Raw genomic sequence first — 72,089 nt, forward strand, 5'->3', positions numbered from 1 at the left:
AGTTACGTCTTTGTGTCACTGAACCCTCGAAATGAGGAGAGGAAACTGTTCCCCGAATGTATCTCAACTTTAAAAAGGATCAGGGGAGAGAGGCTGCCCTAGGCCCCCCTGGTATGCATGTAGTCCCTATTTACCAAGCCTCTTTCGGTGAACTGTGAAATGCGTTGCTTCTCTCATTTTATGATGCCTTGATATTGTTTACCTCATTATATGAGAATAAGTTTTTTTTAGCAACTACTCATTTTTAAAATCTTTCATTTAGTAATTCCAAGTAGTGGTGATACAAAAGTAATGCAAAGTTTTATAGTTGAGTCACTATGAGAGTATACATGTAGCTGTGAGGTGCACGTAGGCAGTGACTTATTAATAGAGAAATTGTACTTATATGTGACGTATACATGTACCTTTGTGCCATATAATATTTTGTTTTTCTTTTTGTTTGTTTTTCATTCTGTAATGGGCGATCCAAGTCCACAGGTTTTCGCAACCTTCATGGAAAGCCCAGCATGTAATCTTTGTAAATATTGTTAAAATATACTGTTACTTTGTATACTTTGATTTTTATTTTGCAAAATAATTTGATTGAATTGAATTGAATATAGGTCCGGCTGTCGGGACCTGGGTTCGCCTTGTGGACGGGAGCGTCCCCAGTGAGGGCCGGGTCGAGGTCTACACCGAGGGCAGGTGGGGGACGGTCTGCGATGACTCGTGGGATCTCAACGATGCGGGCGTGGTCTGCAGGGCGCTGGGATTCAACGCCGCCACGGAGGCCGGAGGTCGCTTTGGGACCGCTTCCAGCACCACGCCCATCTACCTGGATAACCTCAATTGCGTCGGGTCTGAGGAGACCCTCTTCGAGTGCAGTCACGGAGGACTGAGCGTCCATAACTGCGATCACATAGAGGATGCTGGGGTCGTTTGTGGATTCAGTGGTATGGTTTTAGTGTACATGGTCCATTATAAAAAGCAACAATATTTTGCTTTTATTTATGATTTAAAGGAAACCTTCCTTGCCCATTTCAGTAAACTGAATTATTCTTGAGTTCTGATAGAGAACAATGTTGAGGACAATTTAAAGCAAGCTTCATGTATGTCCATGTCTGAATGTAGATAAAATGAGCTTTTACAAATGTGATTGCAGTGTTGTTCTTGTGGCATTTTGTTTTTGAAATGTACATTCATGCGTGTCCATGCATGCATGTTTCTTCATTTTTCTTGTCTTCAGAAATTATAATTTGCTTATTTCTGTTGCCATTTTTAATATTTCAATGAGCGGAATTCACATTGTACATGAACATTTTCCTGACCTTTAGCGACTTTCACTACACTACATGTTTGCAACTTTGTTGTTTCCCTTTGTTTCGACAGTGAACACGATGGCAAACATTCGACTTGTTGGAACCGACAGTCCTTTTAAAGGTCGGGTGGAGGTTCATCATAACAATCAGTGGGGAACAGTGTGTGACGATGGATGGGACCTGAATGATGCACAGGTCAGTCAGTTTAGGACCATTTTCCAGGGGGGTGTTTCACAAAGACTAAAATCGACTTTGAGTTGGACTAGAAATATGGCAGGCAATTTATGCCCCTAAAAAGTTGTGAACCAGATTTAAAATTAGTGGGAAAAAAGCTTAGAAATTATGTTCTTTAGATAATGTTTTTTCCTTCAATAATAAAGTATAACGAATGTGAAATCTGTAGATTTGTGACGTCCCTTGAGAGTCCAATGGTGAGAGCAACCAGTGGCATGAATGGCCTGCCATAGTTAAGTCCTATTTAAAGTTGATCTCAGTCTTTGTGAAACACCCCCCAGTTTTCTGTAATCTTGAAGGAATTTATAGTAACATTACACTCATCATACATTCATGACTGTTCATAAACTTATAACTAAGCATATTCAGAGTTTTACGAAAAGAAAAAAAAGAAAAAAAGAATGCCTTTAATTTTACCCGAACTCAACCTTCTCTTTAGATACAACATACATATGCATGTAGATTACAAATTTGACTTAGAACTTAGACAAGAAAACTACTTTTTTGACATGTACAGGTGGTCTGCAGGCAGCTGGGCTATAGCAATGCCGTCGACTATGTTTCTTCTGCTCAGTTTGGACGTGGGACAGGCAGCATTCTTCTGGATGATGTGGGATGTACTGGAAACGAAGAAACCCTCCTGGAATGCAGCAACCGTGGAGTCGGAAGCCACAATTGCGGACATTCCGAGGATGCTGGCGTCATCTGCATGCCAGAAGGTAGACCCTAGCTGTCAAGACTTTTCCACACGTTAAAACCGCTTTTTGAAAAACAGCAATATAAATGACACACACGTATAGCACAGTTCATGTTTCTGAAGCTGGGTCCTGTTTAAAAAAAAAAGACAGAACTATTTTTCTAATTTAAAAAAAAAGATGTTCATGTAGATTCCATAACTGCCTTTTTCAGGTATCCGTTGAAGTATTGATGATGCCACAGGATTGCCACAACCTATCCTGATAGGACCAGTCAAAGGAAGAAGGCCTAACACCCTAAAGTTTTAAAGCCCCGCTGTACTACTTGCGGCTACTTGTTCCCTCTATGTAGAAAACAATGCCTATAATCTGTGCCTGTTGGTCCCCATGATCCTCTTTTTCTTATGTTAATTGAGAGCTGAGTTGATGAGATCAGTGACCTTGCTGGGTGGTCTAATCCCTCCTGTCCACACTAGTACAGACAGCCTTTAATATTTGTAGGCTTGCTCTGAAATATCATTGATTTCCTATTCTTTTGTTGCCATTATTTTTCATCATCATTATCATCATCATTATCATCATCATTATGATTGTAAGTGTGTATATTGATTTTTCTAGTTCGCCTGGTCAATGGCTCCCACCCTCAGGAAGGGCGTGTTGAGATCATGATAGGGGGACAGTGGGGCACCATCTGTGAGGAGGGCTGGGACATTAATGACGGCCACACCGTCTGCAGCCACCTTGGCTTCGGCATGATGGACAACTCCTCCGCCAACCTCGGAGGGGCCCGTTTCGGACCCGGCGTCGGCCCTGTCCACCTGACGGGAGTGGACTGCGGCGCCCATAACGCTTACCTGTTTGAGTGTGCTGCCCTCTTGACCATGGGAAATGACCCGTCCTGTGACCACTCTCGGGATGTTAGTGTGATTTGCACTCAAAGAAGTAAGTGTGTTTTAATGACGATGAGGTGCACCCATATTTGTTCTAGCCACAATTGTCAGAGTTTTTTTCTTCCCTCAAATGTCTGGTTTAGGTTTAGGGTGTAGTGTTAGGTATAGTATGTTGCACAGGGTTGAATTTTGATCTGGGTTGGCCCTACATTACAGATAAAACATGGGTACTGTTGAATATTCAGATCACTGAGATGTTATCACCAGACAAATTTTATTAAGATTGGTAAAACATCAATTTTCGGCAAAAAGTGTCGGGGATCTGTTCAGCATTTTCAATTAAGTTACCTGATTTTCATGGTTTTTCATTAATCCATTGTGATTGTAATTGGCTAATTTGATTTAAATGTACTGAAAAAATTGAACAAAGGTTCTTTATGGACATTTATTTTCTCTGCACATACATGTAATGATGTAGTATAGTAGTATAAATATATATATGTGATTCTATGAAAGGACACAAAGTATTTTTCTCAAAGATTTCATAGAATAGAAAGCAGTGCTTATAAATTTTGTAAAAGGTTAACTGAGGATTCAAAAAGGATGTTTGGTATGAGAATTAAACTTATTGTTATTTGGATAACTTCCTGTTGATTCTCAGAGACGTGATGTCAATTGAATTGTTTTGCAGTGTGAAAGAATGTACAAGATGTATCAAATTAGAATACCTTTACTGATCAGAATCTTTCTTATTTATCATCCATTTCAGCTGCACCAGAGCAGCACGTGCGTTTAGTAGGCGGTGCTACCCCCTTCAAGGGGCGTACCGAGGTATTCATGGACAACAGTTGGGGTACGATCTGTGACGACCTATGGGATACCTCCGATGCTGATGTCTTCTGTCGCCAGCTCGGCTACATAGGGGCTACGGACGCACCCCGTTACGCCCAGTTTGGGCGGGGCTTCGGTCCCATACATCTTGATGACGTCCAATGTACTGGTAACGAGACAGACATCTTGGATTGCCCAAGGTCCACTTCAGAGGTCACCTGCACCCATCGTGAGGACGCCGGAGCCAGCTGCACTCCAGAAGGTAACCTAGCTGACTTGTTTTTGATAATAACATTTATTTATTTATTTATTTATTTATTAATTAATTTATTTATGCATGTTCCAATTTCACAATTCATTGAAGTTAACATCACATGAAAAAGAATATAATATACCAAATCATTTTCAATTTTACAATCCATTTGAATTGACTTCATGTGAAAAAGAATATAACAATGTTTTATCAAAGACAAGTTGCAACTATTATACAGTTTAAAGAATGAACACACAAAGGTGATGAAACATAAGCACATAAAGCTTGAATTGTTACAACATCTTTCAAATATATAATATATGACAAATAAAATTCCTAAAGTTTTGTAGGGAACTATTTACACTATTTAGAATATGTTAGAATATTGATTATTGAGGAGTGCTAAAAATAGGAATAACCATGATAGTGTTTACAAAATCACAAAATTGAAGAGAAATATTAAAATATAAAGACTCTCTAGAAGTTAAATCATGCAGTCCCATTTGTCTTGTTTTTAGTTGCTATGTGTGAGTGTGATTGTTTGTCAAATACTGTAGAAATGATTATGAAAAACTCTATCTGACAGGAAGGTAGTTTAATATGTGATATTTTAAATACAGTATTTATGTCATCCATTACTTTGCGGTTTCACCATGATCGAAGGTAGTCTTGCAAAGGACTGTTGGGTTTTAAAGGGGACAGAGAAGAAAGTGAGAAAGAGGTATTTTTTCGCGAGAGAAGACCTGAGAAGGACTGGTGAACCAGATTATAAATACAAAGATAGATATTTTAATTTTTTGAAATGAAGGCATAAATAGTCAACATTGAATGACAAGCGCCTTTAAAGCCCCACTGCACTACTTATAGCTACTTGCACCCTCTATAAAGCAAACAATGCCTAATCGGTGCCTGTTGGTCCCCCATGATCCCCTTTTTCGTATGTTAATTGAGAACTGATTTGATGAGATAACCACCTGCCAGTGACCATGCAGGGAGGTCTAATCCCCTCTGGCCAAACTAGTGCAGACGGGCAAACCAATATCAACAACAAGCATCGTGCCTGAATTTTCTGTTTTCCCTTTCACTACATTGACAGTGAGGCTGGTGGGTGGCAGCAATATCTACAAAGGGCGTGTCGAGATCCGAGTCAACAACCAATGGAAGGGCTTCTGCGGAGACGGCTGGTCCCTGTCCAACGCCCGGGTTGTCTGCAGCCAGCTGAAGCTCGGCCTAGTGGGCCAGGCGCCCACCGGACATATGTTTGGGGTGCCCGAAGGACTGTACTACCATCGGCCGTCGTGCGGGGGCTACGAGAGATCCCTTGGAATCTGCTTCATGGAGGCTATCGATAACTGCACGACTGGTTATGCAGGGGCTGTGTGCTCTTTACCAGGTAGGTCTTATAATAATAATAATAATAACAGTAAGGTGTTATGTCGGGGTCGAGTGAGTATGTCACCGGACTGTTGATCAAAAGGTCTGCGGTTTGAGTCCCGCCACGGCATTAATGTCCTTTGGCAATACATTGATCTACATGTGCCACACTCAACCCATGTGATGTTAATTAGGAATTAGTTCCTTGAAATGCTAGAGCGCCTTGCTTAAGCTAGGGTAATAATTTGGGCAGCGCCAGGAGCGTCACAAACTGAAGGACATGTGCGCTATAAAGAAGCCACCAAATTATTATTGTTATTATTAATAGCTACATGTATATTGCACATGTATCTATCAAGGAAACTACAAAGTAAAATCATCACCCTAGCGTAAGCCTAGTTAAAGTGCTAAAAACATTCAAGAAATAAATTCCTATCAGATACCCATTTACTAAACCTGGGTGGAGAGTGGCAAGTGTAGATCAATGTCATGCCACAGGACATTGGTGCCCTAGCTGGACTGGACTTGAACCCTGAATCTCGTGATCCATAGTCCGGTGATATATCTACTCAACCACATCGCCTCTGATCTAGACCACGGCACATCTACCTTGTCTGCAATGTTCATCTTTTGTATCAGTTACAGTGTCAATTTTCTGGTAATAAATGGTAACATTTATACCTCAAGTAAAAATTAAAAAAAAAGAGTTACCCATAGTAGTTGATCAATCTATCCTAAGGTGCTGAAAAAACCAGGTAGCTGCAATGTACGTCTCATTCATTGAGGAGGGTGGACAATTTCTTGCTGTAGACCATTTTAAAGGGAGCATGTAACACCTCAAGTGAAATTGAAGTACTATTTGTTGATTTTAAATCAATCCTATAAATTCCTGAAAAACATACTAGAAATATTTCTAATGGATTTACCTCTTTTTTTTATGTGTGTGTGTATGTTTTGTAAGTTATTGGGTCTTTATAAACGAATTTAACATCTTAAAGATATCTATTGAAAATGAACAAAATCAAGTGATATTTCAAATCAAATATGATTAAATATACAGAGGAGGGGACGGAGATCAGGCTGGTGGGCGGGGCTAACCCCTACGAGGGTCGTGTGGAGATCGGCCTGGGTGGCAACTGGGGTACGATCTGCTCCAACAGCTGGGACAAGACGGACGCCAACGTGATCTGTCGGCAGCTGGGCTACGCCACGGCGACTTCGGCCATCCAGGGGACGTCACGCTATGGGACTGGGACGGGTCCAATTTACCTGGACAATGTTGGATGTACAGGCTTGGAGGCTAACATAGCCCTTTGCCCTAGCAGTGGGGTGGAGGTCCACAACTGCAGCCATAAGAACGATGCTGGCATCATCTGCTCTCCTCCAAGTGAGTTTAATTGTTGAAATCTTGGAGTAGCCATTTTTTTATGAGCAGTAAGATTAATATTAGTCACTTCCTGAAAATATTATTGACCTCCCACCTATAGAGAAAAAGTATTTAAAGCCTATCTGCATTAGTTTGGCCAGGAGGGATCAGACCTTCCTGTGTGGTCACTGGCAGGTAGTTATCTCATCAAATCAGCTCCAAATTAGCATAAAAACAAGGGGTTCATGGGGGACCAATGGGTACCGCTAAGGCATTGTTGGCTATATAGAGGGCGCACGTAGATACAAGTAGTGCCTTCCCGCTTTAAAACATTATCCGTCTATATTAATAATTAAATGCCTACTCGTACATATTGTACTACTATGCTAAATATCACCTGATATATGATATGAAGTATTTGTAGACGTTTTAATTTTGTTCTACCTGCTGTTATGTGCTTTAAAATGGCAAGCACAATTTATTATAACTGTTTAGGAATGACTATGAAACAGCAACAAAACAGTCATTTGTACAGCTAGTGTAAAGTTGTATGTTGCATTTATACTGATGTAGAAAGCTGAGAAATGAAGTACAATAAAAATCCTGAGTTTTCAGCTTACTGCAATTATTGGAGAGGAGCCTAATAAGTATCCATGAGGAAAATACTAAATGAACCTAATATATCTCTATTCATCCACTCTATGTCAGTTCGTCTGGTTAGTGGGAGCAGCCCTTACAACGGTCGCGTGGAGGTGTACAGAGGGGGGTGGGGCACCGTCTGTGACGACAATTGGGACATCCAAGATGCCAAGGTCGTCTGCCGGATGCTGGGCTTTGGCCCGGCCCGCAGGGTCATCGACACGTCAGGAATGCGTCAGACCTACAGCACCATCTACCTGGATGAGGTTGGTTGCCTTGGCAATGAGACATCGCTGTTTAACTGCCCTCACAACAAGATTCACGATTGCACCCATGCCGAGGATGCAGGCGTTGAATGCTGGGAATTAGGTCAGTAGCTTTCAGTAGATTTATCTGTCTTAAAACCTATCTGCACTAGTTTGGCCAGGAGGGATTAGACCTCTCTGCATGGTCACTGGCAGGTGGTTATCTCATCAAATCAGCTCTCAATTAACATACAAAAAAGGGGATCATGGGGGATCAACGGGTTTCGCTTAGGCATTGTTTGCTATATAGAGGGCGCAAGTAGATACAAGTTATACAGTCCCGCTTAAATAGAAATTCATCTTCAGTGAGTATATCATGTGGGGTCCCACCCATTTCCATGCATTTCCCCTCTCTCTGTGAAAGCAAATATTTCCTCCAAATTAATACTAATACAGTCAAACCTGCTGTATATAGCAACTGCCCAAGGGAAGCACAAAAAGTGGTCTTTGCAGACAGGTGGTATTTGTAGACAGGCCCCCTTTAGTTCATGTTTCAATGAGAAACCATTTTCAAGGGAAACAAAACATGTGATCTTTGTAGACAGGTGGTCACAAAACCAGGTTTGATTGTAATATGTGAAATGACATTTGTTTCTCATCTTTGAACAGACTTAATATCAACGTCTGTGTGAGCAAGATAAACTAGCATCGAAGAAACAGACTTAATACTAGTGGATAAAACATTCACAGAATGTAGATAGCACATTCCAGATGTAGATATTAAACACATTTACATAATGTAGATAGCACATTTCAGATGTAGATAGCACATTCACAGAATGTAGATAGCACATTCACAGAATGTAGATAGCACATTCCAGATGTAGATAACAAATACAATTTATATGGATGAAATCAACAAATTTCCAGATATACACCTGTAAGTACCATGATTGTTAATTATCTTTGGACAGACTTGAAGTGCGATCTTCCTCACATATCTCGCTGGTCCTACATCAGCGTGACGCAGGTGAACTACGCGCAAGGGGAGGGGCTGGATATCAGCTGCATCGATGGCTCAGCATCTATCACCCTTATCTGTGGGCCCGGAGGACATTGGGAAGGACCACCAATCAAATGTCTTCCTCCCGCTGTGATAGATAGTAAGTTGACAAATGTGCTGTTGCCTCTGGTTATATTTAGTTTTTCTGACATATTCATGAACGTCACTTGCATGTTGCTTCATTGTTCAATTTGCTGCTTGAATTAAATGTGGCCAGATAAACAAGCTCAAAGTTGAAGGGTTGAGAGGGAAGGAGGGAAGGAAGGAGGAATTTTCCAAACTGACAACATACATGTAGTCTCTTAAATGTTCATGAACTCTTGCATGTGAATTGTTTGAAATGCCGATTGAATTTAATGTGACCATCTAACGAGCCTCAAGACTCCATGCATGTAGAATCAAGATGTATAAATATTAAAAAAACAAAACAATTTCTTTAAAATATTGCCTACATGTACATGGATGAAAATGAAAATGTTGCTGATTATGGTGAAAATGACATTAACAGCAATGGAGGTAAAGTACTGCATGATCCGTAGGAAAGTCTTCATTAGAACTGTTCAATCAAATGAAATGTAAAAGCAAAGCCATTTTAGAAGAAAAAAGGGTATTCATTCAGTCCTACTCTTTTATGTCAACTTCAAACTATTTCAATATTTCTTTCCTGTTTTTTTCGTTTCTAGGACAAATGTGTCCTTTGCCCAGCCCGCCCTCAGGGGCTATCTTCAACACAGCTAAAACCCTTTTCAAACCCACCGAGACCATCATGGTATACTGTGATGATAATAGACCCGTGTCGGAGACGGTGGTTCTTTGGAAATGTTTGGAGGATGGCTCCTGGTTCATGAGGGACGTAGATTGTGCTCGGACAGCAGGTCAGTGCATATAGGGATCATATTGGAGGTGGTGGTTGTATTGGGTACACCAGTGTAGAGAGAGAGAGAGAGAGAGAGAGAGGGATAGAGAGGGATAGAGAGGGGAGAGATTTGAGGGGGAGGGAGGGAGGTGGAGAGAGAGAGGGAGAGAGAGGGATAGAGAGGGAGAGAGAGAGGAGAGAGAGAGGAGAGAGAGAGAGAGAGAGAGAGGGGGGGGGGGGGGGAGAGAGATTAGAGGGGGAGGGAGGGAGAGTAGGGGAGGGAGGAGGGAAAGAGGGAGAAGGAGGAATGGGAGGGAGAGCAGGAGGGGTGGGAAGGAACAGCCCAGGAAGTGAGCAGGGGGGGGGGGGGGTGGGGACAATGCATGCAACCATTTTTCTTTTACAATGAAAAATATGTATATTTTCAAGGCCAAAATCATAGTGGAAAATCTACATTCTAGGGCAAGATTGCCAGTTATTACATACAAAGGATTCTGATTATCTTTGATTGTTTTTGTTGTGTTGAAGGTACAAGAGCAGGTTCAAGACCAAGGAGTTTCAACATCATTCTTCTCATCTGTATCTTACTTGCAATAATCATCGTCGTTATCATAATCGTGGCCGTCGTTTTAATTCAAAGGTGAGTATCTCAAATTCTGAACAGCTGCAACCTTGCTAAGCAACATAGAGTGAATACCGGTACATAAATAATTGAAAAATGGAAGTTGGAGCAAAAAAAAATCTTGAAAATATGGTGAATAATTTTGTACATTCTAGATTGGGAGTTACATGGCACGGTATAGTGTAATCATCTATATGTTGAATTATTGGATGATTTTGTTGTGAAATAGTTATGTAAAGGGACTTTTGAATCTTGATGCTATGATTTTAATCAAACCATTGGTGCGAAGTGTTACCTTTCGAGTGTTGATATTGCATCGTATTTCGGCCTAGCATACTGAAATTACACATAAGGCCTAAAAAAAAAAGATGTTGTAATACCCTTTGCGACCGACCCAAAAATATTGAAATCTATGGTCGGCTTTTAACATTTTTACTTAGAAATAACAGCCCAAAGAGGGAGTAAAACCAAAAACAAAAAAAGCAAAAAAAATTCTGACCGACCGACCGACCTATGTTTTGGCACCTAAAGGGCAGTACAACATTTTTTTTTTTAGACCTTAAGCTTGAGCAGAAAGACTAGAACAGAATATCTACAAAATTCAAATCCATTCCTTTTTGTAGTACAGGTTAAAAAGTAACATAAAGGCAACCATATTCATCCATTGTTGTTCTACAGACATCGACGTCGGCGACTCCTGGCCTTGCAGCCGCAGGGAATCGACATGGAGAACGTCAACAGCAAGTTCTCCAACGTCAACTATGCCAATCCCAGCTATGACCCTTCTGGTGACGACCCTCCCATCCAAGGGGGCTCGGAGGCCACCGGGCTTCCCCCGCCTTCACCGGCCGAGATGCAGTCTTTCAGTGACGTCAAACCCCTCATTACGTAATAGTTACTTTCAGGTGTAGGATATCGACTCTTTATCTGCAACGGACTGCTACATTGTTTTGAAGTATGTTGTACATACACATCATACATGTGACAAAAAAGTTGACTATGGCAGTCGTCTTTATGTTTCATTAGTCAACAAAAGCAGATAAAGAGTTAAAGAGGGGAGTGGAATATTTGGTGAACTTTCTTTGTACTAGATAGTGGTAAAAATGATGATGATGAAGAAGTTTATGCCTGGTTACTTTAATAGTTTGTCTTAGTTCACATACAAGGCTGTAGACTTGACTGATAGACTTTAACAGGAATAATGATTGTTGAAATGATGAAGTTACACAGAGTAATCAATCTTCCATAAATCTTGTTACGATTCATTTTGATTTGAAATTCCAGGTTTTGTTGGTCATGATTGTATGTTTGTAGTAAGGGTTAATTGGACGTATCTTCAGTGATTCTATATACATGTATGAAAATAGCACTGGATTTGCTAGAATAATATGTAAATGTGACAGCGATACTGGGTATTGCTTCAAGCTCTCATTACTCAGAAGTTCTGCAATAGCTGTGTTTGATGTTGCAAAATTTCTGACAGTTAAAGAGTTTAGAAGATCAAAATTAAGATTTTGAAAGTGAGTTTTAAAAGAGATAGGAGCTCAAGTGTATTGAAAAAGAGGATAGCTTATTGAAGTAAAATCTGTCAGTATACAAGGAAAAAAAAAGTACAATTTTACAAGAAGATGTATAGATATGTATATATTAGTGCTGTATCTGACAGAATCTTTTTTGCAGAATAAATTTAGTTATAGTTATTGATCAATTTCACTGTCATGGTAGGATGCTGTAAGAATGCCGGAAGGACTTTATAAGCTAGCGTCTTTCATCTAAAAGTTCTGAAGAGAATATTTAAAATGTACCAATCAAAAAAACATGTTTTTCTTTTGATGTAAGGGGTTCCATTTGGCTATAATGGCATATTCGAAATATCAGCTTGAAACATTACTTCTTCAAAGAGATATTGCAATTAAGTACATTCTAAATCAGTAAAATGCTTGTTGAGAAGACTAGTTAATGCATGTGCACGCACTCTTACAGAATAGGTCCAACTTGGGTTCCATGCAAGCGCTATACGCAGGGTCTCATGTTATCTTTTGTATACTTCATACTCCTTGAATGCTTACCTACAGAATGCCAGGTAAATTGTTTCGAGGTTGATTTGATAGATTCCAGACAAATTGTATTTTACCGATATTTAAAGGTGATTGGTACACTTTGGAATTTAGGCTTTGCATCAATCAGGACCAAAGTCAAAGTTAACCTGTTGAGTACTGAATTTTCCTATTCCCATATACTTAATACTTAAAGGCACACTGCCATACTTGTAGCTACTTGCTCCCTCTATAAAGAAAACTTCCCCAATCGGTGCCTGTTGGTCCCCCATGATCCTCTTTTTCTTATGTTAAATGAGAGCTGAGTTAATGAGATAGCCACCTGTCACAGTGACCTCAATGGCTCTCTGTGTGGTCTAATCCCTTCTGGCCCAGTAGTGGTGACGGTCTTTAATGGGCCGATTGTCTCAGTATAAGACTGCAAGGAGGCCAACAAAGTGAGCCAAAGTACTGGTGTTCTTGTTTGTATGTAGCTGGGGAAAAGACATTCCTTATTATACATTCCAAATTGTTATTGAATTACGTTTTACGTTGGTACTATTTTTGTCAGCTTTTCTCTGTATAGAATTTGTTATGTATTAGATATTTTTCCATCCACATCAGAATTAAAAACAACTGTACATCTATGTTTGACAAGGATATGTGGATAATGTGACAGCTAGATTATAAATATAAGATTTAAAAAAAAAAAATGGTCTTCCAATTTGTAAAGTGGTGACTGAAAATAAATTTCCTCTTTTAACTTTCCTAGAATGTAGTGACGCTGTTTTGTTCTGTTTGAAGTGATTTGAATGACGATAATTTCAATACAAAATCCTTGATTTTTATTTTTCTAGCCATTTGAGAGCTGACGATAGTCGGTCTCTCATACAATATCTAGTTCTTTAGAAGAAGCAAATAAACATGTATCAGAATCACAGGATTTTGTCAAAACTGATAGCAATAAATACAATTTATTCACATTCTTTCATTATAAATAATGTTTTACAAAATAACGTATAAACTTTTTTTTAGAATTCTTAAATAAGTATAGCATTTCATTGTTCAAATTAAAAATGTAGACATTTGAATTGCAATAGAAATATAAAATTGCCCTTTACGTAGCAAAGTTGTATTTGAATAAAAAATTAATCAATGTATTAGCTCGTTTAAACAAAATGCCAGTCTTTAAAAAAAAACTGCTTTTTACAGGGAAGGATTTATGACTTTTTTTCTCCAAACAATGAGTTGTTGATTTTGTTTAAAAAGAGGAATTGAGAGTTATAATTCTCATGCCTTGATTAAGAAAGAGTCTCATAGTAGTCCTGAATATTTGAATAAACACAATATGTAACTAAAGTAAAATGAAATCACGGAATATGAATATTAGATCACCCAAAGTTGATGAGGTTTTGTTCTTCACATTGTACTTGGTTTTACTAAAGCTAGGTCCACAATTTGGAGGGGAAAAAAAGTATTTTGATGATCAATATACAATTAAGATCTGCTTGGTATAATTATCATTTCATGCATGAACTTAAAAATTCATGCATAAAAAATTGCTTAAGTATTGCTAGAATGTGGGCAAAAAAAATCCAAACACATTTACAAAATCATGATGCACCATCCCTTTAAAGTCATTTCCAATCTACATGTTTGCGTAGATCATTCATTAATGACATAATTTAAACAAAAACATGATACAAAATCACAATCTGCAAGATTTTCTTGGTTCATAAACCAAATCAGGGAAAAAATAAAAAACGTTCACCATGAATACAGCAGTCTTCATAATAATACTTCTGGAAATAGAAAATGAGAGAATTATAATCCTGTTTAAAACCAACTGTCTGTCATATGAATATGTACAGAAATGTTGGCTTTAGTTACAGTAGTCTTTCTTTATCTTCAGAAAAACTTTGTCTACTGGTAACTCTTTCTTCCCATAATTATACCCATTTTCCATTCCATTTGCATGGGTTGTTCCTCTTTCCTTTATTCTACGCTGTAGACAAAAAAAATCCTGATACATGCTTACGACGGATTGTCAAAAAGCAGCAAAAAGTTCAAAAATTATCTTAAAGGCTTCCTGATACACCGTCACTACAAATACTGAAAAGCACCAAGTCATGTACATGTAGAAGCTGACGTTTGGCAAGACATTAATCTACATTTGCCACACTCATCCCAGGTGATGTAAATGGGTACCTGGCAGGAATTAATTCTGTGAAATGCTAGAGAGCCGTAATGGCAGCCATGCTAAAGCGAAGGTTATAATTGCGGAGCCTCAGGATTTTCAAGTCTGACAGATATGAGCGCTTTACAAGAACCCACTATTATTATTATTATTATTAAAGCAGGAACTTAAGTGTTGGCCTATGCCACCCAAATATCCTCACATTTCTGCAATACAAGTACTAGTATTGCTTGAGGTCAGGCACGAATACAGTGTATTGTTGATTTCCTTTAAAAATCAATTAAGCAGTTTTTCATACATTGTCTGTTTTACATTGAATGTTTTACATATACATGTACATTTCATTTGAATCTATGGAAAATTAATGTATTATCATTTACCAGCTAGAAATCAGAACAAGACTATCTTTAACAAAATGTGACCTAGCGTAACATTAAAAAAAGATTTTCATGAGTAAAAGTTGGAATTTGTTTGTTCACTATGATAATTCAGCATAGAAGCATAGCCTTGTGAACAAAAATGTACAATGTAATCATCTGTTCCAGTATCCCTAAGCTGGGCTTATTCTTATTCCAAACATACACTTGCCCCCCCCCCCAAACACACAATTTAATTTTGGAATTAATTTTTTATCCTATGCAGCGTAAACCTTTGATTAACAATTTTGCTCCCCTCCCTTACAGATAAATAGACACCCCTGCAGATAGTTTATAATACATTCATGTTTATTATTACAGCTGTTCCTTTTGCAGGTTGAAAATATAAAATTATATAAATCCTATGGTAAACAGGAGATAATACAAACTGAAAGCACCTCTTAAAGGGATCTGGTAACTTTGTCTCAGATTCTGAAAGAAAATCCTGGATTTAGCTCATGCTGCCATGATAATTATAAACCTTTAGGTCAGTCAGGAACCCCATGACTTTTACAAGCTGATCGTCTGTCTGATTATCAAGATATTTATTAATGGAATTACAATTTTTGAAAAACGTTTGCTAAACGGTTTTCATAACACCACAGTCTATTGGGGAAAACGAGTATAGTAAAACCGGTCACTCAAAGATTTTTACTTTTTTGAGGCACTTCTTGATCATTTTGAAGCGCAATTTTTTTAGGGTTCAATATTACACCATATCACAGACACTGATAACACGTAGGGCCATGCATCTCAGATTTAACACTGTTAAGTGATCCCTTTAAAGGTACTATGTCCCATTTGCAGGCCCCAAAAAATGAAAAGGTTAAATTCCAACAGCATTTGAAAGACAATAACAATTTACAACTTTCCTCAAAACCAAAGCTTGAAAATGACTTTGCAATAACCTAAGTAATAGTCTGATTTTCAGACCCTTTTACAAAATGGTTGTACGTTTTGTCCTACACAAAGATTCAATCATTTTAATTTTGTAGTCCGGTTCTTCAACACACATTTCTTTGGAGAGGGATGCAGTATGGGTCACCATTATTGACAGGTGGCCTTTCTAGAGAGGTGGCAGCTATTAAAGGGACTGGGTAACTTTACCAAAGATTCTAAAACAAAATCCTGGATTTAGCTCATGCTGCAATCATAATTATTAACCTTTAGGTCATACATGAATCCACTGACTTTTACAAGCCCATCGCCTGTCTGATTATCAAGATATCTATGATTGGAATTAAAAATTTCAGCATTCGTTTTCCTAACATTTTTATATCACTACAGTCTTTTGGGAAAAATGAGCATGGTAAAACCGGTAACTCAAAGATTTTAACGTTTTGAGGCACTTCATGATTATTTGAAGCGCAATTTTTAGGACTTCAATATTACACCATATCACAGACACTGATAACACCTAGGACCATTCATCTCAGATTTAACATTGTTAAACGATCCCTTTAAAAGACAGGTTTGCCTGTAGGTTAAAGGGTCTTGAGTATCTCATGTACCTGAGCGTGCTACTTTTCTTCTAGGAGAAGACACATGTCATAGATTATCTGATTGATCCTGTCCGAGAGCCCCACCCACTTGTCCGTGTTGAACCCCATCACGTTGGCAAGACAAAGCACCTCCACATTCCCCATCAAACCATAGAGGGAGCCTATGCCGTAGTAAACTGGAGTGGGAGTATAAGAGGTAGGGATTACAAAGCCAGTTAGCTTGAAGGACATTGTACAGTAATGCTGTGCAGGGCCAGCTGGTTATGTACTGTATTTACCATGTACAGTGCTTGGGGTTCCTAGTAATGTGCATGGTAAATACATGTGCATTATCAGCCAGGTCTGTGCAGCTAAGGTACATATGGACATTACTGCGAACATCTTGAAAAGAGTGAAAAAAACAAAAACATCAACACCACCATAAAACCAACTCAAAATTGACATTCCATAACAAAGTATATAAAATTCAATATTTCAGATAGTTGATGAATGGTTGATAAGAAACATGAAAGTTTATGAAAGTGTCTCTCAATTAGCTAATATATCATACATGTATCATTGAATTTGTAGATTTTTATTAAAATGTTAATTACATTTCTCTGGAAATGTCATTCTGTAATGCTTGGGATTGACTGGTATTTACCTGTTGGCTCTGAAAACTCCCCTGTTGATAGTACCTGCAGCAAAGCACTTCCGAAATCAACTGCGTTGTCATCTACAAGCTGCAAACATAAACAATAAAATTTGTAATGCAAGCTTCTACCATCCTTAAGATTTAGTAGGCAAGCTTTCATCCACTCCTGTGGACTTTCTCAAGTCAGGTGATTCTTCACGCAGTTCACTGTTGTCTGCTGCCTCAAGATCATTGGAGCAAAGATAGGTGACAGTGAATAACAAGAGTTTCTAGTCAGTAAATCCTTGATATCATCTTTGCAAGTATGATTTCACTCAACACCTAAATGTAAGTTGTATATGAAATAAATCTGTTCTTTCCCCTAAGAAACTGGAAATTTATTAAAATTTCAGTAAAGATTAAATAGGAGAGGACCTCAAAAGATATGTCACATTGTTCCCAATTTGAGTTTCAAAGATTTCAACTTCAATCAGATTTGGTCAAATTTGTACTCATCTGTTTCTCTTAATTTTCTTCTTATATTACCACCAAGTAAACATTAGGGCGGTCTTCCTCTTTAAAACCACTCATGCCTTCATACAATATGCATGTACATGTATTTTGCCGAAGCTATCTAACTACATGTAAAGGGCTCCATGGCATTATTCCAGCCCCGGCCCCCCCACTCAGGTTTCGAAATGACCGCATGCGTGTTGCCAAAATGTCCGGTAAAGGGGTACTTTTTGGGCGACAAATGTAAAAAAAGGGGGTGTATTTGACTTTCACATGGAGATTTCTTTAAAAAGGGGGTGTTTTTCTCTCATCTCTTTGAAATTAAAAAAGGGGGTTATAAAATATCTTGAAGTTGAACATAGAAAAATTGATGAAATCCCGCGATCAGATTTCAGAAATTCCTGCTAGTTTTGAAAGCTCATTCAGAATTATTTCATTATGAAAAGTAAAAACATTGAGTCCCATGCACTCCCGTCCCAGTACGGCGGCAGTACGGACTTCTCAAAATCTGTGTGAGAGAGAGAGAGAGAGAGAGAGATAACAACAGAACGTATAGTGTGTACGGCGCATCCGCTAGCTGCACGCTCAGCATGCATATCGGGCTAGGCTCGGCATCAAGCCGGCGCATCAAGATGGGGTATGAGGCGTGGGCCCTGCCAAAATTGTCATGATTGGGACGTCTTTGAGCAGGACCCACAGTCTTCTCGTTGTGGATATTGTGGCTGTCTACCTGTGGCTCACAGGGTGGCACATTCAGGAGAGTAGTTTGCCCTATAGTTTGATTGCAATAGTAACACTTTCAAACTCATTTTCCTACACCCATGAAAATGAATATGTGGGACTTGGATCTAGACCTATGTAGTTTTGTACTGTAGTGTAGGCTACCCTAATTCACACAGTCACAGCTGCATTAGTAATAGGTCTACTATCCTGGCTGTGTATTAAAGGGATCGTTTAACAATGTTAAATCTGAGATGCAAGGCCCTACATGTTATCAGTGTCTGTGATATGGTGTAATATTGAAGCCCTAAAAAAAATTGTGCTTCAAAATGATCGAGAAGAAGAACTTAAAGAAGTGCCAACCAGTAATGACAGCTTATCTGAGATGAGAGGGGGGGGGGGGGGGGGGGGGGGGGGGGTCTGCATGTCCTGAGATAGGGGGGTACATTGAGCAGCGTTCCGGATTTAGGGGGGGTCTCCAAGGCAGGAAAAGCCCGTGAAAAGCCCGTGAAAGGGGGGTTCGGAAATGTTGGCAGTGCTCAGATAGGGGGTCTTTTCAAAAAGAGGGTACAAGCATACGCGTACCCTAAATAACACTAAGTGGGGGAGCCGGGATTCCAGCTCAGATAGCCAAGGCTTAGTATTTAATGTGCTTATAACACTACAAAAAGTTCAATTTACACATCACCCTTATTTCTCATCCACAGAAATGCTCTTTAGGAAGCTATATCATATTTAGTTAGCTCATTTGAACAATATCTTATTTTATACATCAATAATCTTTTGAATCAGGGAGAATTGCACTTTCGGTGGCTAAATCATTTCTAGCTTGCTAACTTCAATTTCAGTTCACTCGGTTAAGTACTAACCCTAATCTTAAATAGAAACAAATCTTAAACCCTTCATACAGACCCAAGCGGACTAAAATTGAAGTTAGCAAACTAAAAATGATTCAACCTCTTCTTCAGCATGATGGCCTTTCCAATGTACCTTGTGTCTTGTGAAGTTGAAGACGAGAGAAGCGGCTGCCTCGCATAACTGATCAGATCCACTCAGCAGCATGGCTATAACGATGGCCTTGATAATCTTCATATTAGACGTAGAGGCACCGTTGGCAGAGGGCGCTTTCCATTCTTTCTCCGAGATGACCCAGGCGTATCCTTGGCTGCTGGCACACATGTTACAAAGCTGAAATGACGCCAATTCAATTTTAATTTTCATTCATTTGTTTTTTGGTGTTTACTGTCCATTTTATCATATATTTCAATATAAAACAACTATCACATTAATTCCAAATGGTAGTTACACAATACAGGGGCTGAACAATCCATCTTCTGCGATTAAGGTATCTGATTTCTTGTCAAAATTATTGTTCTATTGGAAATGAAACATAAAACTGAAACTGAAACTGAATCACACCATGAATCACATATTCTGCAGTTAAATCTAAACACCTATGAAGTTCCTTGAGTTTTGGATTGAGAGTCAAGAGAATGAACCCCCACCAAACCACAACACCTCCAGGCTATTGTCAGAGCAATTGTTGTTGAAGCATGTGTCGCAGACCTGTCAACCTCTGGAGATCAAAAACTGTATTCTTTAATCCCAAAGTTGTATTTTACTAACAATTTTTTTTTCCAACCATGCATCAATGCCTTTTTAATACAGTTCCTACATACCGGAAGATTTTTTGTTTTATGGATCATTTGTAGAATATGCATGCATGACTGGGGTGTTTGATGAACCAATGGCATACACACACACAAAATAAAAAATAAAACAAATTATCAAAAATAAATACCGGTAAATAAATAAATAAAAACTATTTTGAAAAAATGTTATTGAAGAAAATAGTACTGTCGTATTTACTTTTACGATTAACTCGTACTGGTTGGCAGCTCTGGACTGTCGTACAGCCTACTCACCAAGTGAATGATTTCGACCTGGACCTTCTGCGGCTGTCCCTCTGCCCTGCTAACAAAGTCTATGATGGTCCTGTCCTCGTTGGTGCAGAGGAGACCAATGACATCCTCCCTGAGGAAGGCCAGTTGGAGGAGCTGCAGTAGCGGGATCAGAACCACAGGGGGTAGATCCGTCCTACCAAGCAGCTTTCCTGTAGAATAAGAGGAGATGGTAGGAGATCTTGAATGTTGTTCCATGATGGTGCACTTGGTAAGATGGTTATAATGCTACCTACACAGATTTTAAAAGTAACTTATACATTTTCAAAAAGTTATGGCACCTGGAATTTTATAAAGAGTGATTTTATAGTCCCATTTATAAATTTCAAAAATTAAAAAAATAGTACAACCGACCAAGTTGATTCCAAATCAATAATGCCAAATGAGAGAAAAATCCTTGTTATTCTAAGAACTTAAACTTTGGAACCAAACTCTTTATGTATGAATTACAGCAGTGGTTCTTAACCTGTTCACTCATCATTCACCTACAACCCCATCTGACACATGCTGTTATTGCTGTACCCCCCCCCCCCCCACCTTAATTAACTCCATGGTCAGATACAGGTGTATATTCAGAAGGAATGCTCCATTTATGACCCACTTATTTCTTCCTTGAAAATCCCCAAAAGCAAAATGACTCCCTTGGGCTGTTACCCCCCCCCCCCCAGTTTAAGAACCAGTGCACTACCATATTATATTATGGAGGGTAAGGAAATCTGAAATGGGAAATAGCAAGTGTTGGTCATTGTTTAAAGGTGTTTATAAGAGACATCATACATTGACCTCCTTTTTTGGGTGGAAGGGGGGGGGGGGGGGTTGAAGATAAAGAGTATGGACATGCCCGTCCAAGCACTGTTGGATACCCTGGGTTAAATCACTGACCTATGACCAGGAAGTAGTCTGGTTTGACGGGAGGTAGAGTTTTATCCCAGTCATCGTCTAGGAGACTGTCGCTAGGCGCTTGGAAGGCATCTTTCATCTGATCTAAGATCATCATCTCATCCGCAGTAAGGAGGCTCTGAGGAAGATGCTGTTTGATGCTGTCTGTGAATGCTGCTGGCTGTAAAATGGACAGAAATATGAACAATTGTCTAAATAATATTAATACCACTACTCCATTAGGCCTAAAATAAAAACTTGTTGTATTGCCCTTTGCGACTGACCCCAAAATCTGAAAATCTACGGTCGGCATTTAAAAAAAGTTTTTTTTAAAAATCGTTTTTTTAGATCTTCTTTTAAATTAATGAATAAAATAACATGTATTTTGTTTGTTTAGCTGTGATATAAATGCATAAAATCAAATTATTCCAAAATTCTCACTCGTGCAAACGATGGATAAATACGAGATGAAAAGGATATCAATGGAATGATGACGATACTGTATATTAAAGCACTTAAACAAGGGAAACGCTCTCGACGGTCTCGCCTGCATTACGCAGTTCGATATGATGAAAATTTGAGGTTGGAACATTATTTATAGGCAGGGTGGTCCATTAGCAGGCCTCCAAAAATGAAATCCTCTGAATATAATCAGCATTTTGAAGTGAATATTGACTAAGAATCATCAGAAGAATTATTTACTAGTAATTGTACCACGATCGATAACTTGAATGAAATATGAACAAATTAATAAAAAAAAATGATTTATTAATTCTCATATTTAGTTTGGAAAACATAATCTAAGTCTACTGACCTAAAATGACCTTTGACCTTGTGACATGGAATTTGTGTCATATGACTTGTGATACTTGATAACCCTTGGGTACAAGTTTCATGGAATTTGAACAATCAATTTTGAAAATATGCTAAAAAATTCAAAATCGTGATGTTGATGCCACAACAAAGTCTAGGTTTGTTGACCTAAAATGACCTTTGACCTTAACTTGGTGACCTGAAATACTACTCACATGATTGGGGATACTTGATAACCCTATAGTCCAAGTTTCATCGACTAAGAACTTAAACTTTCAAAATAATATCAAAAATTCAAAAACTTAACCTTAGGTTAAGTTTCCGATGATGATGCCACAACATAGTCCAAGTCTGTTGACCTGAAATGACCTTTGACCTTAACTTTGTGACCTGAAATTCTTCTCACATGATTGGGGATACTTGATTACCCTATAGTCTAAGTTTAATTGACTAAGAACTTATACTTTCAAAATTATATCAAAAATTCAAAAACTTAACCTTAGGTTAAGTTTTTGATGTTGACGCTGCCGTCGTCGCCGCCGTCACCGGAAAAGCGACGCCTATGTCTCGCTTTTTTGCTACGCAGTCGAGACAAAAACTGAGAAATATCAGCCAAAACTCGGGTGAATGCACCACTGCACACAGACACCCATTTCTAGTGCTCCTGCTTGTACCTGCTACCTATTTCTTATGATGAATATACGATGAAACAACTTACATCACCATCTCTGAAGAGACAAAGCCTTGTGATTGATCTTGATTGCCTCCGCTCCCTCAACTTCTTTAGGAAGAGGTCATTGTCTTCTTCCTCTTCCTCGTTATAGGCTGCTTCAGGGGTTTGTTTGGGTTTACTGGCTTCTTCAGACTTTGTTGTTGATTCTGAAATTCAGTTTCAATGATAATATTTCACTTTTAAACATATGACTAAATTTCAATGCCATCCTGGCATCTTGGGGCCAGCTTTTTGAAACCGTCATACGTCTAAGATCATGGACATCCCATAGAAACTTCAACGTTTCAATGAGATGTCTAAGAAGTTATGCTTACAATGGTAAAGCTAACAAAATAATGAACTTAAGCATTTGAAAAAATGTCTTGCAAATCTTTCTTTCTCGGTTATTTCTCACACTACCTCTAAATCCTCTGGCAAATGTTGAATAATATTCCATTGAAGTGTCTTAGTACCACTACCAGACCAGTGATGTTTTGGCCTTTCGACCCTACCCGATGAACCTGGTCTGTGCTTTTACCACCCCTCCCTAGCTATATGTTGATCAATGCCTCAGTCACTTGAAGAGGATCCACCTCTCCTCATTTCCAGATAACAACGATGATGATGTTGATGATAATGATGATTATTCTCTGAAATTTAACTTTGCATTGGGGTTCTTGTACTAATGACCCATTCATTAACCCCTCAAAGATATCCATATATCCCCAAAAGGCTTATAACGTCCAGGTAAAGAAACATTGCACTCATTGGGTGATTAGTTGTTAGTGTTTAGAAAGTTCTGTAAATTCTATAGAGCTTTGATACATTCAAATTAAGAACCCAGTTACATTTGAGAGGCACACTGGATATCTTTATACAAGCTTCATGAGATTCCTTATTCTTTGAAGAACAACAGCATAGTAAAGCACACAAACTAATGCGCTGTAATGGACAGAAGGAAAGAAAAATGAAATAATAGAGAAGGGTGATATACAAACAGAATACTTCCTTAAGTCAATTGTTAACAATGGAAATTGTTTCTAAATAGAAACGTTTTAAGACACATTTTAAAGCTGTCAACAGTATCACAATTTTTAAATATATATTCTGATATTTTGTTTCCATAGCTCTGCTGATGCCATCGGAACATAGCATAAAGGCAACATCCATACAACAAATCTATACCTTTAGTGCTAGTAGAAGTTGAAGCAGTTTGAGTGGCCGGCGGCGGTTTGCCACCTGCCCCGCTGGCTTGGGCATCGTAGACGGATGGACCCCCCTCTGAGTCAGGGCGGTTGCCCGTAGGATTGTAGGCCAGAGCATCGATGAGAGGCTTCATCGCTTGACCTATGGGTCTGTAGGAGGTAAAGGGAGAGTTGGGAGAATCATACAGAGGTGGTGAGAGAGAGAGAGAGAGAGAGAGAGAGAGAGAGGGGGGGGGGGGGGGGGGAGAGAAAGAGGGAGAAAGAGAGAGAGAGAGAGAGAGATGGAGAGAGAGAGAGGAAGATAGAGGGAGAAAGAGAGAGAGAGAGATAGGGAGAAAGGGAGAGATAGGGGGAGAAAGGGAGAGAGAGAGAGAGAGAGAGATAGAGGGAGAAAGAGAGAGAGAGAGAGAGAGAGAGGGGAGAGACAGACATTGAAAGCAAGGGCAAGGGGGCATATTTCTCTTTCTGTTAAGATAAACTGCAAGTCTAAATACCGGTACACAATTAACAGGAAGGCTGCCTGTGAATAGACTGCTTGATGTACCCTGATGCGCTCACACAAAATAGGGCCCTCAAGGAACCAAAGTCCGAAATGGAATCTGTGTGTACTGTTTTATGAAATTCTTTATTTCATAAATACTCCTTTACCGTTAACTGATATAATGTCGGGTAAAGTATTTAAAGTTAATTTGATATATTTCTAGCAGCACACAAATTTATAATTTTAGGTAATTGGTACATTTTAAATCGGAGAGAAATACTTGAAATGATTCACACTACATATATACCGGTATGCAGACTTACGTGTTGAGTACTTCCTGTGGTAAATCGGTGATGTGTGCTGGGATAGAGTTGCCTGTTAGGAACTGGGCCACCTCGTTGCTGAAGTTATTGCAATTGTGGTTAATCAGGTTGTATGTATCTCCACTAAAAGTAGGTGAAATATGGCAGAAAACAAAATTAAAAAAAAAGAAATGTTTTTGAAAGATTTTGAAGAGAGAGATAGCGTAGCATGAAAAAAGTTGCCCTGGCATAGCATCAACAATCAAACCCCTATAATGGGCAAGAGTGTGACAAACAATATTGATAAAGCAATTGAATTTGCCATCATCACCATCGTCGTTGTCGCCATCGTCTTTTTCTTCTATTATCATAATTATTCATTATCACTGTCATCAATCATAACTAATATATTCATTATTATCAGTAGTAGTATTATTAATACCGATAAAACATTATTTCTATCATAATAAATCATAACTAATATTGTAAAATTTTTTGTAATTATTTGTAGTAATATTATTTCTATCACTATCATTATCAATCATAACTACAATTAGTAGTCATGGTAGTAACTAGTAAAAGTAGTAGATGTAGTAGTATTAGTAGAGTATTTATCTATTTTTGTCGTTGTTATCACTGTAACTGCTTTCATTATCATCATCATCATAAATCTGTAATTGATTTGTTGGTATACCTGAATGCAGACATGCCCATCTCTCCGAGATATTCCAAGAAGAGCGAGTAGGAGACTTGTGTGGATCCAATCTTGTGCACCTGTGTCGGCTGTCCTAGGATGGTTCCACACTAAAACATTGACAGCAAGAAAGATAATTACAGTCAAAATGTGCATTGGCGACTACCTATCTAAAAAGCCCAGAGCCCCATTTCACAAAACTTGTCTTCAGTGACAAATGACAGTTTTTGTTATAAGCTACTGAAATCAATCCTTGCTTCTGATTGGTTATCGACAGATTTGTCGCTGATTTTTGCCATTTGTCATTGCAAAGAGGCTTTGTGAAACGGGTCCTAGGGTCCCTATTCATAAAACTTAATACTAGACCAGATGTTATCTAATGACATAGTCAATAGTACTTAGTTTATAGTTGACAACTAGACTTAGTGGGTATATGAATATGACCCTTGATATTTGATCATTGAAATCTGTATCAAAGGAACCTGTACATGTACACAAAGACCACCTGCCTATAAAGACTACTTTTCTTGCATCCCTTGAGCAGTCTTTATATACAGGTTTCACTTTATATGATATTAGAAGATTCTTAAATATTTTAGCAAATCCAATTTCTTAATAATAATAATAATAATAATGATAAAACCACATTTTTGTATAGCGCATATTACTTTATTATATAATATCCTTTAAGGCTGTGAAGGGTAGTCGAATGCTCGAGTACCCGCACGGTTGACAACTACTCGGGTACGATTTCTCGTACCCGAATATTCGGCCGCAAAAATGTCCAGGCCGACGCTTACCCATGCCTGAGTGAGCGGCAGCCGCTGGCATGGTGCCGTCGGTAAAAATGTTTCCCAACTCAAGCACTGTCAAACTCACCACTCAGAAACTGGGACCAAATGTCTGTATTTCTGCTTGGACTTGGAGGAAAATGGATTATTCTGCCATCCTTGGTTTTTAAAACAGCATTGTTCACTGTTATTATTATTATTAAATCGGTGCCTTCAACTGCAACTCAAAGTAAAATTGCATGCGTTTTCGGCGACAGAACTGGGATACTGCTCCAGTGGTATGTATGGTGGTGGAAAAAAAAAAAAAAAAAAAAAAAAAATTTAAAAAAATTAAAAAAATTAAAAAAAAACAAAAAAAACATGGCGTCCGAATACTCGAGTATTCGCTTGTAAACATAGGAGTGTACTCGGGTACCTCATTACACTGTTGTGCACAGCCTTAATATCCTTATGTGCTTCCAAAGAGGATGGATATTATTAGCCTAGTTTTGCTCTGGCAGCCATAATCAACACACAGTGCATTTCAAGGGATGACTCCTGCAAGGTACACTGTACCCAGTTAACACCTGGGTGGAGAGTGACAAATGTGGATTAATGTCTTGCCAAAAGGCATGTGTGCTAGTCTGAGATTCAAACACTCAACCCTCAGATTGAGAGTAAAGTAAATGAATCACTACACCACAACACCTCCACTTCTCGTTTGGTCTATTGTCGGTCTGATGTCAGTCCCGTTGGTCTGATTGGGGTAATTATATTCCAACATTTTTCTTTAAACTCCTGAAGTACTTACCGGCCTGCAACTTTCTATTCCTCCACCGCCAAAGAAATACTCTCTGCCGTAGACCACAATCCCTGTATGCCATATTCCATCAATTTGTTTATCTGAAAAGGATATCACACAAAGAGAAGATATGATGGCAAAATTTGTGATGGAAGAAAGAGGCAATTCTTTCTGTCTAACTCGGCCCAGGCTTCGCTTGAGGCCAAGACCAAAGCTCAAAGGCCAGTACCTTCGAAATCAACACCTAGACCGAGGCTTGTATTGCTAGGCTTGTGCTAATGTACTTTAAGTTTAGCATGAGGCGTGCACTCTCACATCAGGTGCCTTAAAATGTGATTCTGTTGATTCTGTTAAATAAAATGCAAAGGAAAGATCTATTTCAAATTTTCAATACCAAAATCCTGATTTTTGACAAATTTAACAGATATTTAACAGAATCAACAGAATTATTAAACGTGTAGGTGTAGGAGTAGGAGCTTGATGCGAAAGCTGCCCACCCTTGATTCACTCAACACTGGAAACAACTATTAATGCTAAATTATATTTACAATATGAAATTTCTACAACCCAGGTGATGTAAATGGGTACCTGGCAGGAATTAATTCCTTGAAATGAAATGCTAGAGCGCTGCAGTGGCTGCCTTGGCCTTGCTAAAGCCAGGGTAATAATCGGGGCAGCGCCAGGAGCGTCACAACGTGACGGACATGCGCGCTATACAAGAAGCCACCATTATTATTATTATTATTATTATTATAGTGACACCATGACATGTCAACAATATAACTACAAAGTACACATTTTACTAACAAAATTATGAGCGCATGGGACCGAGTCTGAGAAAAATTGCAAAAGAAAGCTGAAACTTACTCAGTAATGCTAGGGATAGCTGACGAGCAAGGCCTTTCGTTAAATCATAAATGTAAAGATGTACATCTTTTGGCTCTGGTTGTTCCATTTTTCCACAAATTAACAAACGAAAGCAATGAGAAAATAAGTTCAGTTCTGTCGACGCCTCGGTGAAGAATGAATCACTGTCACTCACATTCCGAAGTATGACGTGCGAGACTATGCCCAAAAAGGGGGAAATTGTCGACTCACTTACTACAACCGCTCAGGTCACTGCAATTTGGTATTTCATGTACGACGGCAAGGTACTTTCTCACGCACGGATTTCAGATTGTGGAAAAATATGTATCTTTTCATGTAGACTTACGCGGCATTTGTGTTTATGTTTGTAAATTTTGCATAAACACATGTATTTAATTTGGAGAGTTCGAGACTCAGCCACCATTCCCGTTCAAAATGTGCCGCATCATTTTGATTGCATCTAGAGTAGCCTTTAAATAGCGCCAGCCCCCTGAGGAGACTGAGGAGGAGGAGGAGGGGCCGGAGGGGGGGGGGGGGGGGGGGGGTGGGAGGGGAAGATGGGGAGGAAAAAGCAAAGAAGAGGGAGAAAGGGGAAGGTAAATTGAAATTAGGAAAAAAAAGATTAAAAAGAAGATTTAAAAAAAAAATAAAAAGAAGAAGAAGACGGAGAAGAAGATGCATGGAGCTAGAAGATAACGAATCATAGGCCTGATGCTGCATGAGCCGGAGAGGCGAACTTATAACAATCATAGGTTTAAGTAACTCATCAGGCCTATTTTGTTAGATTTAATTAATTTATACAACTATTTATTCATTAATGTACCTTTCATTTACTTATTTATTTACTTATTTTATTGATCAATTTTACAAATTTTGTTTAATTATTTGTTATTTTCTCCTTTTTAGTCTGGGGGAGGGGGTGGGGCGGGTACAATACACTGTAGATTGAAATGCGAATAAATATGGTCATTGATTATAGGGAAAGGATGGGAATAGCCGGTCCTATCATCTTCTTTTCACCGCCTCTCTCTCTCTCTCTCTCTCTCTCTCTCTCTTTTTCTCCCAGTCTCTTTCATTCTCTCTCTCTCTCTCTCTCTCCGTCAAATTTTCGTTAAATTTCAATGGGGAGGTACTGAAGCCCGGCTTCATCCTAGTTCGGACTTAGGGTTACTGTATGACGTCATTGAGTATATTTAACGATTCATTATAGCTGAACTTAAATCAGCTGTAAATTCAATCACCATAGTTACCCTAATGATACCAGATCCCGCTCAAAGCCTATATTTTCAGGTATATAGCCTCCTAATCCATGAGAGGTTGAATGGCGCTGATCGAGATGTAAATAAATGATTTCTAAAAAAAAGAAAACCGGTCTGTCTCTCTATCTGTCTCTCTATACCTGTCAATGTCTGTCCGTCTTTGTTTCTGTATTTATATATGTCTGTCTCTCTGTCTATGTCTGTCTCTGTCTTTGTCTCTCCCTCCCCCTCTCTCTCTCTCTCTCTCTCTCTCATTTTTATTTTCCCCTACACCATTTCCCCTAAATACTGTACAATTATTTATCGCAACTTTGATGTTTAATTATATTTTCCAAATTCGTAGTCACGTCGCTCGCGTCACAAACTTAAAATTTGCAGAGAGAGGTAAAATCAGAACAGAAACATTATTATCAAATACATGCATGTGCAGTATGACACTTCTGAAAGCGGATGACTGAAGCCGTAGGGTAATATGGTACTGACCAAAGGAACCGTCAGAAAAGCTAATTCTGGTCTTTTTATTTATATACGGACGGTAAAAATCACCGGTAGAATTACCTCTTGTAATGATCGATATTGTTTTTACTTTTACTCGGTTGTTTATCACGAGGAAAAGCTCAAGAAGAACTTATTTTGAAAAACTAGAAAATGACAATTTCAATCATATTCAAAGGCAGATGGGGAGTGGAAGGGGGAGGGGGGGGGGGGCTGGTAAAAATGACCGGAACCCACGCTGAAAAAACAAAACATGAAAACAAACCTGTAAATGGATAAAAACATGAGAAAGGACACATATACCCCTCCAAAAATTATCGTGAATCAAATTACGCTGAAAAAGAGTAATGCCATTACTCCTCTCCACTTTCGAAAAATCCTGGTTCACCTGATGCAGATAGGATTTCAGCTAAACGGAAACAAATATCTGAAGACAGATTTGGGGGATCAAGGAGCGCGCCAAAATTTGTAAATGCATCCTTGTGAATAAACCACTTAAAAATCGTGCTGAGCCCCCCTCCCTATCCATGGAAAATATTGAATCCCCCCTTTAAATTGCAAATTGTATTTAGGCAGACAGAAAAACGGAGGGGGGGGGGGGGGGAGGGGGGAGGGGGTAAAAAGTGCACCCAAATTTTATAGACGAATCCGTGAGAAGAAAAACACTTGTAGGTCGTGCTGCGTCTTGCGCATCGAGCACGTATAGCCGCATCATCGCGAAAATCCGCTTCACCATGCATCACTCCATTCTTCGCGCTCTCCTCCACCATCTCCTCCTCCCTCCATCCCTCTCCTCCTCGACATACGTCTTCGCTCAGCAGGAAATGCTCATTCATTTACTTGCATCCGAGATGTGATTGAGCACTTAGCTGCCTGCATCCAGTGTATCATTGCACCGCAGCGCATCGCCGGGCTTAAAGAACGGCATGCGACGGGAAAATACGAGATTTGAAGAACTTTCTGATGTTGACCACAACCATACGGGTAAGGGCATTATTATTTATTGTTCTTTGATCCTATATTCTTGAATATTCGTCAGGACAGTCAACTCAATATCATCGTTGTAATATGTGTTGTAGAGGTGGAAGGGGAGTGGAGAATGTACGCTGTAAAGTGCAAGATCGTAATATAATCCAGTGACTGGGATTTATTGTAAGCGCTTTTTGTCGGTTATACTGTTTCTGCTGAAACACTTTATAAGAAATCGTTATTATTATCATCATTATTATTATTTTCATTACTATCTAATCATAAACGTAATAACATAGTTAAGCAAACAAACAAACAAAGGAAACAAAGGCATATTTACAGCGTATGTGGTCAACATTACTGCAGCATGATGTTATCACAATCATGTGAAGGTAAACTTGTCCTAATCGCGTCGAAAGCACTTTTAACCGCGTAAAGATATACATGAAGATTAACAAAGTCAATAAATATGCCTTTGTTGAAATTACGTAACATAATCATGATCAAACGTGTAATAAACATATATTTACTGCATGTGTTTGAGTTTGAATTGACACATTTGAATTACATATCAAAATCTTCGAGAACAATGCATTAATCCAAATTTAAAAAGTGAGTGTGATTAACATTATTCATGAAAATTAAGTGAAAATTACACATTAGGCGCAAGTCCGCTCTCCAATGTTTGTTTTTCTTTATTCTCTATTCAATATGAAAACAATACAGAATTCAGTTGCATATCATTCCTCCTTAAATGAAAATGTTATCATAAAATAAATAGTGCTCATTTTATCTCAAATCATTGAAATATGATCAACTTTAGGAATGCAAATCCTAATGTTATCGATTTGTTATAAATAGTATTATAATATAATACTATTTACAACAAATCGATAATCTATAATTTATAGCCAACATACCACGTACCTCGCTCACCTGCAAATACAAATTTGCGATTCTGTGCTTCCGTTGGAGATTGTTCAGGTTGATTCATCCAAAGCACTCATGATAATTTGAGCTCCTGGATATACCCCTATACGTCAGATAGGTTTGCACACCTTGCTGGGGGGGGGGGGGGGGGGGAGGGGGTCAATAACTAATGGGCGTGGTACTTTGTATAAAGAGGACTGGTTTATACCAGCGCAATATATCTACTGCATTTTCCCAAATAATAATTATGTTGTTGTATGGGGAGGGGAAGGGGGAGGGGGACATGTATCGTGAGGACAGGGGCGGATTCAGCCGGCGGCAAGGGAGGGGGCCACATAGGGGGCCCAATTCGTGAGAAAATGTTTAGCGGCGAATCAACACCCACCCCCCCCCCCCCACCCCTTGCGCCAAGGGGAGGGGACCCGTCTTTTTTTTAAAATTTTAATTAACCTGTTTTTTTTTGCCAAGGGAGGGGTTCCAGGCCCCCGGGCCCCCTAGGTCTGCCACTGCTTGAGGGTCACACCCTCCCCTTCCATCACCCATTAACCCCTAGCGAAAAAACTCCTTTGAAAAGCTTGATGAGTCGAAGCACAGTGTGTTGGCAATGCTCAGGATAAAGTTGCCAAATTTGAATTACTTTCGCGGTTTTGCCCGCAGATTATTAATAATTGATTGCTTTCTCCGTTTGGATTTTGACCAGTCCTCATCTTTTAGATTTCCCCAGTGAGATGAATTTTCATTTCACCATACGATTGCTTGTATAGGCCTACAATGGTTTGACAGGGCCATGTATTATTAAGGTGCTCTTCCTCTTCCCCTTCCCAAAGCAAACCCACAACAATTAACACACAAAATGCGCTCGTGGAGATTTAATGAAATCAAGGTACCCTCGGTCCGTAAACTGTCGTATGTCTGAAGTTTAAGACATTTTTTTTTATATAACCCTGAGCTAGCTCGTTCTCTCGTGATAGTTTCCTAAACCAAAGGCTGGAATTGACAACTCATTACATGCGCTGCTAGATTTTGAACAGGTCAACATTTCCTTAGCAATGGCGTAATTCACTGACATCGTATAATCACCAACTCTTTATTGCATGTCTGATGAATATTTTTATTAGTCAGTAGTTGTAGCTTTGTGACAAAACTAAATACTTCAAAAAAGGGGTAGGCGAGTAATATAGCACCTGAAGAAATTTTTGTTGTTGAAATATTTATGATGGTAACGAACGTGATATAGATTAATTTTCGCACGCATCACCAGATGATGAACAATATTGCTGTCTTCTAATAAAAAATTCTTCAAAATAATACCTTTTATTTTTCACTAATACGTTGACCTTCCAAAGTTAAACATTTCATGCAATGCATCCCGTAATATTCTTGTTTTCAAGGACGTTATGTTTTCTGTTTTAATGATCAGTTACTCTTTCTTTTTTTTTGCCTGGTCATAGAATCTTCCTCAACTTTCAATTCCACCTAAAATGCCCAATATTTCTAATACACTCTGCTCTACCTCGGCCTAGATCTTTTCTTAAAGGTCACTCACCTTAGTCCATGAATCAACACCAACTGATCACGTGTTTATAACTTTCTGGAAAACACACCCTTGCTCTGTTTTATTTCCATGATCGCTTTAGGTTAGTTGCTTATAATTATTTCAAAGTTGCCAGTACTCTTTTTGAAAAGAACATAGCCCTATCATGTACTGTTTTTATAAATCAATAAACGGTATTTCGTAAGGATGATGATGATAATTATGATTATGATGATGTTAATATTACTACTCCTATACTGTTACTACTACTACTACTACTACTACTACTACTACTACTACTATTACTACTACTACTACTACTACTACTACTACTACTTCTAGTACTACTACTACTTCTACTCCTACTACTACTTCTACTACTACTACTACTACTACTACTACTACTACTTCTACTACTTCTACTACTACTATAGCACAAATAATAATGATGATAATATTCATTTTGACTCAATACGTAAAGCCGTTGACCTAGATTTATAGATGCAGTCCGGTGCCTGCTTAATAAATACTCTCAATCCTCTTCCTCCCACCCTTCTCTCCATCTCTCTCCATCTCTCTCCTTCTCTCCTCCTTTGCTCCTCTTTCCCTTTACCCCCTCGATATTTCTCTTCTCTATCCTCTCTCACTTCTTAATATCCCCTTCATTTTCCCTGTTTCTCTCGCTAATAATTCACCATGTCCACTCCCTATCTGTATCTCTCTTGTTTGTTTACCTCTATTCCCTCCCTCAACCTCAGTCTCCTCCGCAATAGCATGAACCCGTCCTTGAATTAACACAAATAGTCATGATAGTACAGTGAGCGAGGATATGCACTCGTCCTTCTAAATTTGCCTGAAAGACGTTTGAGAAACCTGATTCTAGCCAAAAATTTGCTAGATAAACGCAACCTTCTTACTGTAATGAGGTCACACAAAACTAGGTAGGCCTAGCAGGATGAGTTGATATATCACATTGTCGGATCTAGGATTCTATAGCAGGGGTGCGGGTGGCACAACAACTTCTTTGACAAGCAAATAGATGGAAAGTAAAAATTAATGAACACGTAAATGAATAAGAAAATGATAAATGAATAAAGAAATGATAAATGAAATTAAAAATTAAATACAACAACATAAATAATTAGATGAATAGAACAAATATATAAAGTTCATTAGCTCATGATTCTTCTTTCTTCTTTTCGTCACCTTTCCCACCCTATATTTGTTTTTGTTTTTTTTGGGGGGGGGGGGGGGCACGTGCTCCCTATGTGCACTGGATTCACCAATGTGGCATGATATACATTGAGGAGAATGTACTGTATCTTTTCGTACGCCAAACATGAAGACTAAATCACTTTAAATTGATCATAACATCCACGTTAATAAGAAAATAATAGAGAGAGAAGGACACACAGAGAGAAAGAGAGAGCGGGAGGGGAGGGGTGGAGGGAGGGGATGTGGGGGCGGGGGGGGGGGGAGAGCGGAGAGCTATATACAGAGGTTTATAGTAAAGATACTACATATACATGTATGTCCTGTTTGCAGCCAATATCAAATTCTGTAGAACTTTGCAGGAATTGTGAATATGTCACGTATTTCCTATAATTTAAACGTTAGGACATCGTATTAAACATGATTATAAATACACACACGCACACCCTGCATGTGTGCACACACCTGTATACGTTCAATTGCAGACAAATGTACAATATGTCCTACATGGCGCTAAATCCAATAGCTCGATCTGCTTTACACAAAAATAAACATTTAACAATAAATGAGAAACAAAACATAACGAAATAAAATAAATTCATATTTCAAACGCCTTTATTTAAAAATGGGCATGAAAAAAGTTGAATCATTGTCATGTATCCCTCTTCGCTATATCACCGTCCCTCAATATTTCGTCTCTTATTCACAATCGTTGCCTTATTTGATATTGTCATATTGTTCAGGACAAATGTTCACATACCGGTGTTATCATTTCGAAGAGGTAAAGCGCGTTGCTATATCACTTCGAAGAGGAAAAGCGAATCTATGTATCCCTTTAAAACTTTCTGCCTTGAACGAGCCAAAAGCTGCATTATGCATGACGTCATTCATGGCTGGAATTTTTTCTCCAATTCTGAGAAATTCTTTGCACATACTCAAATAATGGCTTAACGCGTTATCCATGCTCGAATGTATACCCATGATAACATTAACGATTACTGTTTTCTTTCTTTACATATCGTAAGAGTCTCTTACGAGACGTATGAAGCACATAAAGCGTATGAGCACATTTTAGACAGAATGCCCACTCCATCTCGTGCAAAATATAAACCTTATAGTTTCTAAATTTTGATAGTGAGCAAAACGAATGAAGAAAAGGTATACCAACCTATGGTAAAATTTAATGATAATTTATACGCTACATTTTCGGGTACCTCGCTGTCCTGAGTATGTGTATGGTGACATGTCACTGCCCGAATATTGGTATTTTTAAATTTTAGGGGGTGAAGCTCCCAGGCCTCCCCTCGCACACATAATGGTTTCTCTCTCTTTTTAATAACGAAACAATGTGACTGACCGATCGCTTGATTGATGTTTATTCTCAAGGGAAAGAGTATAAGAATAAGTGTGCCCTTCGCATAACAGAGCTATCAATCAATAATATTTGTTTTCTTTTTTGTTTCTTTCTCTCAATCAAATTCAAGCGTTTTTTTACGGAATGACATTTTCAGGGAATTTTTATATTTTGAAAAAAGAAAGAAATATCACTAACATTTCAATATAATCTACCAATTAATGATAGATAAAAATATAGGTACTTTCACAACATTTGAGTCTCTTTTCAACCATTTGTTAAATTGGATGATTATTGAATTTTAAATAATTACGGAATGCACCAAAAAGATCATCATTATCTATGTTGTTCCGTAACAAAACTATATCAAATTCAGTACTTCATAAATAATGTTATAAATGGTTCGTAGGAAACCCAAAGTTATGGAAGTACCTCAAATTAATTAATATATAATATCACTCATTTCTAGATTTTTTAATTTAAAATTTAAGATTTTCCTGATTCAAAATGGAAAATTGTCTGGAATTGACCTTTTGTTTTAAAATAAAAGTGACATTGGGTAATGAACCAAATTGTACCCTCTGTCACTGTTTACTGAATTTGACACTAGTCTTCCTTATGAGAAAGTGTAAATCCGCGGTTAACCCAACACCGCTGGATCAAGCTCTTCTTTCGGACCACTACTCAAATTGCTTCAGGAGGATGGGGGACGGAAAGGGTATTTTTCAAAGTAAAAACACAAAATGTGAAGGAGTTCTATATCCGTGACCAATAATACACGGACAACTACTGGGTTATGGTAGTTTTAATAGCCCCGTGCAGCACTTATTGAAAAATGCAATTATGACATCAACATTGGATAATCCATGAGCATGATTGCTATAGTCAATATAATAAATGATAATCGGGTATTAAAATCATCCTGCTTTAGTTGATTTCTTCGAAGTCTTTGCCATCGTCTTATTTTGAGAAAAAGAAAAATACACCCTGCACACATAGGATCAACATCCAATCGAGAGAAATTTGAATTCTATATCGCTGAAACAATGGCTCACATTATTTTATTGAAAACATATAAATCATGTTTAGGTGAGTCTAGTTAATTATTAAAGTAATCACCCCATTGGGGTATGTGAGTTCATACTAAAAAACGATTCAAACTATTAATTATTATCCACATAGAAATAAATAGCGATGAAAAGATTAACTTGACTGACATATAAACGTATAACAAAAACAATTCTTAAAAAAGACAAACATTTATACATGAAATACATGACCTTGTGCTGTAATCATATAGGTAAAATATAAACGTACAGGTAGGTATAGCAGGCACCGACTGCGTTGAGTTTGTGTGGTATTTTCATAAAAACCTATACATATTGTAACATATTGTAACGAAATTTGATTACAAGTGTTTAATTCAGACTGCTCTCGTTCAGTTCTCGCTCAATATCTCTCTCACTCGAGCTCATGCGTGTATGCAATATAAATTCAACAGAAGAAATGGAGTATTCGTGAGTTTCAGTTCCATTCGATGTTTATTACTTCAAATAATGACAACTTGGTATACAGTCAGGTTCAGTGAATTACGAAAAACGGCAGAAAGGAGTACGAGGAGAAGTCTCAAGAAGTCAGTCCGAACTCTGTCTAAGCTAGAAGTCTGAAGTCCGAACTCTCGAGATTTTAGAATCCCTGGCTTTATATAGGGAGCTGTTTTGTAGCAGCAAGGACACAACCCGACCTCGAGCTAAAGGGCAGAGTCTGTCCTCAAACTGAGGACAAAGTCTGGCCTCCGCTCGGGGTCAGTCGGAGGCCGCACGCGACTGAGTATCTGTCCTTGCCGTTACGTAAGACGAGGACAGATTCTCTAGACGAGCGTGGCCCTGGGCTTACGCAATCGAACTGCAAGAATTACTCGAGGACGAAAAACAACGTCGTAAATCTACCGAAGGACAAGTTTGACTTGCACAGCAAGCAATAATATACAGCGAAATAATAATGAGCTATGCACATGATACAGACATATATCTGAATTCGTAACACTATTCCCCCTCTCCTTAAAAAGTCACTGTCCTCAGTGATTGATAAAAAATAGAATTACAGTCATGTTAAACCAAAAGATTTGCACTACAATGTATATAACGAATTTAAAGGAAAAAAATCCTGACATATCGTGTAATGAAGCGAATGAGGGATAGCAAACATCAAATCTGAATCTGAAAACTTGGTCAAAATAAAAGCACGTTGCAGAAGTTGCCTAATTAGCACTTTAACAGACGACATGTGTAAATTTCAAAACGGCATATATGTTTGTCTACCCATACGTAACATTGTGATAGAAACCAGCACAGTCTTAATCGCTTGGTACAGTGTAATCTAGTTTTCAAAAGTTTTGGTGAGTTTGACATAAGATTCGGGGTCATGAAGCCACGACCTTATAAAGTAAAACGAAAATCTATGTAAGACATAAAAAAAGTATCGTTTACAGGTTACTGTAATACAACGCAAGTAACTGTCGAAAAGTCGAGGTGAACTAATATAATACTAGAAATACAACGTCAAAGCAGACCTAATTATTTACATAATCGTTCAGGTTGCAATAAGATATATGAAATTGAAAACAACAAATAGCAAAAACAAAAGCTACTGAAATGCTGTAAAATTATTGACAATTAACCGCCTCGTACACTGACATCTTTTTTTAGTCAAGATTTGCTGAAGCAGCAGAATGAAAGCCGCTTCAACAGTATCAATTTTTTTTTTTTTTTTTTTTTTTTTTTGGCGAAGCAAATTTAGTGGCCACGTGTCCGATTTTTTTTTTTTTTTTTTTTTTCCACTCTTGGTCAGCAGAAATGCAGCACGCGATCCGAAAAAACGCGATCATTGTGATTACTCATCACCATGCCACTAGCAGCAATATGACGGCTTCGGATGTCAAGACGTACAGGCCGAAAAGAATATCAGTGAACGAGGGGTGCTAAACTTAACACACAAAAATACGTTCCCAAGATAACGGCTACGCGGCCGCTAACGAATTGAGTTTCAACTATATGCACAAAAATCGATTAAAAGATTAAAACATCTCAATCACATCATAGAAATATGTAACAGAAAAATAGAGAAGACATAGTGATAGGGAAATAGATGGAGAGAGGAACAAGAGAAGAAAGATAATTATAAGGATCGAGAGGTATAAAGGGAGGCATATTGTTGCCGAGGGCTAGAAATAAGGAGAGGTAATAGAGAAGACATAGTGATAGGGAAATAGATGGAGAGAGGAACAAGAGAAGAGAATGCAAATGCAATATACAATTGATAACATGTACAAAATAGATTCAAAACAACAGTTTCAACAATGAAACAAAGTTCGGTAAAAGAATCGCGCAATCTTCATTCGGACAACAGAGTTCTCTATCAAAGTCTCCTCGATCTATGATCAAATAGTCCCAGTTTATCTTGAAATGTTAGAATAAATGTCCAGATCTGTCGACGAGGACCGATGTCTTGTCCTGCTGATTTAAGTTTAAGCGAGAGTGACTCTGTGTAGGAATCCTGGCTTCACATTGATATTTCATTATATTCGGGAAATTTGTAATGATAATTCTGCTTCCATAAACATGATAAAGCTCGTGGTTGTATAAACTCGCCTCTATACTGAATTCAGATAACTCAATCAGAAATAAGAATATTTTTAGGATATTCCATAAGGATCACGTAACAGCATTGACTCAGCATGTCGACTTCGCAATATTCCCAACACATGACAAATTGACAATCAAGTATCTACGGCGGGTCCTCCACTTCTACATGGCGCAATATCATGGACATGAATGATTGACGTTGCTCCGATATCTTCGAGGTTGTCCCGTGGTTTCCAAACTGATATAATGATTTCTCATTCTCTCCGACGCATACACAAAAAATTCGCCAACAAAACTAATACGATGCCGAGATCTCTAACGCTATCCAAATGATGACTCTCTGCCTCCGTTTTCCACACCGATGCTCTCGACAAATAAAATGAACAAAAATAAATTGGCCCTACACATACGAAACTATTGCTACTAAATAAATGGCCATGCACTGCGTCCTCTTGTTGCCATTGCTGTGCTCCCCTTCTGAGGCTGGCACCCAATGCAGCAACCGTCAAAAAAAAAAAAAGACACTCGGCTTCCCTTTGAAATCGTCGACTCGTCATCCTGCACTTTTGCAGCTCCGGTTACACTACTAACAATCCCGACATCGGTGACGAATTTTGTATATGCTCAGCTACTCCCCGTCAAATTCTCCTGAGAGTGACTCTCCATGGCTGGGATAACAAACCCAACGACGTCGTCACGGAGGCCCAGAACAAGTTGACGTTCGCCATGATCACAGGAACATTGACCAGCGAGGCAGACTGCATCAACACGAAGTCGAAGTCACGACCACGAAGAAACCAATCACGCCCAACATCATTCCATAGCCATCATACTGCGTTATAGTCAGTTATTTCGCTGCATACCGGTCGAAATTCCTATACCTGAAGATGCACAGATGCATGAATCCCTGAATCATACATTCTTTTTATTCGAGTTCGGAATCTAAGTTTCTTCCTCATGGTAGCCATGCTGTTAAGTGAAACTTTGCAAAGTCAATATGGTCGCCAGCTATCATCAAATCGATGTCCGTGTTGAAGTCCAAATCCCACCGCTGCCACCAGTGTAACGAAATTTGATTACAAGTGTTTAATTCAGACTGCTCTCGTTCAGTTCTCGCTCAATATCTCTCTCACTCGAGCTCATGCGTGTATGCAATATAAATTCAACAGAAGAAATGGAGTATTCGTGAGTTTCAGTTCCATTCGATGTTTATTACTTCAAATAATGACAACTTGGTATACAGTCAGGTTCAGTGAATTACGAAAAACGGCAGAAAGGAGTACGAGGAGAAGTCTCAAGAAGTCAGTCCGAACTCTGTCTAAGCTAGAAGTCTGAAGTCCGAACTCTCGAGATTTTAGAATCCCTGGCTTTATATAGGGAGCTGTTTTGTAGCAGCAAGGACACAACCCGACCTCGAGCTAAAGGGCAGAGTCTGTCCTCAAACTGAGGACAAAGTCTGGCCTCCGCTCGGGGTCAGTCGGAGGCCGCACGCGACTGAGTATCTGTCCTTGCCGTTACGTAAGACGAGGACAGATTCTCTAGACGAGCGTGGCCCTGGGCATACGCAATCGAAATTCAAGAACTACTCGAGGACGAAAAACAACGTCGTAAATCTACTGAAGGACAAGTTTGACTTGCACAGCAAGCAATAATATACAGCGAAATAATAATGAGCTATGCACATGGTACAGACATAGGCCTATATCTAAATTCGTAACAATATACAAAAAATGAATAACTATGAAATGTTTGTTCCTGTATATTATACCAAGGCAAGAATGATTCGTGCTATTTATCGAAATATTGAACAATTAATATTTTGCCAACCTAAAACATGTATCGGAAGTTATATACTTAAAGAGCGAATCCATTTTGAATCCATTCGGATTTCTCCAAAAATACTTTTTAATTGCATATTTACGTAAATCGTCAAAGAGCGGAAAATCAAATGAGTAATGGAACTCATCCCACACCCGAGCTAAAGAGCAATATTCATTGATCCTTTTTATCCAGCTCTGGGCACGTTACAGTACCACCCTGTGACTACAGGTACTTTGCTTTTCACCTACATCAACAATAGAATCTTCTTTCAGTAGGACTTAAGTTAATCAAGTATACTGCTTCAAAGTTTAGTTTATATTTAGATATAGTAAACTATGCGCTGTGAGTTAGAATTCACCCCGTTGTAGCAATCTTCACTACTAATATCCAACAAACTCTGCTTTATTATTTTCTTGAAATTGGACCTTGTTATATTTTCTGCTTGATTGTCCCAAAGATGGGCATTGATGACAACAGTTAAGGCCTAATTACTTCGTGCAATCATCAAAATAACGTACGGCAAAATTAATCCTGGTGGCCTACAACTCCAAATATTCTATTAGTGTGCCAAATGCTTGAACAGGCGACATCGTTTAAATACGATGTCGGCTGTATTTGTATGGGCATACGTCATTGGAGGGATATATTTTTTTACTAACACTTTCGATGAAAGGAAAGGACAATTACCCTGTTAATTTATCAATTTACAGAGGCCCTATCTTTCGAAGACACGCATCTCGGTTAGGAGTGGAATCTTCGTTTTTACAGAGAATTAAACACCGGTCGATGTCTCGACTTGAGAAAAGCAAGTGGAAATCAATAAAGAAGAAAATCGAAGGAATAAATATGACCTTTTCTATCATCTAGTTTTATGCTCCCTTTTCCCGATTCGATCTCAGATGGAGCAGATACGTGTATAATTTGCACCGGTCTTTCGAAGGCCAAATGCCCATACATCACATGCAATCATGGTATCCGTATTTTGTCCCCCTTTCCCCGAAATCTTATATCTTTTTCCACTTTTCCTTTTACATCGTTATGCTTTGACCAACGAACAACCATATATGGTTGCATGTGCTACAGCTTCACTTTCTTGTCAAGAATTTAAACACTAAATGGTGGAGGGAGAGGGGAGTTCACCAACAATCCCGGCTACCCCCGTAGTACATCACCTGATAGATAAATATCATGCACCATCTTATGAAATAAAGGATTTCACAGATCATCAAACAAATCTCATTACAGGGAAATCTGAACAGATCTTCATCATTCTTTCTGGTAAAGACTCATTTCAATCTGTGCTACTTACTTATCTCTACAGGACATGCGCCAAACGATTTTGGTCGAAAATGCATAGGGGCTGAGTAATGAGCATAGAAAGATAAGGAAATCAAGATAAGTAGGCCCGACACCATGTGCTTAACACAGGTCCCTATGTGCAGAAGTGAGATTTTAAAAATTTATTTTAGATTTTATTGAAGATGATTTCTAGCAAGTTTTTGTGAGTACGTTTCTATTATACTAAACAATCAATCATTACTGCAGGATAAACAATCCAAAATGAATTATAGCCATGTTCTCTCGAGAGACCCTTTCCAAATAAAAGCTCAAGTTTAGCTTTAAAGGGGCTGTTTTTTGTGCAAGATCCGTTCTCCGAACCAAACGCACATCATTACTCGCATATTCACCCACATACCCTACTTTTTTACGCGTACAAATTATACCTTACTAATTTGGAAGAACTTGCCATCACATTTAATGTAATTTTTAGACATGGAACGTCTTAAAATTAGGTTTCTGAAAAGTTATATATAATGGAATCAAAACTGAATTTCGGGTATTGAAAGCTTCCTTAATGGAGTAGCAACAAATCGCCTGCGAATCACATTGATATTAGACCAGGGGGGTGTTTCACAAAGATTATAAGTCGAACTTAACTCTAAGCCATATGTAGCCTTAAAATAAGATATATTAAAAAGGCAAAAATCAAGTATTTTATACTTTTTTTTATAAATTCCACATCACGAACATGAAATCTCCTTGATAATAGAAAATATGAATGATTTGAATCAACATCTTATGCCTTTTAAAATCACTTTTACAAAGTATTTTCATAGATGCTAACGGCTTTCCATAGTTGTTTAGTCCAACTTAGAGATAAGTTCAACTTAGGATCTTTGTGAAACACCCCCCAGGTATGGGCACACTGGATGTGGTCCAATTTGAAAGAACTTGCTATCTCATTTTAATGCGAACTTTCAAACATGAAGCATTTTAGAGATTAAGTTTCTGAAAGGTCATAATTATGAAGAATCAAATCAGAATTTCGTTGTATTAAGAGCCAAATGGCCATCGACTCTTAGTGATATAACTGATATTAGACCAGCAGCAGGATTGTCTATGATTTGAAGCTGATATGGCCAATAGTTCGACTAGACTTGTATGCATTTAATTTCGATTTGTAGTACTTATGCAGAACATCAGTCAAGAAAATCGTATTTGTTTGACCTCCTCCATCTAATGCAACTCCGATTTCTTAAAGAATCAGATCGCAGTCGATCGTAGAATTAAGTGTGCGGTGGGCATACATCTTCTACATTCAAAGACTATGAAATGAAATAGCGCGAACAGATATACGTTTAGACGAGCACTATGTCATACATAAAATAACACGCTGACAGAGTGTTCACTTTCAACGTGTGATTCATCGATTTTCATTTTCATGGTCTGCTGGCAAATCGCATCAAGTTTAAAACAAAAATCGAAGCCGAAGATAGTCATGAATATTCAAAGTCTGATCAGGTATCTGTCTTAGCGTTATGCAGCGATAGGAATTGAGGTCAATGCAATATATTAGGGCCAGAATTTACGCTCGATTTCAGATAAACTAGAGGAAATATATTTGTTTTATAATATGCATAACGTTGAGAAATTTTTCAAATGAACGTATACAGGGTGATCAGGTATTTTATAACAAAAATATAAAATGTTTAGGTTTGACTGGTTCATAATGAAAGGTAAATTGATACAAAACATAGGGCCTTTTTACTTCAGCTTTCATTTCATATCATGTGGAACGTCTAGCACGATTTCCTGTGCGTGCGTTCGTGTGAGTGTGTTTCTGTGTGTATGTGGGTGTGTTTATGTGTGTATGTGGAACCAACTGTCCCGAAGCAGCTGTACATCACCCACAATAGACACCTTTAAGAAGCACTTGAAGACGTAGTTATTTAACTGACTTTTCCACCTTCATACCATGTAAAGCTCTGTGCGCTATGTAAATGAACGTTATTATTTCCATTATTAAGCGTGTGTGCGTGTGTGAGTGTGCGTGTGTACGTGTGTGTATGCAGAAGTGTGGTGGTCTAGTCGATAAGAAGTCATGATATTGTTCACATGGTCCACGGTTCTAGACCCTGTCATTTCACTACTGTATATTTGCTGGGTATTAATCTACATTTGCCATGATGTACACAGGTTTAGAGTCAAGTATTATAGATTGTAGGGTTTTGCGTTGAAGTGCACTAGGAAGAGTTGCCAGAGCTAAAATCGGGGTAATAACATTATATTATACAGCTTTGCGATAGCGCATTCTGGTACTTGTATCAGAAGGTGACGTGCACTGATTGTGCAAGAATGGAGTATTAACTAGTGCTTTGCATACAGTAATATACTTCAACTTCAACTCTTTCAACTGCAGTTCTGTACAATAATATGGACAATATATGGACATCACTTTCCACCCAAAGTGAATCCGAAACGCCATTAGTAAATTAAAGTCAATGTTTGCCTGAGTATGGAACTAAACAACTGCACAACTCTAAATGATTATAGTATGTAAAATGTAGTATAAAAAATGAAAAATGCAAATTCGAATTGTAGAAATAATAAATTCACAAGAAAATGGTTTCAATTCAGGAATTTGTTTACTTAAAATAATATTTTTTCTGTACTTGTTTTTCTTTCCATGAGTGTCAGAAATGAATTATTGATTCGTAAGTCTTCTGTTAACTCAACAGTTCAACAATATTTGTATCTTGAAAAGCCAATTTTATTTATGTTATAAATGTAAATTACCTTGAATATATATTTTTTGTATGCGTTTTAAATGAAAATCAATAAAATCCCTGTGGAGGGAAAAATATGGAAGAAAAAAAAGAAAGAAAAATGTAGTTCAAAGCAAGAATAAGAAATATAGAAAAGTTCTAAGATTTTACCTTTGTTATTTGCAAGAACTCAGTAATATTGAGTTTTCCATGTCAATATGTACGTTTTTATTTCAGTAACGTAATACAACAACATTTCGATCCTTTCTTTGTTCTATGCTAAGTTCTTATCTAACACAGTGTAACATTTTGAAAGCCAACTGCATGTCGATGAAAAGAGAAAAAGAAATACAGAGCAAGATAAACTGAAGGTACCCCCAGGCAAGCTCTCGAAAGCGCACAAGTGATATTACTAAATGAAATAGTGGAAACTTAGTTCTGGCGCACAACATGATTATGTTTTTGCCTAATGGAATTATTTACGCACAAGTGCCTGCACATGTCCGCTTCTGCTAATATCTTGTGTAGATCTAAACGTCTTATTTTCCCCGTGGGCTTTCTCATTAAATGATGAAATAAATAATTTCGTTTGTGATCATGCCTAGAGTTTCCTTTTTCTCTTCGTATCCTTCTCTCTTACTCTGTCTCTATCCCTCTCTGTCTGTCTGTCTGTCTCTCTCTCTCTCTCTCTATCTCACTCCCTCTCTTACTCCCGGTCCTCCTTCTCTCTGTCCCTCTCAAATATAGTTATACACAACGCACACGAATACAAACAAAAACACACCACACTCTCCACACACACACTCGTGCACTTCATTTCTTCGGCTAACCCATTCCTCTCTCTTTCTCTTCCTTCCTTTCTTTCTATTCCCTCTCTCTCTCTCCACTCTCTCTTTCTTCCTTCCTTTCTTTCTATCCCCCCCTCTCTCTCTTCCTCTCTCTCCCTCTCTCTATCTCTCTCCCTTGCTTCCTCGGTCCCCTTTCTCTCTATCACTCTTCTAAAAGTACTCGGAGCAGTGTCTAAAAATACCTAGAATTTGATCACGTGGTACCGGAAAGCCCAGGAGGGCTTGCCAGCGGATCGGCATATGTGAAATTGAAACGGCTTCAATAAGTATTAATCATCTTTCTGATTGCTACGAAAATATTTCCCGTCAGTTCATGATTGAATAAGTCGTATGACAAATAGAAGGAAAATGAGAGGCAGGGAAATGGGAATGGGAAGAAGAGTGAAGGGAGATTGTGGGAGGAAAGAATATACATAGAGAGAACGAGACAGAGAGTACGAAAGGGAGAAAAAGAAAGAGGGAGCTAGTGATATAAAAGATATCATAATCAAAAGGGAGGAGAGAGAGAGAGAGAGAGAGAGAGAGAGAGATGCTGATACGGCAAGATAGCGAGAAAAGCAAACGGAGATAAGAGAACGACAGAGAGCAAAAGTGATTGAGCCAATTTTGATAAAAGGAATATTCAAATACTGTAACAATTTTTTTCATATCAATAACAATTTACGATATAGAGGTCAACTAACATTTTTTTCCTTCTGTTTATTGGACACGCCCTACGCACGCGCAGAGCGAGAGAGAGAGAGAGAGAGAGAGAGAGAAAGAGAGGGGGGAGAGAGAGAGAGAGAGAGGGAAAGAGAGAACCAGAGACAGAAAGAGAAATTGATTAAATCTATGGGGTATGGAATTTACAAAAATACAGGGCAGCATTTCACTAAAGAAAGTAAGTATACAAGTTCACCGACATCCCTTTGAAACGCGTGTTAGAATTAATACGCTCGTTTTAATGGGCTTTTGGAGATCTTGCACTTATGGTTTCGTGAGGCTAGCTTCTTGAGTACCAGGCCAAGACGTCACGATGGTAAATACGTCAGGAAATGTAAATAGGAAAGCGATAACGACATTCTCGTAATTCACCTTTGATCATCTTCGTCTCATCCTATTCCCATCTAAAGTGAAAATGTGACAAGCGGAATAAACCTGAAGGAAAGGTGTTTTAAGTATACGTGTCTCATCCAATTTATAAAAAAAAGAGAGGATAAATGCCTTTCTCATGGGGGGAAAGGCAATTTCTCAAGAGACGCTATTTAATATCAAAGGTGGATCCATCGCTCGTGGGGTTTGAAGATGATCTCCTTCACTTTGAAATTTGTGTTGCACAATTGGAAATAGCTTGGAATATATCTTGCCTCGTTAGTCCCAGTCGGAGTCTCGAAATCTGAATAAATATCCTTGGGTTGTTTGTGAGATGAGGAAAAATATCAGAGTTCCTCCGAACATACTATGCTCGGCAGATTGTACCTAATGTAACGAGAATATCCACAGTCAGCACTATCTGACCATGCATAGTAATTTGAACATTGGTTAGTAATAAAGTTCGCAAAACAGTTCTTGCATAGCACAAATCACATATGATTATATCATCCAAATACTTTCCAGGCAGCTTATGATTATTAACCAACCATTATCACCCGCCTAACTGCCCTAATGAAAGCGCATAAGCATTCAGTGAATACTTTTTACCGATCTACATTTAACTTTTAGCAGATTATTTTTAGTGACTTGGCACTTCATTTCGATATCATGATTTTACAATAATTTTCCAGTTGTTCGTTATTTCTTTATTGTAGTACAGGGATATTCAAATCAATTCAATTTGGCATCATAACAAAATTACAAATCATAAATACAGAATTCATAATAGACTAGGTCCTCTAAAAGCAACCTGTGCTCATAAGTGAGGCCCTTGTATTTTAGGTAAACACGATTTTGAATTAAATTGCAAAAGAAATAAAACCCAAATGGTATATATACATTTAAAGAGAAAACTTTAACTAGAAGGAAAAGATTAACGAGAAGGAAAAAACAAGATAAAGGTATAGTGTTTCATTAACTTGACACTTATTAAAATCCCACCATGGAACTAACGTCCTTTGGCGAGACGTTAATCCACATTTGCCACTCTACACCCAGGTGTATATGAGTAGACTATATGCCAGAGTTGTGACTGGGTAATAATGTTGGAGCGCCAGGAGCGTCATGGCGTGACAAACATGACATATGGGCTATATAAGGAGCCACCATTATTATCATGATCATAATCATTACCTAACCACCAGGAACGTGTTCATGACATTTCTCTGATCTACTGGTGCTAACAGATACATGCCACACATTTACTGGTTCCTGTTGTTCGTAAGGGTTTCACGGACTTTCGTCGTTATTTTCATTGAACATTAAGTCAAAAGTTGTCGTTTCGTTAAGCTGGTAATAGCAAGTGTGAGTGTCGTTTGAGAACAAACGTTTGTAAGCAAACTATGTTGTAATATAAAAGCAAAAATAAAAATCTGTATCGTCTATTTCTTTAAAAAAACGCCTTTACACATATTTCGTCACAGTTTAGTTTCTATGATTTTGTTTATTTTCTTAACTAAAATTAATCGTCTCATAAATTTCCTGACCAGAATAATTATCTATACCTGCGACGAACTTTCGATTTGAAATTTGCGAAGTCATCGTTCGTGAGATAAATAATGCGGCATTCTGTTCATTTTGTCTATTGCATTATTTCGTTGCCCATCTCAATTTAATTTCCAGAGTTGTAAAATGCGGCAGTACAGAGCACCTTCTTGCAATGTCCAATGTATATTTTGTTGTATCCATGGCCTTACATCACTTCTGAGATAATTTGATGTTTATGCAATATTCTATTTTCAGAATGTAACCAAATTTGATGCATATGTCTCTATGAAGTGTCTTGATGCAAGTTATTTCATTCACCTGTTACAAAATAATTGTATTTCAATAGTCAGAATGCGAATTGCATACATTAGTTGTAGGGCAAACAAAATGACTTGCCCTACATAACAATTATTTGTAACCGACGAATGAAATAATTCGTATCAAGGCGCTTTACAAAGACGTTTGTATTAAAGTGACTCGGTAACATCGTTGAAGGTTGATGAAAACAAAATTGCTTAATTTTTGTATAAAATGTTACTTACTATATTCCGTCTACTGTACTAACCCTCTGACATGCACAAAATCCTGAAAAAATTCTCAAACCATGAAGATATCTATGGTTTTCTTTGAAGGCGTCGATGTACGACACCCTCTAACAGTGATTAACAGTAAATTCTCCCAACCATTTTTGAATTTTCCCAACCGTTTTTTCCATGAAAAAAGACATTAAACAGGCTATACAAAATCTATTAACACTTAAATGTCTGGAATGGAATGTAGAGCCATTTTATTGCTTTGTGACGATTTACATTCACCTAAAATGTAATTAAATTGTAATAATATAGTTGGGAGAATTAAGGGATCGATCAGATCAGTTTTTCCCAAATTGTACCATGAATAATGGTCCGTTTTCACTCAAATTTTCAGATTATCTTTAATTGTACATCTAGCATCGAAGTCACTCCCTTAGCACCACTATCTCTCATCTGAACAATGTTACCAGTCCCTTTAAATTTGGGTTACATTTCGAAAATCGCCTATTGCCAATAATACTTCATAGAAGGCCTGCTTTTTGGTTAGTAGAGATGTTGCAGTCGAGAGGTTTAAGGACTTGCCTTGAATTGTAAAGGTCGTGTTATTTGCAAGCCATTTATTTGCATTTGCCACTCTATACAAGGAGGGAAATGGGGACCTGGTAGGTTTACGAAAGCCTTTGTGATAGAAATTGCCATAAGCTTATTGACCTTATGGTAACAATACTCTCCAGGAATCGGAGATGGTGCACACTATTTATGTTAACGAATCTGATGACCGGGGTGGTAATAATAATTATGTAAAGCGCTAATAAAAACGGTATTCCGTATCCAGCACTTTATAGATTCAGATGCACTATCATCATTTTATTGCATTATTTTTAACGGCGTATTTGTTATACCACCTTTCATTTCTTTTTTTTAAATTCACCATGAGCATATCCGCTGTCTAACGTGACTAAAGCAGGGCTCCCACCTAGCCGAGTTGGAGCCTCGAGTTGTGGCAAGCTGGCGCGAGCTTATGGCCAGCCGTTTTTATCATTAAAACACATTTCTTGATTTCAAGAAATAATTTTTACGTTGTAAAGCAATGGTACTTTTTGATATCAATAATTGAATTCGTGATATCAAGAATTCAATTTCGTGATATCAAGAATTGAATTCTTGAAATGTTTTATTGATAAAAACGGTTTGCCATAAGCTCGCTCCAGATCGTCACAACTCGAGGCTCCAACTCGGCTAAGTGGGAGCCCTGCTTAAACAGTGAGATCTAATTTACTGCATTCTCCGAAAATGGCTGAAAAAATGAAACGTAACACTGAACAAAATAGAATTCGGACTTGAGCCAGTGAAATATAATGGAATGATTTATGGAAAACTTTTGACCCATTTCTTTTAAAGACGCACACGTAGGCCTTAACCTTATATACACATGTATACTTTATCATCAGTTCGTAATATACATAGGAAAACTCTCTTCCGCTCAAATGGGCATTTACAAATAAAGTAAAAAACATTCTCGACCTCGTGAGCCACTGATATTGTGCAACACTTGAATTTATAGAAAAAAACATTATAGATATAAACCGCCTCTCGTGTCCTCGCCGTTGTATTGATCAATGCCTGCGGTTCAGCGGATTTAACTAAAATAATTGTTTGTAATTGTACCATGACATCAATAAATCAGCGAGATGCAGGGGGAAAACGTGGGTGAAGAGTGTGAGAAGGTAAAGAAGGAGGAAAGAAAGAAGAAAGGGGTAAGCATAACAGATGGAGAGTGAGACAAAGAGAGATAGACGAACGGAGACAATTTTAAAAGAGGAGAGAGGGAGAGAGAGAGAGAGAGAGAGGGAGACGTCCTAAAGAGCGTGAAAACGAACAAAAAGATAACCGAAGATATATTGCAGAGACTCAAAAGAAATATAAATCATAATGGAAACGTTGTATCATCCGCTCAATCTGACTTGCGTGCATAGAAAACATGAGCATTTTGCATGAAAAAGTGACATCTTTCTAAAAAATGCGTTTCTTTCCAGCATTGGGGTGCCCGGGAGTAACTTAGGTAACCTTTCAAAAAGTATAATATAAACAAAAATATTGCATTTTCTCTGTACTTTTGTCGGGAAAAATAATAGGTTAATCGAGCTCAATGTCGTCTCTTTTTGCGTTGGAGAAGAGCAAAATAGCGAGTCTCAAATGCACTTCGGCCGGTTTCGTAGGATCGGAGAACCCTTTGTTTTGGTTGTCGGAGAATGTGTACCCTCCCCCCCCCCCCCTTCACACACACAGGCGCGCGCTCGAGAGTGCTGGTTTCGGCAGTCAATCTTTGATTGGCCTTGGATTACATTATAGTAAAGCGCGAATGATCAACACCAACTCTTTCCCTCAGAAAGTTCATTCCCTCAGATACTTCAAGAGATTCTTGATGTTTATTTTGAATTTGCAATCTACCTCGAAATCAGTGTATTGCCCCTACTGAGCATGTCTATAACTAATGTACATCTACATGTTTTATCAATCATGTATTAATCCCTTGTAGTTTGATTTCATGATTTAATTTGATTTCAAATGATTTCGTTTGATTTGTTTTCATAATTTTCAAAATGGAGGGGTATGACAAATAGCGATGTTTTTATAGTGCCTGTCCCTAAGACTTATTATTACTTAATAACCCAGAGGCTTTGACAAACAAATTAAACATTCAAAAATAGAAGAGAAACTGTTTTATGAACAAAAATATGAATTTTGTAAACGGAAAATAAAAAGATTAATTTCTAAAGTAGCTGAAATAGAGGTTATTTTCAAGTGTGAAGACATTGTGCTCATGTTCATGTCCTGTGATAAATGTGTTTCGATTCTTACGAGCCAGACTATTGTATGAGGTTTTCTTAGTTATGTTAGCATGAGTAGATGGATAGAGAAGCTTGACATCAAACAGTACGAAGTAACCTTTCCTATGAAATTATGGATATAGCATCTCCAACCGAATATGTTTAATTACTGATTGACACGATTCTGTTAATCATATACACAGCCCATCTGTGGATATAATAAATGATACAACATTGTAGGCAAAGTGTTTTTTTCCGGCGTTTACTCTATTATCAGATTATGATCATGGGAATTCACGAATAACAAATAGCATTTGGGTTTAAGAACAGAATCCCAGGTAATTTCCAACTTGACATTAAAGAGGATACCATTATACATACATGAATGTATAAGCGCAGTGTACATTCGAGGAAGACTATCGGACTAAATTACTGAATCTCATCCCCCCCCCCGCCTGACATGCTGGCGTGACATTTAGAGACATGTAATCATGATCCATAATTATCAATAACATGAAAGGATGTTTTGTAAATCATTAATACGAAAATGAAAAGTGAACCTACTTAAAAGCTAGGCTTGTTGCATGTCGGTTAACTGAATTAATCTAACTTACGTCGCTTTTTAATAATTTGATTGATTGATTTGATGGTTTCTTTTGTTCAAATTCCAACCAAAAAAAAAGCAAATTAATTCAATAAGCTTTAAAGTAGATTCACTTTTCATTTCCTTAAGGATTTATAGGACATTCTTTCGTGTTTAATTACCATGATTCAGAAATATTTATTCCATATTACTTAAAGACAAGTTAATTTTTTGTAAAATTGAATATGCTTTTTTATGTTGTTCATGAAATATGAATAAAAGCAACCCACCAATCAATGAAATAATTAAAAAAAAAAAATTCTTCAATATAATAATAATTTTTAAATATACATTTGGTAGATTATAATAAAACTTATGTATACATTTGGTAGATTATGATAAACTTTCAGTGAAAATTCAGTAGAGTATGTAAAACTTTCAGTATTCATTCAGTAGATTATGATAAGCTTGCATTATACATTCCGTGGATTATGATAAAACGTTAGAAGGGTACAATCAAAAGCCGTAAATCATTAATTCAGGACGAAATATTAACACAAAAAGGGGTAACATATCTTTTGAAACTTATTTTGAATACTCCCCCATTATGGTAAAAGCAGCATGTCTGAAATTTCGAGATTGTTGTTATGATGTTCACATGAAAAAGCTTATGGTCGAATTGGAAAATTAATTGCGTTTCAATTGTGTTCAATCCATCGAAACTCTTTTGCCATTAGCGAATAAGGTAGCTTTAGTAGCCATACAGTATTTCGCATTCACTATCATACTCAGTTTTCTGCTTAGAAGTGAAGTAACTAACGTTTAGTTATTAATACCTTCATGTAAGGAAGCTCATTCCCTATATTGAAAGACTGTTTTACTTAGAGGTCCTGTTTGGATCTCGTATTTTAATGTCATTCTGATCTTTCTTTTTGATTTCTTACAGATACATCAACGTCTGTCATCGCTGCCATAATGGCATAGTGTGCCACTAAAAACTTACCGATATCATCACGCACGCCACGTGACATCAATCTGACCAATGACCGTGCCTCATACTAGCCAGAAGGAAAAACAATAATAACATGGACACCCAGCGAAACTTTGAGTGATTTTAGGATGAGAGTTTTAGCAAACGACAAGGCCAACAATTACGTCTGCATTATATTCAGGATGCAGGTGCCATGTTTTTACCAGAAGCTAGCATCCAGCTCATGAACTCGTCAGTAATGATGTCGCCTTTTGAGGGACACACTTATCATGCCTAGTGATTTGGATCCGTAATTGCAATTCATAACGAGCTCAGGACCTGCATTGGGACAATCAATTATATCAAAATCCAGCGTCTCTTAGAGGGGCAAGAAATTCAACAGCGTGAAAACCGGATATTCACTTTCCAAAGAATGCACAATTAATATCTTTGTGCCTTTCCCCTTTCAATAATTTATCATCATATCATGTAAATTAGAGAATAATAATCGACCATGGTAGTTTGTTGTACTACTCGAACGTGAATTTCAACCAAACACAATTTATATGTCAATATTATAGTATTATTATCTACTACGATGTCGACTGAGCCACGTCACATAGATCAAGGCAAAGCTTTGGCCCAACGCGAGGGTTCAGTGCGGGGAATCCTCAACACAACAAGGACGTTAACACGTCAATCTAGTTCGATGAGCAACTCGAAAGCTACCGCTCGGCATCCTAGTGTCCATCGATGTGTCAGCGAAGCTGACCGAGACTCAGTGTACGACGTCACCGGGAGCACGGTCGTCGTAACCCTGCTCATTCTCAGTCCGCCCATTGTCCTCATCGGCGTAATCCTTCTGACCATGGGGGCCATCATCGGCAAAATATTCGTGCTTGTAGCGGGGCTCGCCACCATTTTGAGCGGCGTGCTGATCGCCGCTACGAGCGCATTTGTCTTCGTACGCATGCGCAGTGGTGTCAGAAATCAGACCAGTTTGACTGAGCGCGGGTCGTCTGCTCGTGGGAGGGGCGGTAGCGGCAGAGATTCTTCAGGTCGAGGGAATTACTACCGGGTAACGATGGATTTAGAGAGGAGCATAAAGTCCGCTGATGGGTCGATCCGCGTTGAAATCACCGAGCAGCCAACAACCATGGTCACCTTTTTCTCCTCAGCCGACTCTGATACCAAGTCAATACGAGGCGATAAGACCAACGGGTAGGTTTAAAGGTCAGATAATAAAAATCCATAGCTCCATGCAGACATGGGCCTTGTTAGAACATTTTAAAAGAGCTGCGGGTTTGACAACCCAAATTGCCCCCAAGCCAGATTAAAAAAGAGAGAAAGCTATGAGGATATATGCAATTAACTCTACAGATGTTGAAATCTCATTTAATTCAATTCAAAAAATAAAATAAAAGGATTATGATATCAACATGTCAATGGATATGATGCTATACCAAAGTAATCAAAATAAAACTCCATCACTCAAAAACGAATGGCAGAAAATATAAATAATAAATATAGTAGACATCGAGTGGTGAAGAAAAAGAAGAATTTAAGAAAAGGAAGAGAAAGAAGGAGAAGAAGAATATGATGAAGAAGGAAGGCAAACGAGCTTATTGTTTAAAACATATTTGTGGCTTACACCCAGTAAATAAGATCGATTGATCGATCTGGGTGTAAGCCACAAATATGTTCAAACTATTGAAATTTCTCCCAGGAAGCATTACATTTATTAAAAAAAAACTTATTGTTATATGCATGATATGTAATCACAAGTCCATTAAAATATACATGGAAGAAATAAATGATAATGACAATTCAAAAAGATGGGTCAAAGCAAACTTATTTACCAAGTCGAATGCCCCGTATTCATCGGAGCAGAAGGTAGCGTTATGTTTACATTATGCCTAGCGATTGAAATGATATCAAATAATTTTCATATCTCTGGGTTTACTTCGTATCATCGGATCTTTGCGTTATCGGGCTTCATGAATTTCGTGTAAACCAACACCCTTATTCACCCTAACATCCTTTCCTCAATATGAGTGTGGTTCTCACCACAGTTTGTGCAGCAGTGGCGGATCCAGGGATCCCCTTGAGAAAAACAACATATAAAAACACGTGATTTTTACTTTTTTGGGGTGGGGGGGGGGGGGGGTGCAAATTTTAAATTTTCGAGGACCAAAAAAAAAAAAAATGTGCTCACTACCCCCACCCCACCCCCCCCCCCCCCCACTGATTCAAATTTTCGGTGTGTAGCACACCAACACGACCCGACATGACCCCACACGAAGCCCGATATCACGAAGTAAGCCTATATTAGACTGTTACTCCTATCGTCACTCTTTAACAATCCATTTACAGGTCAAATGCTAGCAGTCTGAGCAGCGCCAGTGAGACTATGAAAGCGATCGGTATAAAACGAGGATCGGAGAACTCAAGCCCCGGCTGAGTGTTAGGGGCCGGATACCTTGCTTCATCGATACATTTCAAAGTTTGGGGCCAGGAGCCTTAAAGGCTGGAGGAAAAAAACACCGCAAAGTCAACGATGAACAGAGAAGAGAAATATCATTTTCAGAATCTACTCGCACTCAAAGATAGTGTGAGGACGAGATGAAACAACAAACAATGAATTTATATTTATTACAAATTTATTGTACAGAAATTTGTGAATTTTGAAAATGATGAACAATTTGTACCGTTATTATTAATGTTGTTATTTATATGATTATATCATTATAAATATTAGAAGTAGAAATAGTAGTAGTAGCTGTAGTAGTAGTAGTAGTAGTAGTATTAGTAATAGTAGCTGTAGTACGAGTAGTACAGTACACGTATTAACAGTAGCAGCACCAGTGGCGGTAGTAGTTGTAGAAGTAGAAGTAGTAAAAGTATAAACAGTACTATTAGTAGGAGAAGTCACTTAGATGTCATCGTCGTCGTAGAAGTAATAGTACTTTAGTAATACCGGCAACATTGGAAGTAGATTGGAGTATTATTATCATCAACCTGGCAGAAGTTTCCGTTGGAAGGAGAAGTTAAATCGAATGACATTTCTCTCTCTTAGGGTTCGTCATCTTTTATTAAGACCAGCGTAATATGTTGACGACTTACAATCCTCCCAGATACATGAGAATGTCAAATTCTGAATATCATTGTTGTTCCTCTTACTAATATTTTTATAATTTTGTATTTATTTATTTATTTATTATATATATATATATATATATATATATATATATATATATATATTTTTTTTATTTATTTATTCATTAAAAAAAAATGATGGGGCTTTACCTATATAATCCCTGAAGAAGCCATCCAGGTAAAAGTCGACCGAATGAATGAATAAATAAATGATTACAAGAAACAAATATTCTTAATATTGCAAGTGTAGATTGTTTTTAAAAATACTCTTAAAACTCGTCCTTGTAAAATTGCTTTTTTAAAAATGTACTTGTATTTTCTAACTAGTCTCACTTTTGTGTATTTTATGTTCTTTATTTTCTTTAGCACATTATTCATGTGGATTTCGCGCATTCTAAAAGGTATTACAAAGTTTTGGTATGGGGTCATGAATTTGGTTCAAAAGAACATATTGGAAGCATATGAGATTTTACAATATTCAGTGATCGTTGTCGCGGTGGAAATCGAGTCTAAAATGATGAAATTGTAAATAATAAAATTATTTTCATGGATGCAGCTACTTTGGAATGGCCTTAGACGCTATTTGAAATATTTGAAATTTACCGGGAGCACCGGTAAATCTTTGATTATTCAATTTCTCGAAAGCAGAAGTGTTTTAGGGGGTAATTTTCTAGTGCTTATCATACATCCATAGGGACATCCAAATACATCAAAAATTTAAAAAAAATGCTATCCATCGAATTTTCAAAATTTCCCAAACTTTGCAATACCTTTAATACGCTAAATTATTACTGTTATTACTCAACTTTCTTTAAAATAATATAATAATAAAAATACAAATACACAACATTTATCAGGCGCTTAATACGGTTGTTTCTAAGCGCACCATTGTCTGTCTACGAATTACCAACCAAAACTTATAATGAACACACGAATTAGAAATCTGTTATTTTTCAATAAACCATGCACACAAGATCAAACATCCAAGGAATAAGATGGTGTGCGCCTTATTTGACCGACTCACATACAGGGTTTGGAAATTACTATGTCTTCTTGGACTGTTAAAAGTCCTTTTCGACATACTGATTCGAAAACATTCAAGTCTTTAAAAACTGATAGGACTTGTTAATAAATATGTATTCAAAAGGAGCAAAAGTACCTGAAAGATAGCTTCGTACCTGGGGCCTAACACTGTTAATCGAGACTGAGGTGTCAGTCTTGTGGGTCTTCTGTCAATTTTTTCTAAGCATTCCCGATATTGAGACAACACTGTCGGTTTCCAGGGATGCCAGTAATACTCCCACAACCTAGGAATAAGAGAAATACGTCATGTACGTAGTTTTCAAACCCCCTCTCTTTTCCAACAATCACCAATCTATCACCGATGATCAAAAATTGAAGGTATCTTAGGTCTACATGCAGTTGAAGTCGGGTTTATGGAGAATTCCCCCCCCCCGATAATTCTTATCATTATGTGTGATCAGTACAGGTCATAAGTTTTAGTACATCGTGGACTTTAAGATGAGCTTTTACTTCAATGTGTATGCCCTTTGTAATGACCATGTTTATGCTATAAAACAGATTGTACACGTTCGGACACAATATAAAGATAATATGTACATGTATAGAACGTTTTTTCTACTTTTAACTTTTCTTTCAACCTATTTTGTGTTTAAATTGATATAAAAAGGAAACAAACAATGAAGATCCCCATGTATTCAATACATATTTTTATTAATTCCAATTTAATTCAATTTTTGTAATAAGTTGTAATATGTTAACCCGATAAGTTTACTCTTTTATTTAAACAGAGATTACTAATTAAAAGTAACAGAGCTCAATAAAAAATACTAAAATACGTTACAATTACAATTTATTTGTACGTTTGTATTAAATATCCCATAAATGTCTAAAGTATTATATTATATTACATTCTTCGATTTTGTCTGAGAAACCCTATATCTTTGCACTGGCTGGCTGGACATCAGCTTTGTTAAAGACGCAGTTGTTTTCAAAAAGGTTTATGATTGTGTGTGTCCGTACAATAGCACTGTAATTAGTTTCTTTTTGCATCACAGCGAATTAGAGTGAATGTATAGAGTAACTGCGTTACATAACTGATCTAATTACTATAATTATAATTTTAAGGTTAATGTTAGTTATGTATGCTATATCTTTATCATGCCTTGAACCATAATGCATGGACGTACCGAGAAATTTTTCCTGTTGGGGACCGGGGTAAAATACAATGAATTATTGATAATTTATTGCATTTTCTTTTTGTTTTAATTTGTGGGGGCTACCCCCTACCATAGCCCCCACTGCGTACAGTCATGATTCAGTGGCAGAGTAATGGCCTCGTAACTGTGAGGCCCCATGATCGAAACTATGTCGCTGTGCTATATTAGTGCCCTTTTGTGAGGTGTTTATCCTCATTACTATCAGTTATGACTTAAAGACGTACGTCCTGTATAGTTGATAAGCATAGTAGCACACAGGGGCGTACGCAGGGGGGGGGGGGGGGGGGGGGGGTTTTGGGGGGTTCAAACCCCCCCTTTGGTATTTTTTATGTATGTAAACCCCCCCTAAAAAAACCTAAAACCCCCCCCCCCCCCCCCCCCCCCCCCCCCCCTTTGGTTTTTTTTTTTTTTTTTTTTTTTTTTTTTAATTATTTAAAAAAAAAAAAAAAAAAAAAAATTATACCCACGGCTAACCTAAATAAGGTGACCTAACCCCCCCCCCCCAACGACAAAAAATGTCAAATTATGAAATTTCGAGACCAAAAAAAAAAAAAAAATGTGTCCGCTTACCCCCCCCCCCCCCCCCCCCCCCCCCCCCCCCCCCCCACTGAGCGACTTTTCGGCTGGCTGAGTCGTTGCGATTTTTTTTTGACCTCCAAAAAAAAAAAAAAAAAAAGTGTCCGCTTACCCCCCCCCCCCCCCCCACTGAGCGACTTTTCGGCCGGCGCGATTTTCAAATTTTCGGGAGCAAAATATTTTAAAACCCCCCCCTTGAAAAAATCCTGCGTACGCCCCTGGTAGCACACACATGGTTTAACAGTCACGCAAAAGATCTATTAGAAATAAATCATTGTCAAAGTCATTCCATAAATTGTGGTAAAAAAAAATATTCCACCTTTATGATCAACAGTGTATATAATTCGATTTGTTAATATTCCGCGGAATTTGGAAACAATCCTTTCCTTTATTATGTTGGTCTAATGAATATATTTATATTCAATACTTGACATGTGAAAGGGTAATTCTCGTAAATCATTTTTGGAAAGCCGACTGTCTTAATGAGGGAGGGAGAGAGAGAGGGAGAAACGTGGGGTTGGAAGTGGGAAGAATACCCCCATATCCGTGAATTTCATAACCAATTTCATCTTACTTAGAGGCCTTCGTGAAAATGTTTCAAATAAGACCCATTTTCAATCTACATTTTCCTTGTTTTTATCTTAGACAGGAGTCTTGGTTCCATAGGCATAGCATTTTAGTTCAAATAAAGGCTATTTTAAATCTACATATTCCCCTTTTTTCATCTTAAACAGGGGCATTGGTTCCACGAAAATAATACTCAAGTTTTGCGAAATAGGGGTTAATAATTTTGCACTTATAAGTATTAGATATGCGAGGGATGGAGAAAGATAAGATAAGACAAGATATATATATATATATATATATATATATATATAAAGAGAGAGAGAGAGAGAGAGAGAGAGAAACAAGGAAGAAGAACAAGTAAGCTGACATGGAGAGAGATTAAAGGTAAAGACCAGTTTTGGAAACGCCCCCTCTCAAAAAATGAAATTAGAGTTCTTATTACCAATCATTTGAAAGAATATGTTTTGACTTATACGTGATGATACAAATTTTGTCGGGAAACCGCCTACTAATTGATATATTTGGTAAATTATTATATCTATCTGGACTGGATAGATATAGGGTAGTCCCATATACATCTGTCTGTGTACAGTGCTTGTAACTTTACCAAGACTGGGCCAAATTCTTATCATTTTGATTATTTCAGAACGTTTCTTTAACAATGCAATCGCATGACCAGAACTGGTCGATACCTTTAAGTGACTCTCACACTCTGCCGTGTAGGCCTACCGTGTGCCACCGTGCGCGAAAATGTCTGCGGACGGTGGAGAACGGCGAGGGCACACGGTGGTTCGTTATCAAAGCGGGCAACACGTTAATAGGGCGTTGGCGCTTATTTACACCCGGTGGGACCCGGCGAAAGTTTTGGGCATGTTCAAAACTTTGGCCGGCTGGCACCGGCCGCAAGTAAGCGGCAAGAGGACGGTGTTGAACGGTATGAGGACGGTATGAATACGTTATGAAAACGGTCACACTGTATGAACACGTTCACAACACGCTCATAACCCGTTACAGAACGGTGATGAAAAATGGAGAGCGGACTGACCGTTGCCGTTCAAATCGGGGTATTTATGGCAGTCGTGTCATGACGTCAGCAGTCCGGGGACTCGCTCACAGGACGCTCCTAGCGGTGAGGGGACGCTAAGTGACTGGTAGGTGGCTGCTACAAACCCGGTGCACACGTTCGAGACCCGGTATGGGCCCGGTATGGAAACGGCCAAAATTTTCAACAAAAGTCAATCTGGGCGGTGAAGACGGTAGAAGCACGTTCAACACCCGGTATTGCGCCCGGTGAGAACGGTCAGAAGATGGCAACGAAACGGTGAAACGATTAATTTTATGAATTTTTTTTTGCGGCCGGGGACAAGTTCGCTCAAAACCCAACGTTCTGGACTCTGTTGTTTTTTTAATAGCCCGGCAGGTGGACGGTAGGCCTACACGGCAGAGTGTGAGAGCTCCAAAGGACACTCCAACTCAGCAATATACTTGGGTCACTCAGAGGTCAGGAAAATATATTTGATCAACATTCTTAATATTCAATTAGGTGAGTAAAATTATACCTCCAGTATGAGGTCCCAGAGGCGGCAGAGGGACTTCCAAAGTGAGGAGGGGGGGGGGGCGCCAACAAAAAAGAAATTGGTAAAAATTGGTATAGACCCCTATATTTTGATTACATTATCAGGGATGATTTCAATAGTTGTTTCTCTTTTACATCATATAAGATATTGCTTAAGCATCATACTTTACAGTTGGGTATGATGGTTTGAAAATTCGTTTGCGAGCGAGGGAAATTGTTAAGATTTGTAAGGTCGCAGTGCGAAAAATTACAAATTATAAAGAGGAAAAAATCCAACCCTGATGGGGTTATAAGCACATTATCATAACGGAAGACCTAAAAGACCTTTGATAAGGTACATAATTGTAACATCTAGGCTATAACTACGAGCGAGCGTAGCGAGCGAGCTTTGGGGGGAATTGCTCTTAGTCGCTTGAAATTAGGGGCACGTTTAATGATGAGAGGAAAAGAGGACACTTATCGAAAGGGTTAAGACATTTATTAGAAAAGAAAAGAAGCACGTGTCAGAGTACAAAGGTTGATTATCAGAGGTGATAAGGGGGCACTTCTTACACCAAAAGGGAATTTATAAGAATGGGAAATGGGCATTTGTCGACGGAAAAGAGGCACCCATCAGATTTTGATAAGGGCATTTATAAGAAGTGAAAAGGGGTATTTATGAAAAAGGGAATGGTTCCTTTAATATTAGAAAGGAAAAAGGGGCACATGTCATGTTTAAAAGGATAATTATCAGAGGTGAATAAGGGAACGTAATATGATGAAAAAGGGGCACTAATAATAAAGGGAAATGTGCATTTGTTGAAAGAAAAGGGGCACATGTCAAAATAAACGGGGCACTAATCAAAGATGAAAAGGGGTAAGTATGAGAAGGGGAAGGGGAACTTATGAAGGAAAAAGAGCATTTATTAGGAAGGACAAGGGGGATATGTCAAAATAAAAGGGGCATTTATATAAGATGAAAATAGCACTTATCAGGAGGGTAAAAGGGCACTTATCAAAGATGAAAAGGGGTAATTTTGAGAAAGGGAAGGGGCACTTATAAGAATGAAAAGGAACTATTTTCATAGATGAAAAGGGGGATTAATAAGAAGGGAAAGGGGCTCTTTTTAAATGGGGGCACTTATCATAAGGAAAAGGGGCACTTATTAAAAAGGAAAGGGGGCACATGTAAAAATATAGGGTGCGCTTTTCCGAGTAAATGATGGGAAGTTATGAAAAGGGGAAGGGGCACTTTTTACAAAGGAAAAGGGGAACCTCTCAAATTTGAATAGGGCAATTATCAGAGGTGAAGGAGGCGCATATCGAAAGTGAAAAGGGGCGCTTCTTGTCCCTAAAAAGGGGAACTTACTAGAGATTAAAAAAAGGCACTTATGAGAATGGAAAATGGACACTTTTGCGAAGGAAAAAGTAAACTTGTCAAAGGAAAAGGGATACGTGTCAAAATAAAAAAGGGCATTTATCAGATGTGGAAAGGGGAAAGGGCACTTTTTAAAATTAATAGGGGCACTTGTCAAAATTAAAGGGGATTTTTTTCCTATGTAAAAAGGGGCACTTTTGGGGTACTTGAAAAATTGGGGGGGGGGGGGCACTGTGCCTCCTTCCCCACTGCCCCCCGGGAGCGCCGCCTCCGTGAAGTCCTAATAAAGAGTATTGTGATTGTGGTCGTATTTCTTAGGAGTGAACAGCAAGACTGAAATAATCACCGTTTAAAGAAATACAAACTACATGGAATTCAAGCTTCAAGGTGCATTCATTTTCACACGTGTTCTCTTTTAAGAAGTGACAAATCGATGTGTAACAAACCATACCAGAAGTTGAAATATATTGCTAGTTCCAGTGGTAATTTTAGCTTACGGTGATACCGCTTCATAATGAATTTCCAGCGCATGATAAATATTTAACGAAAAGGGTGTAGTGGGGTAATTTTCGGGGTCGATATTAGCGGAATTGAAAAAAGACATATATTTCTATATTTCTTTTGTCTGTGGTGCTTTGTTTTAATGACTAGGAAATTCACTATAAGAAAAGGAACCTACGACTCGTATAACATGAGGCAAATTTCGGAGAAATAGGGTGTTTTGTAAGGTGTCTTCTTGATGGGTAATGTATAATGCACATTTTGTGCCCGTTTTTATGGCTAAAATGTGTCTTATTTTTGGAAGTGTTCTTGTAAGTCCAAAATAGGGGGTAATTATTTACTTGGCTAGCGATCATGAATTACCCTTCTAAATATGAAAAGAAAACCACATGGGCTTTGAAGGTACTATGTCCCATTTGCAGGCCAAACAAATGAAAAGGTTAAATTCCAGCGGCATTTGAAAGATAATACTAACTGAAAACTTCCCTTACAAAAGGGGGCTTGAAAATGACTTTAAGTGGGAAAATAACGACTATTAGTAGTTGTCGAATCGACGTAAGAGCTATAGAGCCAGTAAGTAATAGTCCGATTTTCAGACCATTGTACCGAATGGTCATACGTTTTATGCTGCGCAAAGATTCAATCAAGAAATGGGTTATTGATGTAGACAAATGCTCATGTACCCTTTACAGCTCATTTTATGTATGCTATTACCAAAGCAGAAAAAAGCCAGTCAGTCACTCAATAGTGTCTGACAGTGAAGTCTAACAAGTAAACGGGTTTCCTTGCATAATTTGAATATCAGGGCACTGCTAACGTTTAAATTTCACAGATAGGATATACATGACATATTGATAATTCCTGCAAAGTTCTACAGAATTTGATGTTGGCTGCAAAAGGGACATAGTATCTTTAAACATTTCTTGGAAAATCAAAGTGTCTAGCCCCATCTCAGGTCAGCTTTAGCAGTACGATCACGTAACTCGATGCGCTCTTGGTTCTCGCATCGAGTCCTCTGTCTATCCATAAACCGTCTATCGACCGCCAACATATCAAACATAGCCGTATGTTACGTTCACGCCTTTATTTCGAATGCACATTGAGCTAGTTTGGTGGCCAAAGGCGGCCCTCCGGGGGGGGGGGGGGGCAGGGGGGGGGCACAGTGCCCCCCACTTTTTCAGATACCCCCAAAATGCCCCTTTTTACATAGGAAAAGTGCCCCTTTTATTTTGTAAGAAGTGCCCCTTTTACATAGGAAAGGTGCCCCTTTTACTTTGACAAGTGCCCCTATTACTTAGTAAAAGTGCCCCTTTCCCCTTTTCACCTCTGACGAGTGCCCTTTTTATTTTTGACACGTGCCCCTTTTCCTTCGACATGTTCCCATTTTCCTTTGCAATAAATTTTCATTTTCCATTCTCATGAATCTTGAAATTATCTTGAATAAGTGCCATTTTTAATCTCTAGTAAGTGCCTCTTTTCAGGTACGAGAAGTGCCCCTTTTCACTTTTAATAAGTGCCCCCTTCACCTCTGATGATTGCCCTATTCAAAACTGAGAGGTGCTCTTTTTACTTTGACAACTTCCCCTTTTTTCCTTTGTAAGAAGTGCCCCTTCTCCTTTTAATAACTACCCCTTTTTTAAACTCGGATGAGCGCACCTTTCATTTTAACATGTGCCCCTCTTATTTTCTAATAAGTGCCCCTTTTCCTTATGATAAGTGCCCCCATTAAAAGGAGAGAGCTCCTTCCCCTTCTCATAACTTCCCCTTTCCCTTTCTAATAAGTGCCCCTTTTCCTTATGATAAGTGCCCCCATTAAAGAGAGAGAGCTCCTTCCCCTTCTCATAACATCCCCTTCCCCTTCTCATAACTGCCCCTTTTAAACATCTGAACGGTGCCCCCTTTTCATTCAACAAATGCATATTTTCCTTTATTATAAGTGCCCCTTTTACATTTTCATAAGTGCCCCTTTTCATATCTGGTCAGTGCCCCTTTGCAACTCTGATAATTCCCCTTTTAATAATGATACGTGCCCCTTTTCCTTTCTAATAAGGGACCTATCCCCTTTTTACCTCTTATAAATGACCCTATTAAAATCTGATGGGTGCCCCTTTTCCGTCAACAAATGCCTATTTCCCATTTTCGTAAACGTCTCCTTTTCATCACTGGTGAGTGCCTCTTTTCAAGTGAAAAAATGCCTCATTTTCACCTCTTATAATTATCCTTTGTACTTATACACGTGCTCCTTTTCTTTTCTAATAAGTGTCTTATCCCTTTCGATAATTGTCCCCTTTTCATGTAATCATTAAACGTGCCCCTTATTTAAAGCGACTAAGAGCAGTTTCCCCAAAGTTCGCTCGCTGCGCTCGCTCGCATTTAAAGATTATATAATTATGTTACTTATCAAAGGTCTTTTCAGTCTTCCGTTATGAGAATGTGCTTATAACCCCATCACGATTGGCTTTTTTCCTCTTTATAAGATGTAATTTTTCGCACTGCGACCTCACAGATCTTTAAAAATTTTCTCGCTCGCTTCGCTCGCTCGTAAATGCATATTCAGACATCACACCCAACTGTAAAGTTTGATGCTTAAGCGATATCTTGTATGATGTATGAAGAGAAACAAATATTGAAATCATCCCTGATAATGTAATCACAATGTAGGGGTATATACCAATGTCTAAACATTGTATATTTTCGCTTTGAGATTTCCCACTGTAGGTGCCCTTTTTTCCAGAAAGTGCCCTTTTTTTGTTGGTGCCCCCCACTTTGAAAGTCGCTCGGCCGCCCCTGTTGGTGGCTAAGTCACTTCCGGTCGTTTTCGCGCGGCTGTGCATGCCGGCGATGATTGTGTGTGTGTGTGTGTGTGTGTTTGTGTTATAGTGTACTTTAATTTCCGACAGTTATCATAGTGATTTTAAAGAGTGGATTATTACGAAAAGGGTATGGAAATATTGTTGAACATACTTAACAAAAAATGTTGATGGTCAAGAGCGAGTAGAAGCAAAAAAATATCAACGTCAACTTTCTTTGGTTGTGTTCGCTTGGCAAGTGAGAAAACTTGTCTAAAATACTCAGGGATGGGACTAAATTAAATGGTTCGTTGGCTTTGGTGGGGTATGCAAGGTAATACAAAAATTTGGGAAATTTTGAAATTTGGCTGGATAGTGATTTTTTTTATAATTTTGAAATATTTGGATGCCCCTGTGGATGTATTTTAAGAACCAGAAAATGTAGCCCCTAAAACACTTCTGCTTTCGAGAAAAATTGTATATCAAAATTTACCAATGCTCCCGGTAAATTTCAAATACCGCCTACGGCCAAACAATGGTAGCTGCGACCATGAAAATCTGTAGTTATGATATATAATTTCCAAACGGGTAGTGAGCACATTTTTTTTTTGGCCCTCGAAAATTTGAAAATTTGCACCCTCCTTGAGCGCCAGGGGGGGGGGGGCATCTTCCCAAAAAGGTAACATTAACGTGTTTTTACGCGTTTTTCTTACCAGGGGGGGGGGGGGGTTGCCCCCGGCTCCCCTGGATCCGCCACTGATTGAGAGTATGAAGAATCTTAAATTAATGGTTTTCTGATCAGACTAAACTCTTTCGAGGTTAATATTATAACGTATTTTTATGCTAAATGTTGTCTTTAATTGTGCGTTCTTTAGTACGCATAACACATTCAAAGCGCATTTTTGAATGCGATAATAGAATATTGTACATGTACTTTGCATGCTACCCAAAATCATTCATCTTCTCTGTGATGAGTAATGTAAATTATGTTGTAATGCTGATGATAAATGTATATTGATAGATAAAGAAATAAACATAGACATGTATTCCCTTCAATTTGCAGATGGGGACAGTGCCTCACTGCAATATGTTTATCCCATTATGATGTGTGGGTCATATTTTGAGCTGTGTTAAATTTACCTTATTGTAAACCACAAACTTGTTATACTTAGTGTATAATTAGCATTCTGGTGAAGACACTTAATAACAGTATTTTTGTACACAATGTACATGAAGGTTATTCCAAAGAAACAATACTTCAAGTACAGATACATAAATGAAAGTTTAGACATTGTTCAATTTAAATTTCACTTTATTACACATGTATTTTGTACATCAAGAAGTTATTTTATTATTCATGTATTTCGTACATCAAGTAGTTAATTGAACGATCATTGAAGTAATCATTGAACCAGAGGCGGCGCTCCGGGGGGGGGGGGGGGGCACAGTGCCCTCCCACTTTTTCAAGTACCCTAAAAGTGCCCTTTTTGCATTTGAAAAGTGCACCTTTTACTTTGACAAGTGCCCCTATTAATCTTTAAAAGTGCCCCTTCCCCTTTCCACCTCTGATAAGTGCCCTTTTTTTATTTTGGCACGTACCTTTTTTCCTTTGACAAGTTCCTATTTTCCTTTGCAATAAGTGGCCATTTTTCATTCTCATAAGTGCCTTTTTTAATCTCTAGTAAGTTTCCCTTTTTAGGTACGAGAAGCGCCCCTTTTTACTTTTGATAAGCGCCCCGTTCACCTCTGATAATTGCCCTTTTCAAATCTGGAGGGTTCCTCTTTTGCTTTGACAAGTTTTCCTTTTTCTTTGTAAAAAGTGCCCCTTCCCCCTTTTAATAACTACCCCTTTTTAACTTGGATAAGCACACCTTATATTTTCACATGTGCCCCCTTCCTTTTTTAATAAGTGCCCCTTTTCTTATAATAAGTGCCCCCATTTGAAAAAGAGCCCCTTTCCCTTCTCATAAATGCCCCTTTTCATCTCTTGTAAATGACCCTATTCTGAGAGATACTTGTTTTACTTTGACAAGTACCCCTTCCCCTCCTGATAAAGGCTCTTTTCATATCTTATAAATGCCCCTTTTATTTTGACATGTTCCCCTTTTCCTTCCTAATAAATCTGCTCTTTTTTCTTATAAGTGCCCCTTCTCTTTCTCATAATTACCACTTTTCGTCTTTGATAAGTGCCCCGTTTATTTTAACATGTGCCTCTTTTTTCCTTTTAATAAGAGCCACTTCCCCTTCTCATTACTCTTTTAACAATGATATGTGCCCGATTTCCTTTCTAATAAAAAACCTATCCCTTTTTCATAAATGCCCCTTTTCACTTCTTATAAATGCCCCCTATCAAAATCTGATTCGTGCCTCTTTTCCGTCGACAAATGCCAATTTCCTTTTCATCCCTGGTGCATGCTTCTTTTTTTTAAGGTGTAAGAAGTCCAGGGCCCGTTCCTAGAAACCGTCATAAGTCTAACTTCTTGACAAATTCAGCGTTAGTGAGCTAGTTGTCCGCTTCGTGTTTCACCAAGCCCTCTTTGCCAAGATCAACGACAACATCCTGATTAAGTAGTTATGACGCCTCCGACACCGTCATATCTCTGTCATAACTTTTTAGTCGATGAGCAGCGCCATCACATGTCATGTATTGGGTAGACTATGGCTGGCAAAAAAGGACAATAAATCCTCCAACTATGATTTTTCTACACATTCACTTAAACAGTGAGTTATCGTTTTCTGTGTATGATAATCTTATGAAAATATGCCATGTTTGTTTTTAAGGATTTTTCCACTTGAATAAACTGATTATACACCTTTATTTCCATATTGTAAAATAGTCGAAGGGATGGGTATTTTGCCACGGCAGGCAAGCCATAGTTTGAAGTGTATTCTTAAATTTTCAGACCCATATTGCTTTCGAGATAAATTCTATCTTAAAAAATTAATGTGTAAAATGAATAGTTTTCAATATCTCAAGAACAAAACTGATTCACCGTTCATGTAATGAAATACCCACAATTTTATTTTAAAAGTACTTCTATTGTATAATCTGCACAAATGTTGAAGTATATTGCATCTCTTATTTCCTGGTTCTACTTTCCCTCTTTTTTTTTATCCCTCATTCATTTGAATAGTTGCAGTTTCCCTAAAATTACTTTTTTTTATTTTAAATCTGTTGGGTGGGGGGGGGGGGGGGGGGGGGGGGGGTAGTGAGCACATTTTTTTTTTTTGATCCTCAAATTTTTTTCAATTTGCACCCCCCCCCCCCCCTCGAGCGCCAGGGGGGGGGGGGGGCCCAACCCCCCAAAAAGGTAAAAATCACGTGATTTTACATGATTTTTTTCTCAAGGGGAGGGGGCCCGGGCCCCCCGGGCCCCCCTGGATCCGCCACTGCCCCCATCACACCAAACTAGTCCTCAATACCTTCTGTAAAATGTTGCCAAACGGGCTCAAACTGTGTTCGAACTGAGTTGAACGTAGGAAAAACTATTTATGATCTGTTTAAGGACTTCATGGACGGGTTCGGACTAGCTAGGAAGGGAGGGTGCTCCAGAAGTTTGAGCCTGTTCCAAATTGTCCCCGTCCTGTAATAATATGGAGGCATAATGTACTTAAAAAGCGATGGACCTACTACGAACGGACTGATTCCGTACTATGAACGGAATTGCCGTAGTTCTATCCTACTAGGAACGTGTTACAACGTGACCTAGTCGAGCATCAATTAGCAGCAGTATAGCTCCCATGTAAATGTGTAAATAATCTCTATATTACGATCCTAGTTCGTTCACAACTTGATATGAACTGACTGTGGACGGGGTACAGACGAGATGGACGTATCGAGGACTGTTTATGATCGTATTATAGACATTCTTTACACATTCTACAAGACCACAACCCGTTTTACAATTTTCTGGGACGGTTCCAGAACGTTGTGAGAACTAATTTGGTATGATAGGGGCCTACAGAAGATAGTTTGAGGCATATTTACCACAAGAGGCAAAGGTGACTTGAATCTCATGTACTTGTATTTATTACATGTTGCTATATATTCTTAATATCTTTATGAGTGACACATATATGACTGCTGGATCGGGTTATTATGAATTGAAGAATTTACCTCAGTGTAAATCTTCATATTGTTCAGTATTGAATTCTAATGTTAGAAGTTTAAAAAAGAATATTAATAAATAACATACATGTCTATTAAATGTCACAAATTCTTTTTCAGTCGTAGGAATTACAGAAACATAGATAAAAGAAAATGAGAAACTCTTGCCAACCCATGAATTGGATGGATATAATGTTCTCGATAGAGGTAGAAATGATCTGTCAGTCATGTAGATATTGTCATTAAAATTGGTCTGCAATTGTTATGAGCAGTGATATTAATATATTTTTAGAATTGCAACTTTATCAAAGAGCAAAGCAGACGGTCTTCGCTCAACATGCAGCTCATCCTTTTGTATCATTTTCTGTACCCCCAATCTTTCACTTCTTTTTTTGCATTGTCTACTGTTTGTACTGTGACCGTGGTATCCTTATATCTGTCATGTAAAGTATTGAATTGTCCCAGTCTCGTCTCTGTTGGCATATCCTTTTATCCCTATTTCGTAGTTCATTTTGTAGTTACGAACTTGTTAATTTAATTACTCATTATTCCTAAGTATCATTTGAGGGGGCCACACTTCTACAGGCATTGCTTTTTAGCGGACCTCTCTGTTTCCAATATGATAATTAGGGATAAGTATGATCCAGTGGGCATATGAGGCGAAACTTGATAAACCACCAGAATATGTACTTTTCTTATCCGGATGGGCACCATTTACAATCAGTAAAGGGGCACTTTTTCATTGTTCGAGGTTTATCTATAGATTTTTTTGGGAAAATCAGATGTTGTACGCACTGTCACCCCGGGAATGGTAATTTATTAATTGCTTATTTCTGTGCACATCATCACGTGCTATTTTTTGAAACAATATACTGCTCTATGAAGCATGTATGGATTAATACAACCAAAGTATCATTTGAAAGCTTGTTACTTCTTATTTATGAAAGGCAAGAAAATATGTTCTATACAAGCTTATACTTTTCTCACGATTTAAGCTTGTTTTGGGGTTTCGTTTTTTTAACGGGACGCATTGTATACATATATATAGTGCGTTCCAAAAAAAAAAAAAAACGAAACCGAGAATTTTCGATGTTTTATCTTAACTTAAAGATAAACTTGAGTTCTGGTAAAAAATAAAAAGTGAATGCTCACAGAATCAAACGAAACTTACTCTGAATGTTCAATATTACAAATAAATGTCATGTGCCAAACAGTTTCCGAAGAAAATGTATACTGGCTATTAGTAATAAGTATAGAAAGATAAGAAAATCAAGGTAAGCTAGCCCCGACACCATTTGTGTAGTCCAATATCCATCTTCTTGTGTACAGTGCTTGTTACTTTACCAAGACTGGGCCAAATTTATTATGATTTTGATGACTCTAGAATCTTGCAGTGCGAACCAATACTTACATGCTACATAATCAAATTTTTCTGATCCATTCCACACCCTTTTTTCACAATGCAATCGCATTACCAGAACTCACCTTTATCTTTTAGCACAATTAAAATTAATAAATGACACATTATTTGTAAAGCTTAGATCCTCCTCATTCATGTGATGCAACTCTTATAGTATATCTATTTTTTGCCTTTGTAAATCTTAACTTATTTTCTGTCAAATGTAAATTTCCAATGTATCACTGTATTTTACTGAGCTTTTTAATCTGTTAAAATCACGCAATTATTCACTTTTGAAATCTATTGCAACTATTGTATAAGCC

The 72,089-nt window shown here is 38.1% G+C and overlaps 2 protein-coding genes across 2 annotated transcripts in view; one reads left to right on the plus strand and one right to left on the minus strand.

Annotated features, from left to right (window-relative positions):
* Positions 1-13,173, plus strand: part of LOC373215 (scavenger receptor cysteine-rich protein) — a 60,915-nt gene extending 47,742 nt beyond the window's left edge. The window contains exons 25-36 of the mRNA XM_030999845.1: positions 603-932; positions 1,369-1,493; positions 2,050-2,251; positions 2,846-3,169; positions 3,887-4,210; positions 5,298-5,594; positions 6,636-6,962; positions 7,650-7,949; positions 8,800-8,988; positions 9,572-9,763; positions 10,273-10,384; positions 11,045-13,173. Of these exons, the coding sequence (XP_030855705.1) occupies positions 603-932; positions 1,369-1,493; positions 2,050-2,251; positions 2,846-3,169; positions 3,887-4,210; positions 5,298-5,594; positions 6,636-6,962; positions 7,650-7,949; positions 8,800-8,988; positions 9,572-9,763; positions 10,273-10,384; positions 11,045-11,258 (2,936 nt within the window). The 3' untranslated portion in view covers positions 11,259-13,173. The remainder of the gene's footprint in view (positions 1-602; positions 933-1,368; positions 1,494-2,049; positions 2,252-2,845; positions 3,170-3,886; positions 4,211-5,297; positions 5,595-6,635; positions 6,963-7,649; positions 7,950-8,799; positions 8,989-9,571; positions 9,764-10,272; positions 10,385-11,044) is intronic.
* Positions 13,174-15,807: 2,634 nt separating this feature from the next.
* Positions 15,808-28,014, minus strand: LOC105445099. The gene is made up of 11 exons (XM_030998949.1): positions 27,850-28,014; positions 26,992-27,083; positions 25,411-25,520; positions 24,738-24,860; positions 23,914-24,083; positions 22,735-22,895; positions 21,207-21,384; positions 20,289-20,476; positions 19,354-19,551; positions 17,161-17,239; positions 15,808-16,693 (listed from the first exon to the last, which is right to left on the minus strand). Exons 1-11 carry the CDS (start codon positions 27,935-27,937, stop codon positions 16,536-16,538), a joined length of 1,545 nt encoding a protein of 514 aa, XP_030854809.1. The 5' UTR covers positions 27,938-28,014; the 3' UTR covers positions 15,808-16,535.
* Between the last annotated feature and the right edge of the window lie 44,075 nt (positions 28,015-72,089).

This window comes from Strongylocentrotus purpuratus, unplaced genomic scaffold, assembly GCF_000002235.5.
Source record: "Strongylocentrotus purpuratus isolate Spur 01 unplaced genomic scaffold, Spur_5.0 spur5_contig_861, whole genome shotgun sequence".
In the NCBI taxonomy this organism is placed as follows: domain Eukaryota; kingdom Metazoa; phylum Echinodermata; class Echinoidea; order Camarodonta; family Strongylocentrotidae; genus Strongylocentrotus; species Strongylocentrotus purpuratus.

Coding starts and splice junctions, on each gene's coding strand:
- LOC105445099 (XM_030998949.1), bottom strand. CDS start 27,937: ATGGAACAACCAGAGCCAAAAGATGTACATCTTTACATTTATGATTTA. Junction 24,861..25,410: donor ATGGGCATGTCTGCATTCAG/GTATACCAACAA, acceptor ACCTACTTTTAG/TGGAGATACATACAACCTGA. Junction 22,896..23,913: donor AACTTCTACTAGCACTAAAG/GTATAGATTTGT, acceptor ACTGAATTTCAG/AATCAACAACAAAGTCTGAA.